The 72,089-nt window shown below is 48.4% G+C and overlaps 1 protein-coding gene and 1 non-coding gene across 2 annotated transcripts; both read left to right on the forward strand.

Annotated features, from left to right (window-relative positions):
- The first annotated feature begins 20,781 nt into the window (after positions 1-20,781).
- RPL39 (ribosomal protein L39) lies at positions 20,782-32,551 on the forward strand. The gene is made up of 3 exons (XM_063937335.1): positions 20,782-20,887; positions 21,500-21,603; positions 32,378-32,551. Exons 1-3 carry the CDS (start codon positions 20,885-20,887, stop codon positions 32,424-32,426), a joined length of 156 nt encoding a protein of 51 aa, XP_063793405.1. The 5' UTR covers positions 20,782-20,884; the 3' UTR covers positions 32,427-32,551.
- Positions 32,138-32,270, forward strand: LOC134953848 (small nucleolar RNA SNORA69). The gene has a single exon (XR_010185817.1). It is a non-coding gene; the product is annotated as a small nucleolar RNA SNORA69 (small nucleolar RNA).
- Positions 32,552-72,089: the final 39,538 nt, after the last annotated feature.

The raw sequence follows: 72,089 nt of genomic DNA on the forward strand, positions 1-72,089 counted from the left end.
AAACTAAACAATGCTATTGTGTAATTTGTATATAGAGGCCTTATCCTTATGCACGTTGCGTAACCACGCGATCGTGCGTACGTCTTTACGTTGCGTACGCAGTCCCGTACTTTATCCGAGACACGTGTACAAAGACCGTACGTCCGCAATAGTACAAATCCCACACTTCTATAAATGTAAGCGATATTACCTATAATCGTTTACTTAACACAACACAGTATTTTCCTGTATAAACCTGTTTAACTAGGCCAGACTGTATTTGTGTTTTACGTTTTACTCCCTTAATATCTAGTCTATATTTTAACTAAATAGCAACAAATTTCTCAGCACAGGTCAAAATGAATCTAATAATCAATACTTATGGCAACAATGTGAGCAGATATGCAAAGTACAAAATACAGGTGTATGCGTGTGTTGCGTGCGCATTTGGCGCCAAACAGAAATTCACAGACTTTAAAAATAAGATTTTACTCACCGGTAAATCTATTTCTCGTAGTCCGTAGTGGATGCTGGGAACTCCGTAAGGACCATGGGGAATAGACGGGCTCCGCAGGAGACTGGGCACTCTAAAAGAAAGATTAGGTACTATCTGGTGTGCACTGGCTCCTCCCTCTATGCCCCTCCTCCAGACCTCAGTTAGGATACTGTGCCCGGAAGAGCTGACACAATAAGGAAGGATTTTGAATCCCGGGTAAGACTCATACCAGCCACACCAATCACACCGTATAACTCGTGATACTATACCCAGTTAACAGTATGAAATATAACTGAGCCACTCAACAGATGGCTCAACAATAACCCTTTAGTTAGGCAATAACTATATACAAGTATTGCAGACAATCCGCACTTGGGATGGGCGCCCAGCATCCACTACGGACTACGAGAAATAGATTTACCGGTGAGTAAAATCTTATTTTCTCTGACGTCCTAGTGGATGCTGGGAACTCCGTAAGGACCATGGGGATTATACCAAAGCTCCCAAACGGGCGGGAGAGTGCGGATGACTCTGCAGCACCGAATGAGAGAACGCAAGGTCCTCCTCAGCCAGGGTATCAAATTTGTAGAATTTTGCAAACGTGTTTGCCCCTGACCAAGTTGCAGCTCGGCAAAGTTGTAAAGCCGAGACCCCTCGGGCAGCCGCCCAAGATGAGCCCACCTTCCTTGTGGAATGGGCTTTTACTGATTTAGGATGTGGCAATCCAGCCGCAGAATGCGCTAGCTGAATTGTGCTACAAATCCAGCGAGCAATAGTCTGCTTAGAAGCAGGGGCACCTATTTTGTTGGGTGCATACAGGATAAAAAACGAGTCAGTTTTCCTGACTCCAGCCGTCCTGGAAATATAAATTTTTAAGGCCCTGACTACGTCCAGAAACTTGGAATCTTCCAAGTCCCTAGTAGCCGCAGGCACTACAATAGGTTGGTTCAAGTGAAAAGCTGATACCACCTTAGGGAGAAACTGGGGACGAGTCCTCAATTCTGCCCTATCCATATGGAAAATCAGATAAGGGCTTTTACATTACAAAGCCGCCAATTCTGACACACGCCTGGCCGAAGCCAAGGCCAATAACATGACCACTTTCCACGTGAGATATTTCAGATCCACAGTTTTAAGTGGCTCAAACCAATGTGATTTCAGGAAACTCAACACCACGTTGAGATCCCACGGTGCCACAGGAGGCACAAAAGGGGGCTGAATATGTAGCACTCCCTTTACAAAAGTCTGAACTTCAGGCAGTGAAGCCAGTTCTTTCTGGAAGAAAATCGACAGAGCCGAAATCTGGACCTTAATGGAACCCAATTTTAGGCCCATAGTCACTCCCGACTGTAGGAAGTGCAGAAAACGACCCAGCTGAAATTCCTCTGTTGGGGCCTTCCTGGCCTCACACCACGCAACATATTTTCGCCAAATACGGTGATAATGGTTTGCGGTTACTTCTTTCCTGGCTTTTATCAGCGTAGGAATGACTTCCTCCGGAATGCCCTTTTGCTTTAGGATCCGGAATTCAACCGCCATGCCGTCCAACGCAGCCGCGGTAAGTCTTGGAACAGACAGGGCCCCTGCTGTAGCAGATCCTGTCTGAGCGGTAGAGGCCATGGGTCCTCTGATATTATTTCTGTAAGTTCTGGGTACCAAGCTCTTCTTGGCCCATCCGGAACCACGAGTATCGTTCTTACTCCTCGTTTTCTTATTATTCTCAGTACCTTTGGTATGAGAGGCAGAGGAGGGAATACATAAACCGATTGGTACACCCACGGTGTCACTAGAGCGTCCACAGCTATTGCCTGAGGGTCCCTTGACCTGGCGCAATATCTAGTTTTTTGTTTAGGCGGGACGCCATCATGTCCACCTGTGGCCTTTCCCAACGGTTTACCAACAGTTGGAAAACTTCTGGATGAAGTCCCCACTCTCCCGGGTGTCGGTCGTGTCTGCTGAGGAAGTCTGCTTCCCAGTTGTCCACTCCCGGAATGAACACTGCTGACAGTGCTAAGACGTGATTTTCCGCCCATCGGAGAATCCTTGTGGCTTCTGCCATCGCCATCCTGCTTCTTGTGCCGCCCTGTCGGTTTACATGGGCGACTGCCGTGATGTTGTCTGATTGGATCAGTACCGGCTGGTTTTGAAGCAGAGGCCTTGCCAGACTTAGGGCATTGTAAATGGCCCTCAGTTCCAGAATATTTATGTGTAGGGACGACTCCTGACTTGACCAAAGTCCTTGGAAATTTCTTCCCTGTGTGACTGCCCCCCAGCCTCGAAGGCTGGCATCCGTGGTTACCAGGACCCAGTCCTGTATGCCGAATCTGCGGCCCTCTTGAAGATGAGCACTCTGCAGCCACCACAGTAGAGATACCCTGGTCCTTGGAGACAGGGTTATCAGCCGATGCATCTGAAGATGCGATCCCGACCACTTGTCCAAGAGGTCCCACTAAAAGGTTCTTGTATGGAACCTGCCGAATGGAATTTTGCTTCGTAAGAAGCTACCATTTTTCCCAGGACTCGTGTGCAGTGATGCACCGATACCTGTTTTGGTTTCAGGAGGTCTCTGACTAGAGATGACAGCTCCTTGGCTTTCTCCTGCGGGAGAAACACTTTTTTCTGTTCTGTGTCCAGAACCATCCCCAGGAACAGTAGGCGTGTGGTAGGAACCAGCTGTGACTTTGAAATGTATAGAATCTATCCGTGCTGTTGTAGCACTTCCCGAGATAGTGCTACTTCGACCAACAACTGCTCCTTGGACCTCGCCTTTATAAGGAGATCGTCCAAGTATGGGATAATTAAAACTCCCTTTTTTCGAAGGAGTATCATCATTTCTGCCATTACCTTGGTAAAGACCCTCGGTGCCGTGGACAGTCCAAACGGCACTGTTTGGAATTGGTAATGGCAATCCTGTACCACAAATCTGAGGTACTCCTGGTGAGGATGGTAAATGGGGACATGTAGGTAAGCATCCTTGATGTCCAGGGATACCATGTAATCCCCCTCCTCCAGGCTTGCAATAACCGCCCTGAGCGATTCCATCTTGAACTTGAATTTTTTTATGTATGTGTTCAAGGATTTCAAATTTAAAACGGGTCTCACCGAACCGTCCGGTTTCGGTACCACAAACAGTGTGGAATAGTAACCCCGTCCTTGTTGAAGTAGGGGCACCTTGACTATCACCTGCTGGAAATACAGCTTGTGAATTGCCTCTAGCACAGCCTGAGGGAGTTGTCGGCAAGGCAGATTTGAGGAAACGGCGGGGGGGAGACGCCTCGAATTCCAGCTTGTACCCCTGAGATACTACTTGAAGGATCCAGGGATCCACCTGTGAGCGAGCCCACTGATCGCTGAAATTTTTGAGGCGGCCCCCCACCGTACCTGGCTACGCCTGTGGAGCCCCCGCATCATGCGGTGGACTCAGAGGAAGCGGGGGAAGAATTTTGATTCTGGGAACTGGCTGACTGGTGCAGCTTTTTCCCTCTTCCCTCGTCTCTGTGCAGAAAGGAAGCGCCTTTGACCCGCTTGCTTTTCTGGGGCCGAAAGGACTGTACCTGATAATACAGTGCTTTTCTTAGGCTGTGAGGAAACCTGAGGTAAAAAAATTTCTTCCCAGCTGTTGCTGTGGATACGAGGTCCCAGAGACCATCCCCAAACAATTCCTCACCCTTATAAGGCTCTATGTGCCTTTTAAAGTCAGCATCACCTGTCCAGTGTCGGGTCTCTAATACCCTCCTGACAGAATGGACATTGCATTAATTCTGGATGCCAGCCGGCAAAATATCCCTCTGTGCATCCCTCATATATAAGACGACGTCTTATGTTCGCAAAATAGTATCCCTGCAGCAGCACTATCTGCAGGTCTCAGTCTAGTACCTGAGTGTGTAAATACAGACGTCAGGCTAGCCTCCTGCTATTTATCAGCAGGTACCTTCAAAGTGGCCGTATCCTAAGACGGCAGTGCCACCTTTTTTGACAAACGTGTGAGCGCCTTATCCACCCTAGGGGATATCTCCCAGCGGAACTTATCCTCTGGCGGGAAAGGGTACGCCATCAGTAACTTTTTAGAAATTACCAGTTTCTTATCGGGGGAACCCACGCTTTTTCACACTTCATTCACTCATTTGATGGGGGAACAAAACACTGCCTGCTTTTTCTCCCCACACATAAAACCCTTTTTTAGTGGTACTTGGGTTAATGTCAGAAATGTGTAACACATTTTTTATTGCCGGGATCATGTAACGGATGTTCCTAGTGGATTGTGTATATGTCTCAACCTCGTCGACACTGGAGTCAGACTCCGTGTCGACATCTGTGTCTGCCATCTGAGGGAGCGGGCGTTTTTGAGCCCCTGATGGCCTTTGAGACGCCTGGGCAGGTGCGGGCTGAGAAGCCGGCTGTCCCATAGCTGTTACGTCATCCAGCCTTTTATGTAAGGAGTTGACACTGTCGGTTAATACCTTCCACCTATCCATCCACTCTGGTGTCGGCCCACAGGGGGCGACATCCCATTTATCGGCATCTGCTCCGCCTCCACATAAGCCTCCTCATCAAACATGTCGACACAGCCGTACCGACATATCGCACACACACAGGGAATGCTCTGACTGAGGACAGGACCCCACACAGCCCTTTGGGGAGACAGAGAGAGAGTATGCCAGCACACACCAGAGCGCTATATAATGTAGGGATAAACACTATCACTGAGTGAATTTTCCCCAATAGCTGCTTGTATATACAATATTGCGCCTAAATTTAGTGCCCCCCCTCTCTTTTTAACCCTTTGAGCCTGAAAACTACAGGGGAGAGCCTGGGGAGTTGTCTTCCAGCTACACTGTGAAGAGAAAATGGCGCCAGTGTGCCGAGGGAGATAGCTCCGCCCATTTTTCGCGGACTTTTCTCCCGCTTTTTTATGGATTCTGGCAGGGGTAATTATCACATATATAGCCTCTGGGGCTATATATTGTGATTATTTTGCCAGCCAAGGTGTTTTTATTGCTGCTCAGGGCGCCCCACCCCAGCGCCCTGCACCCTCAGTGACCGGAGTGTGAAGTGTGTATGAGGAGCAATGGCGCACAGCTGCAGTGCTGTGCGCTACCTTGGTGAAGACTGAAGTCTTCTGCCGCCGATTTTCCGGACCATCTTCATGCTTCTGGCTCTGTAAGGGGGACGGCGGCGCGGCTCCGGGAACGAACACCAAGGACGGGTCCTGCGGTCGATCCCTCTGGAGCTAATGGTGTCCAGTAGCCTAAGAAGCCCAAGCTAGCTGCAAGCAGGTAGGTTCGCTTCTTCTCCCCTTAGTCCCTCGTTGCAGTGAGCCTGTTGCCAGCAGGTCTCACTGTAAAATAAAAAACCTAACATATACTTTCTTTCTAGGAGCTCAGGAGAGCCCCTAGTGTGCATCCAGCTCAGCCGGGAACAGGATTCTAACTGAGGTCTGGAGGAGGGGCATAGAGGGAGGAGCCAGTGCACACCAGATAGTACCTAATCTTTCTTTTAGAGTGCCCAGTCTCCTGCGGAGCCCGTCTATTCCCCATGGTCCTTACGGAGTTCCCAGCATCCACTAGGACGTCAGAGAAAATAGCTTTGCGTATTTACCTTACGGATCCCACCAGCATCCCTACAAACCATGCAGAGCAGACGCTTATCTTATCAGCAATTGAGAAAGAGTTTACCAGAGTATCCACCAACCAGGAGAAGGCTTACGTGGATACCTAGTGAAAAAGAAAAATTAGATATACTACCCACTATAATACCACAGCGGCTGGGAGGGGTTTGTCAGACCCCACAATAAGATAAACAATATGCAAAAAGGTACCAGCGCTAGGAGTTGTATCACCAATTATTCAATAAATCAAATACCACTGGATCAGTTATAGTATTGTAATAATGAACATGATTATCACACACATTAAAAACGTGAGAATAGAAGATATTAAGAAATATTGACCATACAAATAAAAATAAAAATTGGCTCTGAGGTAATAATTAATTCAAATTGCTGATAAGGACCCAACCATTATTTTAGTGATCCCGGACTTATTAAGGTGCAGATTTCCTCCTCCTTAGATTATTATGCATTCAGCTGGTAATACCCTTATTAGTACCTCTCACACAGTTCCATATAAAGATGGTACCAATTGCTCGTCTGTGTAGATATTCAAGGGGTTTCCATATTCTTGTTGGTTATGCTGAAAAGGAGTGGTTTTAAAGGTCTGGTCCTTGGAAATCCAAGTAGGCAGAGAAGTCCTGATCTGGATCAAGCTGGAAAAAGGTTGGGATTCCACAGCAGTGCCTTAACGCGTTTCCCTGAGCCAGGTCGCTCAGCTTCTTCTTCTTCTTCTTCAGTGCATATTACGTGGATACCTGTCCGCCCTTTGCTGATAGATAAAGTCTGCTGTACCCTGCTAGGCTGTGGGTATGAGGAAAAACAGGACGATGCCCCCAATTGATAATGTCGATATTATCTTAAACCATAAAGCTATATCTCTAAACACACTCTTACCATTGAGCCGCTGCGGCCGCTAGACTTAATACACACGCTACGCACTTTGTACGCTATTTGCGTACAGAGTCCCGTACGTCATACGTACTTAGCGTACACACGCCGCGCTGGGTGTACAGAGTACGCACAGCGCGCGCACACTCTTGATAAACTTTAAACCTTATTCGTGATACAATGCAATGTTATTCTTACACTCTAAACCTTGTGCCGAAAAGCACTGTAATGATGATACACCTTAAACCTTTACGCAGCGCTGAAGGTATAAAGTACCTGCTATGCGCACACACCTTATCAATACACTTTAAACCTTATACAGTTAAATACGCTTTAAACCCTAGCAGGGAAATGAGGACACAACACCGATATGTAGTGAACCACAGGGTTCTAAGGCCACAGTGGATTATTTGAAAGGGGATAACAGTACAAGTTATATACTACAGAGCTAACAAGATAAATCTAAAACAGAATAATGGCTACAGTCAATGTACATACGTGAGAATGTTCGCTTGCGCAACCCGGCCGGTCCTCCGCTTATCAGGTAGAAAGCGTTCAGAGTCTTCTGACCGGCCAGGCAACAACAGGCTTTTTATACACAACTTCCATATACAATACAATGGTCACTGTAATCCCTTTGTCTATTGGACACAGAGATGCATCTCTACATTACAGGAGAGGTCATAGGTTGATTTGAAAAGGTGGGCGATGTCTTTCTCAACTGCTCTTGTGGGTGGTATCCTCTGGATTCCCGCCGCATACATAATATACAGTAAATACAGTAATATTCTATATTCTACTTCTGCACATAACTATACGCAGGAACATGCAATCTTTCTCTAACCAACACCGGAATGTTACCCTTAAAATACCCTACAGCTGGATACTAGACATCACCTTATAACCTTTGTCTGTCCCTTCCTATCATGCAAAGGTGAATCCCTTAGTCCTGGAATCATTTAAACTGTTGATACTTGCTGATGTGGTGTAGGGGAACTATGTGTACAAAATGCACTATTTGGGTTAAATATGTAATGTTCTGATAACCCTCTATGCGCTTACAAACTCCGCCGTAAATACCCATACCACGCGCATGATCGCAGGAGCGATCCTACGCAAATTGCGGATATGTGCACGCACGGCGGAATAAGTGCACGCGCAGCGGGCATGTGTATGGGGTTAGTACATGGTGTATGCATTACAATATTTTTCGACTTTGACATAATGGTGAGATTCATACCAGCTCACACCTCAACCATGCCGCACAACATGGCATTCAACATAACACACGCCAACAGGCATCAACCATTTACAGCAACATGCTGAAAACAAATGTAACATACTTGTGTAACTAACTGAACAAAACTGCAGGTAAAGTACGCACTGGGTCGGGCGCCCAGCATCCTCTACGGACTAGGAGAAAAGTATTTACCAGTAGGTATTAAAATCCTGTTTTCTCATACGTCCTAGAGGATGCTGGGGCCCATTTCATGACCATGGGGTTTATACCAAAGCTCCAGTACGGACGGGAGAGTGCGGATGACCCTGCAGCACCGATTGACCAAACTTGAGGTCCTCATCGGCCAAAGTGTCAAACTTATAAAATTTAGCAAAAGTGTTTGACCCTGACCAAGTAGCTGCTCGGCAAAGTTGCAATGCCGAGACCCCCCGGGCAGCCGCCCAGGACGAACCCACCTTCCTAGTAGAATGGGCCTTCAGCGACGTAGGTAACGGCAATCCAGCCGTAGAATGAGCATGCTGAATCGTTCCTCTGATCCAGCGCGCAATAGTCTGCTTAGGGAGCATACAGGACAAACAGAGCCTCTGTTTTCCATAACCAAGCTGTTCTTGCGACATAAATCTTCAAAGCTCTAACCACATCTAGAGAATGTGACTCAGTGAAAGTGTCAGTAGCTACTGGCACCACAATAGGTTGGTTTATGTGGAAGGATGAAACCACGTTTGGAAGAAATTGTTGACGAGTTCTCAACTCTGCCCCATCTTCATGGAAGATCAGGTAAGGGCTCTTGTGAGACAAGGCCCCCAACTCAGACACCCGCCTTGCGGATGCCAAGGCCAAAAGCATCACCACTTTCCAAGTGAGAAACTTCAATTCTATCTCCTGCAGAGGTTCAAACCAATCTGATTGAAGGATCTGCAACACCACATTAAGGTCCCATGGTGCCACTGGAGGCACAAATGGAGGCTGGATGTGCAGAACCCCTTTCACGAACGTCTGAACTTCTGGAAAGGAGGCCAATTGTTTTTGAAAGAAAACTGATAAGGCCGAAATCTGGACCTTGATTGACCCCAATCTAAGGCCCGCATCCACACCAGCCTGCAGAAAATGGAGAAAACGTCCCAACTCAAACTCTTCCGTAGGAGCCTTCTTGGATTCACACCAAGACACATATTTTCTCCAAATAAGGTGGTAATGTTTAGACGTCACTCCTTTCCTGGCCTGAATAAGAGTGGGGATGACTTCCTTGAGAATACCCTTTCGGGCTAGGATCCGGCGCTCAACAGCCATGCCGTCAAACGTAGCCGCGGCAAGTCTTGATACACACACGGCCCCTGCTGTAGTAGGTCCTCTCGAGGAGGAAGAGGCCGAGGATCTTCTATGAGCAACTCCTGAAGATCTGGATACCACGCCCTCCTTGGCCAGTCTGGGGCAATGAAGATTGCTCGAACTCTTGTTCTTCTTATTATTTTGAGAACTTTTGGAATCAGTGGAAGTGGAGGGAAAACATATACCGACCGAAACACCCACTGGGTCACCAGTGCATCCACTGCTATTGCTTGAGGGTCTCTCGACCTGGAACAATATCTCTGAAGCTTCTTGTTTAATCGAGATGCCATCATGTCTACTTGAGGAACTCACCAAAGACTTGTCACCTCTGCGAAAACTTCTTGGTGGAGGCCCCACTCTCCTGTATGGAGATCGTGTCTGCTGAGGAAGTCTGCTTCCCAGTTGTCCACTCCAGGAATGAAAATTGCTGACAGAGCTCTTACATGTCTTTCTGCCCAGAGGAGAATCCTTGTCACCTCTGCCACTGCCGCTCTGCTTTTCGTTCCGCCTTGCCTGTTTATGTACGCGACTGCTGTTACATTGTCCGACTGGATCTGCACGGGATGATCTTGAAGAAGATGTACCGCTTGTAGAAGGCCGTTGTAAATGGCTCTCAATTCCAGAACGTTTATGTGAAGGCAGGCTTCCTGACTTGACCATTTTCCTTGGAAGCTTTCCCCCTGTGTGGCAGCTCCCCAGCCTCGGAGACTTGCATCCATGGTTATTAGGACCCAGACGTGAATCCCAAACCTGCGTCCCTCTAGTAGGTGAGAACTGTGTAGCCACCACAGGAGCGAAATCCTGGCTTTGGGGGACAGGATTATTCCAGTGCATGTGTAGGTGGGATCCGGACCACTTGTCCAGCAGGTCCCACTGGAATACTCTGGCATGAAATCGGCCAAACTGTATGGCTTCGTAGGCCGCTAACATTTTCCCCAACAACCGAATGCATTGATGGATCGACACGCTTGTTGGTTTCAATATTTGTTTGACCATTTTCTGGATTTCCAGAGCTTTTCCACTGGAAGAAATACTCTCCGCACTTCTGTGTACAGAATCATCCCTAAAAAGGACAATCTTGTCGTCGGTTCCAACTGCGACTTTGGAAAATTCATGATCCAACCGTGTTGTTGGAGTATTGACAGGGAGCGTGCGATGTTCTGCACCAACTGTTCCCTGGATCTCGCTTTTATCAGGAGATTGTCCAGATAAGGATTATATTGACTCCTTTTTGACGAAGGAGGACCATCATCTCCTCCATCACCTTGGTGAATACCCTCGGTGCCGTGGAGAGTCCGAACGGCAACATCTGGAACTGGTAACGGCAATCCTGTACTGCGAATCTCAGATAAGCTTGGTGAGGAGGATAAATGGGAACATGCAAGTAAGCATCCTTTATGTCTACTGACACCATGAAGTCCCCTTCCTCCAGACTGGAAATCACTACCCTCAGGGATTCCATCCTGAACTTGAACCTTTTCAGGTAGAGATTCAGATTTTTCAGGTTTAAAATCGGTCTGACCGAGCCGTCCGGCTTCGGAACTACGAAGAGGCTTGAATAAAAACCTTCTCCTTGCTGTGACAAGGGTACCAGGACAATGACCTGATCCTGACATAATTTTTGAATTGCCGTTGTTACTGCCTCTCTTTCTGGAAGACAAGCTGGCAAGGTCGATTTGAAAAATCGGCATGGGGGGACGTCTTGAAACTCTAGTTTGTACCCATGGGACACTATTTGTAAGACCCATGGGTCCAAGCCAGATTGAATCCAGATTTGACTAAAAAGTTTCAGACGTCCTCCCACCCGAGCGGACTCCCAGCATCATGCTGCAGATTTGGCAGAAGCAGGGGTGGACTTCTGCTCCTGCGATCCGGTAGACGCTGCAAATTTCTTTCCTTTTCCCATTCCCCTACCTGCAAAAAAGGGGGAACCTTTGGGCTTTTTGTATTTGTTGGCCGAAAGGACTGTATGTGAGAGTGATGTGTTTTTTTCGCCGGTGTAGGAGCATAAGGCAAGAATGTCGACTTACCTGCGGTAGCCGCCCAGACTAACGCATCCAGCCCATCACCAAACAAGGCCTCACCTTTATACGGGAAAGCCTCCATATTTCTTTTGGAATCTGCATCAGCATTCCACTGGCAAATCCACAACGCCCTCCGAGCCGATACTGCCATGGTAACAGTTCTTGATCCCAAGAGACCAATATATTTCATGGTTTCTAGTACGTACGCAGCAGCGTCTTTGATATGACCTAACGTTAGGAGTATCTCGTCGCCATCTATTGTGTCAATGTCTAATGACAAGTTTTCTGACCACTTCTCAATAGCACTACTCACCCACGCACAGACAATGGTAGGCCTGAGTAGTGTCCCATTGGCCACATCAATAGATCACCTCACTCACTTGCGCCTGTCGGCTCCTTAAGTGAAGCCATTCCAGGCGCAGGGAGAAACACCTTTTCTATTTTATGACAGGGCCCTGTCTAAAATGCGGGGTGACTCCCACCTTTTGGAAAAAGGTAAGCTGCCTGAATTCCTTTTGGGAATCTGAAATTTCTTTTCAGGTTAAATCAGACTCCCTCCAAGAGACTGTTCCTGAGGTGGAGGGAAAATTACATTACTTCTTTACTAAAGTAAACCCTCTCCTTGTGGTAAAAGAGGGGCTTCGTAACTTCTAAAACCACCTTTATAGCTAAAACATGTTTTGAATGCTTTTTTGCTAATTTAGGACCTATTCCCCTGGAATCACTAGTGTCGACACAGGAATCAGAGTCTGTGTCGGTATGTACTTGCAAATTTGTATGTGACCCAGAGGGGTCCCTGTGGATGAAAGGCAGAACTATTAAAAATCACATCTTCAACAGATTATATTCATTTTTCTGTATGAGATTCAGTAGTGATTCACACTATCATGTAACCTTTCACCCAGTCAGGCTCTTGGTGTCATATTACACCTCTGTGTCTCTAACATGTCTTCCACAGAGGAAGAGATTCCCTGCCACAGACATGTCACACACGTGCTCAACCACACCACAGACACTCCGGGACTTATAGGGGACAGACCCACAGTAAAATCTGTCAGAGGGACACAGATAGGATTTGCCAGTTCACAACCCAGCGCCAATAACACAATGTCTGTGAACACAAAATGCCCACTGACATGTTTTATAATGCTAATCACACAATTATATAGCACCAAATTCACTGTGGCCCCCCCTGTTTTGCACCCTGGTACTTGTTCAGTAGTGGAGGAGGACCAGCGTTGTCTCTGCAGCCTGAGGAGAGAGATAAAATGGCGCTGAGCAGTGTGCTGGCTGACTGAGGAGGAAGCTCCACTCTTCAATGGTGTGTTTCTCCTCAGCTTTTATGAGGTAATTTTTTATACTGGCGGGGGAGGACTGTCCCTCAGCAACTTATGCTCCTTATTTATGCCAGTTTCCATAGGTTTCATACTGCCCAGGGCGCCCACCCCCCGCACCCTGCAGTGCCTGTGTATGTGTGGACAACATGGTAAGCTGCGCTCCCGCCAGCCGCGCGGTACCTTTAGCCGTCACTTTCTTTTTTCTTTTTTTTTTTAATAGAGTATTTTTATTCAACAACTATGGAAGAATTACAGACATTTCAGTGTATACCGGGAGATCCGGGTGACATTATATAACATATACAGTTTACATAGCCCCGCCACACCATATACACATAGGTTTAAGCATGACCGGCAGACATAAGGCTATCTCAATAACAGCCCGCAAAAACAGTTTTTCTGAAGTCTGAAGGTAAATATCAACACATTCGTAAAACATTTTCAAATTTCTCCCCAATCTAGCTCAATTAACCCCCCAACTATAAGGCCAAACATGGCCTAGCGCACCGAACAAGGGTGCCTAAAATAACAATAATTATCAAAAGAAATAAAACAGAATAAATAATAAATAATAAACAAAAAACATAAGCAGAATAAACAAATCAATACCATCAAGCCTATAGTCTTGAAGTCGTGCGAGGTGAGGTACAGAATCCGCATAATGTACATACCAATACGGGGGGAGGGGCCCAGGCCATTTACACAAGTCCCATATAACCAGACCCTCGTGAAGGTACTAAATGTCTCAAAGCTCGAGGGCAGGGGAGGAGTATATAGAATTGATCCAGAAGGACCATATTTTCCCGTATTTAGAGAGAGCATTATTTTTCATATAGACATACCGATCTTTCAGTACGGTGTCATTCACCAAGGCTTTAAATGCAGACATCGTAGGAGAATGTGGGGCCATCCATGTCCGCGCTATGCATACCTTAGCAAGGGCGCAAATGCTACGAGCATACAATCCCTCCCACCGAGGCCCAGAATAAGGCCCTCCCACCCCCAAAATGCAGAATCCCGGAGTCAGCATGACTCTCGGTACCCCCGTATGTTCCAGAATCGACCCGACCCCATCCCAAAACACCTGCAAGGACGGACACTCCCACACTAGATGCAAGAATGATCCGCCAGCAGTCCCACATTTAGGACAAGTGGCAGCGCCACCGGCCCCGAATCTGGCCAACCTGCTCGGCGTCATATACGATCTGTGTAGTACAAAGAGTTGAATTTGTTGGAACCGCAGTGATTTGGTGACCTGGCTCGAGTTCCCCAGCGCGACCCCCCACTCCTCCACATCTATAGGGCCTAAATCATGCTCCCAACGTTCCCGAAGAGTCGAGAGCGGGTCTGCATGTATTGTTGCAAGAAGGTACGAGTAGGTGAAGGAGATCACCTTGACCCGACCCAATACACATAAAAAGGTCTTGATGGGGAAGGGGAGGAGCGCCGGGGGTGAATCCCCGAACTGTGATTGTAAGGCGTGCCGGAGCTGTAAATATCTGTAAAAGTAAGAGTTCGGGAGACCAAACTCCTCTTTTAAGTGCTGAAAGGATTTCAGAGCGCCGTCGCTATACAGCTGGGATATGGAAGTCACCGAGTATGGGGCCCACACCCCCACACCCTCCAAGGACCCCATCTCACGAAGCGATGCGGAGTGCCAAAGAGGAGTATCCGGGTCCATACCATCATATCCAAACATACCTGTCAAGGCCAGCCAAATCTTCATGGCCTGAAAAATAATAGGAGGAGACAGTCGGGAAGCGCTCCCTCCCACAAGAATCAGCGCCGGAGAAAGGTCCGGGTAATAGCACCTTAGAAACGCCCGACATAAATCAGCCTCCTCTCCACCCCGTAACCAAATGCCAATGTGAGCTAGCTGGGCCGCATAGTAGTACAGCTGGAAGTGAGGCAAGGCCAAGCCCCCGTCTGCCTTTTGTCTAGTAAGGGTAGTCAACTTTATTCTAGGCCTTTTATTGGCTCATATCAGTGATGTCAATATACTGTTTAATTTCTTAAAGAAGGCCGGAAAGACGTACACAGGGGATTGTGAAAAAACATACAGTAGCTTGGGCAAAACTATCATTTTAATAAGGCTAACCCTACCCGTCATTGTCAGTGGGAGTTTACACCAGGCCCTTGACTTGCGTACAATCATGTGTACAAGAGGGTCAAGGTTCAAGGGTATAAAGTCCGAGGGGTCATTAGTAACCTGGATCCCCAGGTATTTAAACTGGCTTGTCCAGCACAACGGCAGGGGTATCTTCGGTACCTGTGTAGGAGAACCCATGATGGGCATTATAAATGATTTGGACCAGTTTATACGGAGACCTGAGAAGCCGCCAAAGGTCTCTATGACCTGCAGCACTACAGGCATATCCACGGCATAGTCATGTAAGAACAGCAACAGGTCATCCGCATAAAGGGCTATTTTATCCGTGCAGGGGCCCGTAACAACTCCCCCAATGTCCGAGTGCGACCTTACCAGACAAGCCAGGGTTCGATGGCTATGGAAAATAAGGCGGGGGAAAGGGGGCATCCCTGTCTGGTGCCCCTAGTCAAGGTGAAGGAGGAGGATATATAGCCATTGACCAAGATCCTGGCACGTGGATTCTGATAGAGTAGTTTGATCCATTGTATGAAATTAGGACCAAAGCCCATATATTTCATGACTCCCCACAAGTAGGACCATTCAACACTGTCGAAGGCCTTAGCCGCGTCCAGCGAAACTACAACCGCGTCTGAGGGGGAATCATGTGGAGCCTGTAATACAGTATAGAGCCTGCGCAAATTGATGGACGTGGATTTCCCAGGCATGAAGCCAGATTGATCCCGATGTATTACAGTTTGGATAACCAGGTTGAGCCGAACTGCAAGGATTTTTGCCAGGATCTTGGCATCGGTAGGGATAAGGGAGATTGGTCTATAAGACTCCTTCCATTCGGGGTCCTTGCCGGGCTTTGGCAGTACTATAATAACGGCCTCGGACATTGAGGGAGGAAGTTGGTTGGTGGCAAATATATCCATGTACATCTCAAGCAGTTTTGGGCCAAAGAACTGCACATACTGTTTGTACAGCTCGGTGGGAATACCATCACTTCCCGGAGACTTTCCTATCGCCGCAGTCACTTCTTCTAAAGTCAAGGGCGCGTCTAGAGAGTCCCTAGCCTCAGGGGGAAGCTTTGAAAGGGGTATATTAGACAAGTATAAATCTAAGTCCCCCTCGGAGCACTGCATCTGAGAATCATAGATCTCCCTAAAGTACGAGAGGAACAGCTGTACCATGTCAGGGGTATTGCTCACTATGGAGACGTCGGGGCCAGACATCTGCACTATCGTATTCCCAGGGCCGTCATAGTGCACCAAATGAGCTAATAGACTACCTGGCCTGTCCGCCTGCATATATATATTGGTTGCCCTGAACAAAAGGGATCGTGCATTTTTGTCTGTGAGGCAAGCCAGCCAAGCCTCCTTAGCTAACAACCACTGCACCTTTAGTGCGGAGGTGCCCTCCGCCAAATATCTGGTTTCTAAATCCCTATAGTCATACTCTAGCTGTCGCTCCGTCGCTCTGTACTCTAACTTGCGGGTAGCAATTTTACCAATCAGCGTACCACGCAGATATGCTTTGAATGTGTCCCAGATGACATTTACCGGGGCTGAGCCCACATTATCCGCAAAAAAGTCCGCCCACCTGGACTGTAAATCCGGGCATTCTCCTAACTGAATCAACCAGGATGGGTGCAACCTCCAGTAAGACTGTCCACTCTGGCACTCCACATCAAGAGACAACAACAGGGGCGAGTGGTCAGACACCCCTCGCGCCTCATAATGAACATCCGTTACTCTAGGTAGAAGCTCGGGCGAGACCAGGGCCAGGTCGATTCTGGAAAATGTACCATGCGTACCAGAGAAGCATGAGTACTGTCTAAGTGTAGGGTGCCGAACCCTCCAAACATCCACCCACTGCATGCTATCTATAACATCCGCAAACTTAGAGGGAGAAGTCGACTGACCACCTCCCGCCCCCGGATCTCGAGAGGACCTCCATCTATCCAGGGAGACATCCAGCACGTTATTAAATTCCCCCAGACATATAACAGGAATATGGGGGGATGAAGCAATAAACGATGCAGCTTTCTGCAGGACATCATATGAAAACGGGGGGGGGGGAGGGGGGGATGTAGACAGACAAAATGAATAAAGCACGGGAGTTCAGCTTACATTCCATAAACACAAACCTGCCATATGGATCAGTGTTTACCATGATCAATTCAAACTGTACGGTTCTCCGTATCATTACCGATACTCCCCTGGAAGAGGAGGAGTGAGAGGAATGATACGTCCAGCCCACCCAAGGCCTACGGAGCGACAACAGCCTATTTCCCTCCAAGTGAGCTTCGCTCAAACAGATGACGTCCGGGCCATATTTCTTAATCATTTTAAATACCAGGGACCGCTTTACTTTATTATTAATGCCCCGGACGTTCCATGCCAAAATCTTTAAAGCAGACATGTCGCACCATGCATATTCTGAGACGCAGCGCCTTGTGAAAGCCCAAGCAACAGCATTGTCTGGGCTCCTACCAGCCCCTGCAAAGTGCTACCCCGGAACCCATAACCCCTTAAATAGCACAACCTCACCTCGCATAAGAATAGGCCATCATATGAAAAACAGAAAATAATACAAAACAGAAATAAAAACATGCCAGAAAAATAAACAGCATCCCCACAACATCCCCCCTCCCCGTATACCTCCCCGAACTGTGGCATACACATATCCCTAACAAACCACCAACCCTGGTAGCCCAAGAAAGCCTACGACAGTGCTATATGCAGCAAACAGACCCAAAGGGAAAGAAACCCTTAATACTATATGTAAAGTCACTGCTCAACAATGTCCAGAACAACCATGACCAGGGGAAACTCCCCGGACGTATACTTGCGTATTGATGGCCCATGGAGAAAGGTAGCTGGGCGTCAGTCCGGAGCCAGCTGGCGGGCACCCGGAGCATATCTGTCCAGCCAGGCCGCCGCCTCCCTCGGAGTGTTGAAGAACTTAGTTTCCCCGTCCGCCACCACACGCAGCCGAGAGGGGAACAGCATCGAATAGGGGAGGTTCAGGTCGTGAAGTCGCCGCTTGACAGGCAGAAACTGGGCCTGGTCTTTTTGGACATCCGCAGCGAAATCCGGAAATGCTGAAACCCGGACACCATTTCAAATCAGGGGGCCCTTCGTGCGACCCAGGCGCAGAACAGAGTCTTGGTCTTTATAGTGTAAAAACTTGGCTATAAATGTCCGCGGCGGGGCGCCCGGGGGCAGAGGCCGGAAACGGTACCCGATGCGCCCGCTCCACTACAAACTGGGATGTAAAGGATTCAGCGCCATACGCTTCTGTCAACCAGGATTCCAGGAAGTCCTCAGGATGTGCCCCTTCCTCCTTCTCAGGCAAGCCCACGAATCTTACGTTGTTTCTGCGAAGTCGTCCCTCCATATCCAGGAGTTTAGTTTGCAGTGTAGAGACTTGCTGTGTAACCGTAGAAACAGACCGTTGGAGGGGACCGCTGAGGTCTTCCAAATTAGAGACCAGCGTCTCCGTTTCTCCCACTCTCTCTCGGACCCGCTGAACATCCTGGCGTAATAAGGATAGGTCACACTGCACCTTCTCCATTTTGTCCGACAGACGTTGTTCACTGGCCGCTATGGCCTCCAGGACCTGCTGAATGGAAGGAGGAGGTGGCTGCACGTCCGCGCCCTAGTCGGCCCCAGCTGGGGGAGTCGACTGAGCAGTCGGTTGACGGGCATACTTCTCCAATTTAGCTGCCGCCGCACTCTGGCCACCCTTCACCATGGTGGCAAGGCTCAGGTAGCACTGAAGGTCCCTGTATTCAATGTCAAAAAGCACAGCAGAGGGGAGGAGGTATAATGTCAGCAGCACTCCAGGGCATCCAACAGGAGAGTACAGAAGGGGGGGGGGGGGGGGGCAGAGGGGCCCGGGGCGATATGATAATGTATAATATGTAGTGTTCCACGAGGACAGGACAGTCCGTGCCCAGAGCAGATCCCTCAGCCCTGCAGTCCCCACAAATGCATAGAGTCACACAGGCAGGATATGTGAGGAAAGCTGCAGCCAAGATGGCCGCCGGATTATGCAGTCTCTCCCTTCCCTGTACAAGGAGCTCGATTCCAGGCTCCAGGGGGGCAGAAGCGTCCGGGAGAATCAACCGGGGGACACAGGTGAGGGGCGCCGCTCACCCCAGGCACAGGGGAAGCCAAATCCCGGCGATCGCCGCGGGTCCGTGCGCGCGCCCGCGGCTGTGTAGTGCAAATTGAGGCCGGGGATCCTCTGGCGGCCTAGGCCCAGAAGTCGGGCGGCCGCTGGCGCGGGCTGGGAGCTCCGGAACAGGGCCGCAAATGATGCCCGCCGCCTCCCCACAGACAGTGCCGGGTTTGAGCCTCAGAAGGGGCCCCAGGATGGGTTCAGGATTTATCCGTCCGGGGAGCTCCACCAACCTGCTTCCTATCCGCTCAGCGCCGTGGCCACGCCCCCAGCCGTCACTTTCTTGATTGAAGATCTGTCTTTTAACACTCACCTGTCTTCTGACTTCTGGCTCTGTGAGGGGGTGACGGCATGCTGTGGGAGTGAGCATCTAGGCACGGCTGGCGTTCAGTTCCCTTCAGGAGCTAATGGTGTCCTGTCAGCCAGAAGCAGAGCCATGAAACTCTTTAGGAACTTGGTTCCTACTTCTGCCCCCTCAGTCCCACGAAGCAGGGAGACTTTTGCCAGCAGTTCTCCCTGAAAATAAAAAACCTAACATAAGTCTTCAGAGAAACTCAGTAGATCTACTCTGGAGTGCATCCAGTCTGCCTGTGCACATTTCTAAAACTGAGGTCTGGAGTAGGGGCATAGAGGGAGGAGCCAGTTCACACCCTTGAAAAGTCTTAAAGTGCCCATGGCTCCTGCGGAACCGTCTATACCCCATGGTCATGAAGTGGACCCCAGCATCCTCTAGGACGTATGAGAAATATCTAAGTTTCAATTGTACTTAGGCTTTTGTAACTAGATTTACAGTTGGGCCCTGTGAAACACAATAGACTCTGTGATTTTGGGGTCATTCCGAGTTGATCGTAGCTGTGCTAAATTTAGAACAGCTACGATCATCTTCCCTGACATGCGGGGGGATGCCCAGCACAGGTCTAGTCCGCCCTGCATGTCAGTCCCCCCCCCCCCCCGCACAAATACGAAAGCATCGCACAGGGGTATAGCTTTTGTATTTGTGAAGTAACTCCCGGCCAGCGCAGCTCCTACGGCTGGCAGGGAGTTGCTCGTCGCTGCCACTGGCCGCAGCGGCTGCGTTGGCCGGACCGCGCCCCCTAAATTATGTCGCTGTCCAGCCCCCTCCCGCCCTGCAACCGCCTCTGCCTGTCAGGCAGAGGTGATCGCTACTGAACGACGGCCTTCAGCCGACTGGCATGCGCCGGCGCATGCGCAATTCCGATCCGATCACTGCGATAAACTGCAGCGAGTGATCGGGTCGGAATGACCCCCATTGTTCAGAGTTTCATTCATTGCTAGTGCCACCAATAGCTAATGTGTAATAAAATGGAGAAAACAGAACATAAATTAGAGGAAAATAATATAATCCTCTTGTTACATATATTTTCATATAGTAAATAAAAACTGCATTGCCTTTATTATTATTCATCAGTTAGCGCTGTTTAGAAATATTCACTCACCTGGCCAAAAGGTGAATCTTATGATGGGTGTTTGCCTATCTATCTATAACAGCACAGCACAGCAGCGGAAAAGAGACATGCAAAACGTTTTGCTGTCGCTAGGTGACGCGCGTCCTCGTACAGATCCATACAGAACGTCTCCCCTATATTAGTCTCTATTGTTCCGCATTGCTAACATCTTCCCTCCGGCTTCCGGCTTCCTCTTTCTCAGCCGCCATTGTGGTGAGAGGATTGCTTCGGCTCACCATGGTGAGTGCATCCCATGTAATCCTCGGCGGTAATGCGGTATTTTGGCTCCGCTTATAGGTGCTGTGGCGGCGGAGACTCCGGGCAGCCCCGCCAGGCTGGTATTATTGTACAGGATAGAGGAGTGTGACTGCTGGAGGCCTGGGAGCAGCTGGGCAGCACCTTCCATGGTCCTCAGCGCCCTCCTGCAGTACTGTGCCGGCATCCGGGTTATTCCCTGGGTTCCCAGCTCTCTCCCTACTAATGCCCGTTTTACTATGGCTGACCCCACGTTGTGCCATTGCTGTACTGTGTGTGTGTGTGTACACTTCATATTAAATGTATACAGTGAGTGTTGCAGGCATGGTGGTTGTCTTGCTGGAGGCTCCTATCCTTTGCAGGTTTAGCAGATGTGGTGCTACGAGTGCATGTGATGTGACCAGGTGGCTGAGGATGCAGCTGATCGGATAAGATCCCGGGGCCCCCTGTTATAGAGGATGCGTTACAGACTAGTGGGCACATTCTTTAATTTACATGTTTGGTGACTTCGCTATTACTCAGTTCCCAGCACCTTGATATATATGAGCTTAGTTTTGGTGGAAGTGGCTAATGTGTGCTCCATCTCTCTTCCATCAGTCATCCCACAAGACCTTCAGAATTAAGAGGTTTCTTGCCAAGAAACAGAAGCAGAACAGGCCAATCCCACAGTGGATCAGAATGAAGACTGGCAATAAGATCAGGTATGTGCTGGTTTTGTCCGATATTTAGATTGTGTGCTAACACTAATATCCAGTGAGCTAGGAGCACTGCTGTATATTGTGATCAAGGCACACAGTGAGGATAGCTTGTGCGCTGATGTCTAAATGAGCCCACTGCCAAACATTGCATTTCTATGCTACTGTACCATGAAATCTTTTTGCATAAGGAAAAAGATTGTCCTCAGATTTTTTTGGCTAGTGAGTGCTTGTACCAAATATGTTCCTTTTTTATTTTTCTAGCTTAATTCTGTACTTTTATGTGAATTGCAAACCAATTGTTAACTTGATATAATTGTATTCGGGTAGAGCAGGGGTGGGGAACATCAGGGCCGTATAAGGCCCTCAAAGCCACTTGATCCGGCCCGCCCAGGCTCACCTAAACGAGAGGAGATGCCGAGCGCCCGCTGAGATTTTACCACTAGCGGCCGCCCGGTTCCTCAGCAGCAGCCGGAGGCAGGAGCTTACTCCTGAGCTCCAGCTTCTGGCTCAGGCAGTGTACATGTGTGGCTATGCGGCGCTATGGGAGAGACGTCATGACATCTCTCCCATAGTTTCGAGGAGAGGGAGAGCAGCGGTCTGGAAGCAGGAGCAGGGCTGGTGAGCATTGTGGGTTTTTTTTCTTTCTTTTAATGTGTTTGTAAGCGGCACTACTAGGGGGCATAACTACACGGGGCATATCTAATGGGGCATAACTACAGGGGGCATATTTAATGGGGCATAACAACTGACGGGGCATATCTATAGGACCAAAACAACGGACAGTGGGCATATCTAATGGGGCATAACAACTGACTGGGGGCAGGCTAATTTTTAAGTTGATAATTTTTGTATGGCCCCCGAAGGACTTTATAAATATCCAAATGGCCCTTGGTAGAAAAAAGGTTCCCCACCCCTGAGGTAGGGGTTAGTATTCAATTGTTTTGGCTCACCCTAGCATCCAAAATGCATGAGATTAGCCAGACAAAGCTGCTCCTCCTGCACTAAGTGCCAGGTGTTCTGTGGCCAACGTGCACCCAGCCCCAAAGTCTTGCTTTACGCAAATTTCTGCTTGTACCGTAGGGTTGCGAGCAGAAATTGGCATTAAGTGCAGCCTCAGGGCTTCGTGTGCAGAACAGTTCAATAGCTGTCATTTTAGGTGGGTGCTGTGGGCACCCAAAACAATAGAATTCACATCACAGCAATTAAAATTAAACAGTATGCTATATTACTGTATCAAAATGTACAGCATAGTTTATAAAGTCTTGTAAGTCCTTTTTATTTAATAGATATTACACTGAGAACTTGCCATGTAGTGTTTCATATGGATTTCTGTGTGTGGCTGGAGCTACTGTCAGGAAGCGAGGTATGTAGAGCCTGATACGTGATGCTTCTTATTAGCGTGTCTTCCAGAGCTATCCTTAGTGGTTAAAATCAGATCAGGTTAATTTATTGACCGTTTCCTATATAGCGCTGCATAGTCCATTGTGATTTACAATTGGAACAGTTATACGACAAAACTGGGACATAACAGACATAGAGGTTTGAAGGCCCTGCTCGCAAGCTTACAATATATACGGAAATAGGTTAATTCTATAGATAGAATTAATGCTCTATAATCTTCCAAAATCTGTTGAGAACAGCTTTGAAGTGTATCTCTAAATTTATGTGGACATTTTTGGGGGTTTAATCAACAAATATAGCCCCTATCCCAGAGGTTCTCAAATGCAGTCTTCAAGACACTCAAACGGTCCAGGTTTTAGGTATATCCATGCTTGGCCACGGGTGACTTAATTAACACCACAATAAATTTTGAAGTAACCATCTGTGCTGAGCCATGGATATACTTAAAAGAAACTGGACCACTGGGGTGCCGTAAGGACTGCGTTTGAGAACCTCTGTTATATCCTGTGTTGCCCCTCCTGTCCTATTCAGGAGTGAGAACGAGCATTCAGATGTGATTAAAGTCCTCTGGACACTGGTAGGCTTGTGGTACAGCTGAGCCATAACGTCAAAGATGTTTGGAGTTATTAATTCCAAATCACAAGTCCAGAACCAGTCTGTGAAGTGACATATGGTGCCAAATGTAATAGACCATGATTTGTGTAGGCCAAGATTGTCATTAATAGTAAATTGGCAATTACTCTTATGGCAAACCAACCTGGCTGCCACTTCAAGCCTACTGGTTATCGTGGCAACTCATGCAAATTGCTGGTTAATACATTTGGCCCATGGTGTATACAATTGCCTGAAATGGTCATTTATTTTTACCAGTGTTATTTCAGAAATGTATTGTAGTAAAACAGGGAAAAGTCAGTGATCTTCCATTATGCACTTTAGAGACTGATTACTACCCTACTCTTTATATGAAGGATTGGTGCATGTAAGTGGTTTCCACTCTGGGACAAAACTGGAGAACAGGAATTGGAGGAAATGCAAACATTACTTACAGCTGGCTTCTACCCATAATTGTAGTGGGGATTTCTTGTACTACTTACCTGGTACGTTATCACTCCAATGGGTGTGCACAGTGTTGTATGAGGCATCCAGTACGCCTGTGGAGAACACCTGTAATATCTCTAATGGGGCTGTGGCTAGTGAGTAAGGGGCCTGTCGAGAGAGGTTCCGAAGAACTGGGCCTCCCTACAGCCATTTTCCCCTAAACGCCCCAGCATTTCTTTAAAACAAGTGGAAATTGGTTATATGTATTTTAAGCAAACACTGCCAGACCATTTAACCACTTGACTATTTTTTCCCCTGAAAACCGCTTAGAAATTCTTTTTAAACTTTAATTAAAAAAAAAAGTATAGATTTTATTTAAGTGTTTAGGGGGTGTTTTGCACCTCTTGTGTTCGTAGGCCCCCAATATAAAATAACTGGCCACTCCCTATTGGTAATAGAATAGGCCCCCAATGGTTTTAAATTCTAATAGTGCCCCATACACACACCCTTAGTAGTTTAAAATAAATATATATATATATATGTATGAAATAATTTTTTAAAGCCATTGCCTCTCCTGCCACTGACCCACCACTCCTCACTGGTACCAGCTACTATTGCTGTATAGTGAGTGACGTAAGCTGCATGTGCTGCATTCTTATTTGCTTAGATGAGTCTCACAGCCAACCAGCAGAATACTGTAGGTTGTCTGGTGCAGTGAAGTATCAGGTGGCTGGCAACCAGAGCACTTACATCTGTTATGACTTTGGCTGCATTGTGTTGGATTGAGAAGAATTCATTATTAGCAGCGCTGACTACCTAGTGCAGGGGGTGTTTCTTAGCACATATAAACATACATACGAAGATGTATGTAATATATGTGCTGGCAGTGTATTCTGGAACTGCAGAGGCGCTGTATTATGTATATCACAGCTGCAATACAGAACCTGGGACTTGGCATTAGCCTCCTGTGCACCTAGCCAATGAGTCTGGGGGTAGGTTTAGGAGAGTGAAGCCTGATGTAGATTCCTGGGTTCTGCACGGAGGCTGCCGACCCCAGATACACACCAGCACATATATTACACACACCTTCACATGTATGTCTGATCTTGTTGTTCTCCCCTTTCACTAGGTAGTCAGCCCTGCAGCTGCTGCTAATTAGCAGTGAGAACTAAGCTATTACAGTAGTAATTTCAGTGAATAGTTATAGGAGAAGGCCTGAAAGTGGCACAAACTGTATTTGTGATGTCTTATGTTGGGCAAGCATTATGCAACTATCAGTCGATAATCGCATAGTGTATGCCTGCTGATCAGCTGTGTTCGGTCTGTCGGACATTCTGAAATATTCGTGCATGAAAGACTGATCTACTCATTGGTCAGCTTCATCTGGCACTGTATGCACTGCCTTGGCTGGGTGTCCAACATTTCCCCTTTTCCTTCACATGGGAGGGATGGGAAAATGATCACAATATCAGCTGGGTTTAAGACTCATAAAATGTTTGTTGGTCTGACGGACCTTTTTTACGACAGTGTATGCCTGGCATTTCAAATAACCCTGTGTAGACTGAAAGGAGTAGGGATGATAAAAGCTTTGTCTGGTTTCAGCTCTGTTCCTCTGAATGTCTGGACATTATTTGTGTATATCCTCTAATACACAGGTTCTCCAACTCTGTCCTCAGGACCCCACACAGTGCATGTTTTGCAGGTCTCCTCACAGAATCACAAGTGAAATAATTAGTTCCACCTGTGGACCTTTTCAAATGTCAGTGAGTGATTAATACACATGTGCTCCTGCGGGGTTACCTGCAAAACATGCACTGTGTGGGGTGCTGAGGACTGCATTTGAGAACCTGTGCTCTAATATAACCGATACATCTCCAATACAAGCTAACACTGCACAGATGTAGTGGGATAAACATCTTTATAGCAGGCAGTATCCTGCTATCACCTGATTCCTAAATCTGAGTGCTTACACCAGGGGTATGCAGCAATTGCCCCTCCAGCTTCTGAGGGACAACTTGCCCTGCCACAGTTCTAGTGTGCTCTGGTAAACTGTGGCAACATGCTGGGATGTGTAGATCTAAAGCATCTGGAAACGATCACTTACATTTGGATGGCTGTCGACTGAGCTAAGCTAATCATGAGAATGTATCCAATCAATTCACAGAAAACTTGTACCCCATGAGGGTTAGACCTCATTAAGTGGTGCCTAGTGATATCTTCCCTAGTAAAGATGAGATGTATTAAGCAGCTTCATCCCCTTGTATTCACCATGTAAGAGAAGATATTCCAAAGCTGCCAAACCAAAAAAGGGCCAGTACACAAATATGTACCCCAGTGCCATAACCCCTCCCATACAGCTATAGGGGTATCTCCACTGGACCCCACTGCTACCTTCACTGACATCCTACGCCATTAGGTGATAGAGGCAAGCTGAAGCTACTATCAGTCCGTAATGAGTCTAAATTTGCCATCTGCGGTTCTTCTCTGGATGTATATTTCTCTATCGTCCTAGTGGATGCTGGGGTTCCTGAAAGGACCATGGGGAATAGCGGCTCCGCAGGAGACAGGGCACAAAAGTAAAGCTTTCCGATCAGGTGGTGTGCACTGGCTCCTCCCCCTATGACCCTCCTCCAAGCCAGTTAGATTTTTGTGCCCGGCCGAGAAGGGTGCAATCTAGGTGGCTCTCCTAAAGAGCTGCTTAGAAAAGTTTAGCTTAGGTTTTTTATTTTACAGTGAGTCCTGCTGGCAACAGGATCACTGCAACGAGGGACTTAGGGGAGAAGAAGTGAACTCACCTGCGTGCAGGATGGATTGGCTTCTTGGCTACTGGACATCAGCTCCAGAGGGACGATCACAGGTACAGCCTGGATGGTCACCGGAGCCTTGCCGCCGGCCCCCTTGCAGATGCTGAAGTAAGAAGAGGTCCAGAATCGGCGGCAGAAGACTCCTCAGTCTTCTAAAGGTAGCGCACAGCACTGCAGCTGTGCGTCATTTTCCTCTCAGCACACTTCACACGGCAGTCACTGAGGGTGCAGGGCGCTGGGAGGGGGGCGCCCTGGGAGGCAAATGAATACCTATTTTGGCTAAAAATACCTCACATATAGCCTCCGGAGGCTATATGGAGATATTTAACCCCTGCCAGAATCCGTTAAGAGCGGGAGACGAGGCCGCCGAAAAAGGGACGGGGCCTATCTCCTCAGCACACAGCGCCATTTTCCCTCACAGAAAGGCTGGAGGGAAGGCTCCCAGGCTCTCCCCTGCACTGCACTACAGAAACAGGGTTAAAACAGAGAGGGGGGGCACTAATTTGGCGTTAGAAATATATAAAAAAGATGCTATAAGGGAAAACACTTATATAAGGTTGTCCCTATATAATTATAGCGTTTTTGGTGTGTGCTGGCAAACTCTCCCTCTGTCTCTCCAAAGGGCTAGTGGGTCCTGTCCTCTATCAGAGCATTCCCTGTGTGTGTGGTGTGTGTCGACATGTAGGAGGACAATGTTGGTGAGGAGGCGGAGCAATTGCCTGTAATGGTGATGTCACTCTCTAGGGAGTCGGCACCGGAATGGATGGCTTATTTAGGGAATTACGTGATAATGTCAACACGCTGCAAGGTCGGTTGACGACATGAGACGGCCGACAAACAATTAGTACCGGTCCAGACGTCTCAAAAACACCGTCAGGGGTTTTAAAACGCCCGTTTACTTTAGTCGGTCGACACAGACACAGACAGGGACACTGAATCCAGTGTCGACGGTGAATAAACAAACGTATTCCTTATTAGGGCCACACGTTAAAGGCAATGAAGGAGGTGTTACATATTTCTGATACTACAAGTACCACAAAAGAGGGTATTATGTGGGATGTGAAAAAACTACCATAGTTTTTCCTGAATCAGATAAATTAAATAAAGTGTGTGATGATGCGTGGGTTCCCCCCGATAGAAAATTATGGGCGGTATACCCTTTCCCGCCAGAAGTTAGGGCGCGTTGGGAAACACCCCTTAGGGTGGATAAGGCGCTCACACGCTTATCAAAACAAGTGGCGGTACCGTCTATAGATAGGGCCGTCCTCAAGGTCCAGCTGACAGGAGGTTGGAAAATATCATAAAAAGTATATACACACATACTGGTGTTATACTGCGACCAGCGATCGCCTCAGCCTGGATGTGCAGAGCTGGGGTGGCTTGGTCGGATTCCCTGACTAAAAATATTGATACCCTTGACAGGGACAGTATTTTATTGACTATAGAGCATTTAAAGGATGCATTTCTATATATGCGAGATGCACAGAGGGATATTTGCACTCTGGCATCAAGAGTAAATGCGATGTCCATAACTGCCAGAAGATGTCATGGACACGACAGTGGTCAGGTGATGCAGATTCCAAACGGCACAAAGGTGTATTGCCGTATAAAGGAAGAGGAGTTATTTGGGGTCGGTCCATCGGACCTGGTGGCCACGGCAACTGCTAGAAAATCCACCGTTTTTACCCTAAGTCACATCTCTGCAGAAAAAGACACCGTCTTTTCAGCCTCAGTCCTTTCGTCCCTATAAGATCATATCTGCCCAGGGATAGAGGAAAGGGAAGAAGACTGCAGCAGGCAGCCCATTCCCAGGAACAGAAGCGTTCCACCGCTTCTGACAAGTTCTCAGCATGGCGCTGAGACCGTACAGGACCCCTGGATCCTACAAGTAGTATCCCAGGGGTACAGATTGGAATGTCGAGAAGTTTCCCCTTCGCAGGCTCCTGAAGTCTGCTTTACCAAGGTCTCCCTCCGACAAGGAGGCAGTATGGGAAAAAATTCACAAGCTGTATTCCCAGCAGGTGATAATTAAATTACCCCTCCTACTACAAGAAAAGGGGTATTATTCCACACTATATTGTGGTACTGAAGCCAGAAGGCTAGGTGAGACTTATTCTAAAAAAAAATTTTTTGAACACTTACAAAGGTTCAAATCAAGATGGAGTCGCTCAGAGCAGTGATAACGAACCAGGAAGAAGGGGACTATATAGTGTCCCGGGACATCAGGGATCCTTACCTCTATGTCCCAAATTTGCCCTTCTCACTAAGGGTACCTCAGGTTCGTGGTGCAGAACTGTCACTATCAGTTTCAGACGCTGCCGTTTGGATTGTCCACGGCACCCCGGGTCTTTACCAAGGTAATGGCCGAAATGATGATTCTTCTTCGAAGAAAAGGCGTCTTAATTATCCCTTACTTGGACGATCTCCTGATAAGGGCATAGTCCAGGGAACAGTTGGAGGTCGGAGTAGCACTATCTAGGATACTGCTACAACAGCACGGGTGGATTCTAAATATTCCAAAATCGCAGCTGATCCCGACGACACGTCTGCTGTGCCTAGGGATGATTCTGGACACAGTCCAGAAAAAGGTGTTTCTCCCGGAAGAGAAAGCCAGGGAGTTATCCGAGCTAGTCAGGAACCTCCTAAAAACAGTGCATCATTGCACAAGGGTCCTGGTAAAAATGGTGGCTTCCTACGAAGCAATTCCATTCGGCAGATTTCACGCAAGAACTTTTCAGTGGGATCTGCTGGACAAATGGTCCGGATCGCATCTTCAGATGCATCAGCGGATAACCCTATATCCAAGGACAAAGGTGTCTCTCCTGTGGTGGTTATAGAGTGCTCATCTTCTAGAGGGCCGCAGATTCGGCATTCAGGATTGGATGCTGGTGACCACGGAGCCCAGCCCGAGAGGCTGGGGAGCAGTCACACAAGGAAAAAATTTCCAGGGAGTGTGATCAAGTCTGGAGACTTTTCTCCACATAAATATACTGGAGCTAAGGGTAAATTTATAATGCTCTAAGCTTAGCAAGACCTCTGCTTCAAGGTCAGCCGGTATTGATCCAGTGGGAAAAACATCACGGCAGTCGCCCACGTAAACAGACAGGGCGACACAAGAAGCAGGAGGGCAATGGCAAAAACTGCAAGGACTTTTCGCTGGGCGGAAATTCATGTGATAGCACTGTCAGCAGTGTTTCATCCCGGGAATGGAAACTGGGAAGCAGACTTCCTCAGCAGGCACGACCTCCACCCGGGAGAGTGGAAACTTCATCGGGAAGTTTTTTCCACATGATTGTAAACCGTTGGGAAATACCAAAGGTGGACATGATGGCGTCCCGTCTGAACAAAAAACGGGACAGGTATTGCGCCAGGTCAAGAGACCCTCAGGCAATAGCTGTGGACGTTCTGGTAACACCGTGGGTGTACCAGTCGGTGTATGTGTTCCCTCCTCTGCTTCTCATACCTAAGGTGCTGAGAATTATAAGACGTAGAGGAGTAAGAACTATACTCATGGCTCCGGATTGGCCAAGAAGGACTTGGTACCCGGAACTTCAAGAGATGCTTACAGAGGTCTTATGGCCTCTGCCGCTAAGAAGGGACTTGCTTCAGCAAGTACCATGTCGGTTCCAAGACTTACCGCAGCTGCGTTTGTCGGCATGGCGGTGGAAAGCCGGATCCTAAGGGAAAAAGGCATTCCGGAAGAGGTCATTCCTACCCTGGTCAAAGCCAGAAAGGAGGTGACCGCACAACATTATCACCACATGTGGCGAAAATATGTTGCGTGGTGTGAGGCCAGGAAGGCCCCACAAAGAAATTTCAACTCGGTCGGTTCCTGCATTTCCTGCAAACAGGAGTGTCTATGGGCCTCAAATTGGGGTCCATTAAGGTTCAAATTTCGGCCCTGTCGATTTTCTTCCAGAAAGAATTGGCTTCAGTTCCTGAAGTCCAGAAGTTTGTCAAGGGAGTATTGCATATACAACCCCCTTTTGTGCCTCCAGTGGCACTGTGGGATCTCAACGTAGTTCTGGGATTCCTCAAATCACATTGGTTTAAAACCAGTCAAATCTGTGGATTTGAAGCATCTCCCATGAAAAGTGACCATGCTCTTGGTCCTGGCCTGGACCAGGCGAGTGTCAAATTGGTGGTTTTTTCTCAAAAAAGCCCATATCTGTTTGTCCATTCGGACAGGGCAGAGCTGCGGACTCGTCCCCAGTTCTCTCCCTAAGGTGGTGTCAGTGTTTCACCTGAACCAGCTTATTGTGGTGCCTTGCACCTACTAGGGACTTGGAGGACTCCAAGTTGCTAGATGTTGTCGGGGCCCTGAAAATATGTTCCAGGACGGCTGGAGTCAGGAAAACTGACTTGCTGTTATCCTGTATGCACCCAACAAACTGGGTGCTCTTGCTTCTAAGCAGACTATTGCTAGTTGGATGTGTAATACAATTCAGCTTGCATATTCTGTGGCAGGCCTGCCACAGCCAAAATATGTAAATGCCCATTCCACAAGGAAGGTGGGCTCATCTTGGGCGGCTGCCCGAGGGGTCTCGGCTTTACAACTTTGCCGAGCAGCTACTTGGTCAGGGGCAAACACGTTTGCTAAATTCTACAAATTTGATACCCTGGCTAAGGAGGACCTGGAGTTCTCTCATTCGGTGCTGCAGAGTCATCCGCACTCTCCCGCCCGTTTGGGAGCTTTGGTATAATCCCCATGGTCCTTTCAGGGACCCCAGCATCCACTAGGACGATAGAGAAAATAAGAATTTACTTACCGATAATTCTATTTCTCGGAGTCCGTAGTGGATGCTGGGCGCCCATCCCAAGTGCGGATTATCTGCAATACTTGTACATAGTTACAAAAATCGGGTTATTATTGTTGTGAGCCATCTTTTCAGAGGCTCCGCTGTTATCATACTGTTAACTGGGTTTAGATCACAAGTTGTACGGTGTGATTGGTGTGGCTGGTATGAGTCTTACCCGGGATTCAAAATTCCTCCCTTATTGTGTACGCTCGTCCGGGCACAGTACCTAACTGGCTTGGAGGAGGGTCATAGGGGGAGGAGCCAGTGCACACCACCTGATCGGAAAGCTTTACTTTTGTGCCCTGTCTCCTGTGGAGCCGCTATTCCCCATGGTCCTTTCAGGAACCCCAGCATCCACTACGGACTCCGAGAAATAGAATTATCGGTAAGTAAATTCTTATTTTTCATCTTTAGGCTCTGTCTCCCTATTCACAATCTGCCATAATTATGCACATTTACCTTTTCTTTTGTGAAAACTATATAATTGTATTTCCTAAAGCAGGCTGCAATTACAGTACTTCATGTTTGTGGGAGTGCTGTCATTATCCTGCTGAGATTAAAGATGTCAGGTTGTCTGGTGGCTTCACCTGTATGTGGGTGGAATCTTTCAGCGTTAACATCTACAGTATACTGATAAAGAAGTTTTCCCCATTGTAATGTGGAGATAAAAGGATTATATGTTTAATGATGTAATAGTCATTGTACAAAAACTCATGAATGTAATTGTACACACAGGTATAATTCAAAGAGGAGACACTGGAGAAGGACCAAGCTTGGCCTGTAAGCTGTGCAGATGGCAGACGGGCACCCCGTGTGTTCCTTGTGAAGACCTGATCAACATCTTGTTATACAGTTATTATATTTGTAGCAGAACTGGTTTCCTTGGAAATAAATTAAAACAGAACTCAATTTGTCTGTAATTTTGAAATTTGTGAGAAACCAAAATGGGTACAAATTGTATGTGTAATGCAGGAACTCAAAAATGATCCTCAAGGCACCCTAAGGCCGGATACACTTGCACAAAGGCCTATTGTAATGGCTGGGAAGTATTTCCTCCATCCTGGCCCAGGCAAGATTGGCCATGCACACTTAGCAATTTTATAAACGACTGAACAATATCTTGCTCTGTCCTTAGTTTAACTGCACCACATCGTGCACAATATCCTCTGGCCGCTCATCACAGCCAACCAGAATATAGCATATACAAACCATGGGAGTGTGCAATTGACCATACATACTATACGATTTGCATAATGTCTTTATTTGCCCAGAAACTACATATTGTGCTGATATTTTAGAAGTGTGTACCCAGCCCAATAATCCATAATTTAAGGAGATCCATGCTTGAGCACAGATGGTTAAATCAAATTGACTGAGGTACTATTCAAGCCACCTGTGCTCAAGCATGGATAGCCTTAAAGCATGGACTGTTGGAGTCCTTTGAAGAACGAGTTTGGAAACTACTGGTGTAGTAAATATAAACAAGTTTTATGTTTTAATAGTGAGTAATTCAACTTGTCAGTTTTAACATAAGAATTCGGAAACGACAATTGCAAGTATTGTGGACAGGTACTAAATGCCCACCAGTAGTGTAAAAAATGACACGGGGAACATCTTTTGTGAATGGAATTTATTTTGTTTCAAAAGGTTCAAACGGATTTAAAGACTTGAAATGGCTAAAGGAAAAAACACAAATAGTACCAGTACATATGATAAGACAAACACCCAAACCTGCAAAAATAAAACTATGCACCTCCTACTATTCGCTGAATACACAAGTGTCAAAAACTTCCGGGAAGAATCTTAACTGCTTGATTATCACACATAATTACACTTCCCGACAACCTAGCAAGTGATTGTGTATTTGTTAGGTGAGCCTCACATTCAGATGTTTGACTGCATTTGATGTACAGATGCTTAAATGCAACCAGACTAATTGAAAGAGGTTTTCTCTGACGTCCTAGTGGATGCTGGGAACTCCGAAAGGACCATGGGGAATAGCGGGCTCCGAAGGAGGCTGGGCACTCTAGAAAGATTTAGGACTACCTGGTGTGCACTGGCTCCTCCCACTATGACCCTCCTCCAAGCCTTAGTTAGATTTTGTGCCCGGCCGAGGTTGGATGCACACTAGGGGCTCTCCTGAGCTCTTAGAAGAAAGATAGTCTTAGGTTTATTTTCAGTGAGACCTGCTGGCAACAGGCTCACTGCAGCGAAAGACTAAGGGGAGAAGAAGCGAACTCGCCTGCTTGCAGCCGGATTGGGCTTCTTAGGCTACTGGACACCATTAGCTCCAGAGGGATCGACCGCAGGCCCAGCCTTGATGTTCGGTCCCGGAGCCGCGCCGCCGTCCCCCTTACAGAGCCAGAAGCAAGCAGATGGTCCGGAAAATCGGCGGCATGAAGACATCAGTCTTCACCAAGGTAGCGCACAGCACTGCAGCTGTGCGCCATTGCTCCTCTCACACTTCACACTCCGGTCACTGAGGGTGCAGGGCGCTGGGGGGGGGCGCCCTGAGACGCAATAACACCTTGGATGGCAAAAATACCTCAATATATAGCCCCAGGGGCTATATATGAGGTAAATACCCCATATATAGCCCCAGGGGCTATATATGAGGTAAATACCCCTGCCAGATTCCATAAAAAAGCGGGAGAATAGGCTGCGGAAAAGGGGCGGAGCTATCTCCCTCAGCACACTGGGCGCCATTTTCCCTCACAGTTCCGCTGGAAGGAAGCTCCCTGGCTCTCCCCTGCAGACTACTCTACAGAAAAGGGTAAAAAAGAGAAAGGGGGGGCATTTAATTTGGCGCAGTATATAGTTTATATTAAAAAGCAGCTATAAGGGACATAACTCAGTTAGTCCCTGCATTATATAGCGCTCTGGTGTGTGCTGGCATACTCTCACTCTGTCCCCCCAAAGGGCTTTTGTGGGTCCTGTCCTCTATATAGAGCATTCCCTGTGTGTGTGGAGTGTCGGTACGGCTGTGTCGACATGTTTGAGGATAATGAGGTGGAGGCGGAGCAGATGCCTTTAGAAGGGATGTCACCCCCTGGGGGGCAGACACCTGAGTGGATGTGCTTATGGAAAGAAATGAGTGCACGTATAGACTCATTACATAAGAAATTTGACGACATGACGACTGCGGGACAGCCGAGTTCTCAGCTCGTGCCTGTCCAGGTGTCTCAAAAGTCATCAGGGGCTCTGAAACGCCTGCTATCTCAGATGGCACAAGTAGATGTCGACACGGATACTGACACCAGTGTCGACGACGAGGAGTCAAATTTAATGCCCATTAAGGCCATTCACTGCATGATTGAGGCAATGAAAGAGGTGTTAAATATCTCTGATTTACATCCAGGTACCACAAAAAAGGATATTATGTTTGGGGAGAAAAAACTACCTGTAGTTTCTCTAACGTCCTAAGTGGATGCTGGGGACTCCGTAAGGACCATGGGGAATAGCGGCTCTGCAGGAGACTGGGCACAAAAGTAAAGCTTTAGAACTACCTGGTGTGCACTGGCTCCTCCCCCTATGACCCTCCTCCAAGCCTCAGTTAAGATTTTGTGCCCGAACGAGAAGGGTGCACACTAGGTGGCTCTCCTGAGCTGCTTAGTGAAAAGTTTAGTTTTAGGTTTTTTATTTTCAGTGAGACCTGCTGGCAACAGGCTCACTGCATCGAGGGACTAAGGGGAGAAGAAGCGAACTCACCTGCGTGCAGAGTGGATTGGGCTTCTTAGGCTACTGGACATTAGCTCCAGAGGGACGATCACAGGCCCAGCCATGGATGGCTCCCAGAGCCGCGCCGCCGGCCCCCTTACAGAGCCAGAAGACAGAAGAGGTCCGGAAAATTGGCGGCAGAAGACGTCCTGTCTTCAACAAGGTAGCGCACAGCACTGCAGCTGTGCGCCATTGCTCTCAGCACACTTCACACTCCGGTCACTGAGGGCGCTGGGGGGGGGGGGCGCCCTGAGACGCAATAAAAACACCTTGGATGGCAAAAAATGCATCACATATAGCTCCTGGGCTATATGGATGCATTTAACCCCTGCCAGAATACATAGAAAAACGGGAGATAAGGCTGCCGATAAGGGGGGCGGAGCCCATCTCCTCAGCACACTGGCGCCATTTTCCCTCACAGCTCCGTTGGAGGGAAGCTCCCTGGCTCTCCCCTGCAGTCACTACACTACAGAAAGGGTTAAAAAAGAGAGGGGGGGCACTAATTACGCGCAGTATTAAAGATACAGCAGCTATAAGGGGAAAAACACATATAAGGTTATCCCTGTGTGTATATATATATATATATATATATATATATATATATATATATATATAGCGCTCTGGTGTGTGCTGGCAAACTCTCCCTCTGTCTCCCCAAAGGGCTAGTGGGGTCCTGTCCTCTATCAGAGCATTCCCTGTGTGTGTGCTGTATGTCGGTACGTTTGTGTCGACATGTATGAGGAGAAAAATGATGTGGAGACGGAGCAGATTGCCTGTAATAGTGATGTCACCCCCTAGGGGGTCGACACCTGAGTGGATGAACTGTTGGAAGGAATTACGTGACCGTGTCAGCTCTGTATAAAAGACAGTGGTTGACATGAGACAGCCGGCTACTCAGCTTGTGCCTGTCCAGACGTCTCATAGGCCGTCAGGGGCTCTAAAGCGCCCGTTACCTCAGATGGCAGATATAGACGCCGACACGGATACTGACTCCAGTGTCGACGGTGAAGAGACAAATGTGACTTCCAGTAGGGCCACACGTTACATGATGGAGGCAATGAAAAATGTTTTACACATTTCTGATAATACGAGTACCACCAAAAAAAGGGGTATTATGTTCGGTGAGGAAAAACTACCTGTAGTTTTCCTGAATCTGAGAAATTAAATGAGGTGTGTGATGATGCGTGGGTTTCCCCCGATAACAACTGATAATTTCTAAAATGTTATTGGCATTATGTCCTTTCCCGCCAGAGGTTAGGGTGCGTTGGGAAACACCCCCTAGGGTGGATAAAGCGCTCACACGCTTGTAAGGGCTCTACCCTCTCCTGAGATGGCTGCCCTTAAGGATCCTGCTGATAGAAAGCAGGAGGGTATCCTAAAATGTATTTACACACATACTGGTGTTATACTGCGACCAGCAATCGCCTCAGCCTGGATGTGCAGTGCTGGGTTGGCGTGGTCGGATTCCCTGACTGAAAATATTGATACCCTAGATAGGGACAGTATATTTTTGCCTATAGAGCATTTAAAAGATGCATTTCTATATATGCGTGATGCACAGCGGAATATTTGCCGACTGGCATCAAGTCTAAGTGCGTTGTCCATTTCTACCAGTAGAGGGTTATGGACACGACAGTGGTCAGGTGATGCGGTTTTCAAACGGCATTTGGAATATGAGAAGACGCCGTATTATCAGGCGCAGTCTTTTCGTGGACAAGCGGGCAAAAGGTTCCGCATTTCTGCCCCGTGACAGAGGGAGAGGAAAAAGGCTGCAGAAATCAGCCAGTTCCCAGGAACAGAAACCCTCTCCCGCCTCTGCCAAGCCCTCAGTATGACGCTGGGGCTTTACAAGCAGAATCAGGCACGGTGGGGGGCCCGTCTCAATGAATTTCAGCGCGCAGTGGGCTCACTCGCAAGTAGACCCCTGGATCCTTCAGGTGATATCTCAGGGGTACAAATTGGAATTCGAGACGTCTCCCCCTCGCCGTTTCCTAAAGTCGGCTTTACCGATGTCTCCTTCTGACAGGGAGACAGTTTTGGAAGCCATTCCCAAGCTGTATTCCCAGCAGGTGATAATCAAGGTACCGTGGTACCGAAGCCGGACGGCTCGGTGAGACCGATTCTAAATCTAAAATCTTTGAACACTTACATACAGAGGTTCAAATTCAAGATTGAGTCACTCAGAGCAGTGATTGCGAACCTGGAAGAAGGGGACTACATGATGTCTCGGGACATCGAGGATGCTTACCTTCATGTCCAAATTTACCCTTCTCACCAAGGGTACCTCAGGTTTATGGTACAGAACTGTCACTATCAGTTCAGCCGCTGCCGTATGGATGGTTCACGGCACCCCGGGTCTTTACCAAGGTAATGGCCGAAATGATGATATTCCTTCGAAGGAAGGGAATTTTAGTTATCCCTTACTTGGACGATTCCCTGATAAGGGTAAGATCCAGGGAACAGTTGGAGGTCGGTGTAGCAAGGTAGTGTTGCGGCAGCACGATTGGATTCTCAATATTCCAAAATCGCAGCTGGTTCCGACGACTCGTCTTCTGTTCCTAGGGATGATCCTGGACACAGTCCAGAAAAAGGTGTTTCTCCCGGAGGAGAAAGCCAGGGAGTTATCCGAGCTAGTCAGGAACCTCCTAAAACCGAGCCAAGTCTCAGTGCATCAATGCACAAGGGTTCGGGGTAAAATGGTGGCTTCCTATGAAGCAATCCCATTCGGCAGATTCCACGCAAGAACTTTCCAGTGGGACCTGCTGGACAAATGGTCCGGGTCGCATCTTCAGATGCATCAGCGGATAACCCTGTCACCAAGAACAAGGGTGTCCCTCCTGTGTTGGTTGCAGAGTGCTCATCTTCTAGAGGGCCGCAGATTCGGCATTCAGGACTGGGTCCTGGTGACCACTGATGCCAGCCTGCGAGGCTGGGGAGCAGTCACACAGGGAAGGAATTTCCAGGGCTTATGGTCAAGCCTGGAGACATCACTTCACATAAATATCCTGAAGCTAAGGGCCATTTACAATGCTCTAAGCTTAGCAAGACCTCTGCTTCAAGGTCAGCCGGTGTTGATCCAGTCGGACAACATCACGGCAGTCACCCACGTAAACAGACAGGGTGGCACAAGAAGCAGGAGGGCAATGGCAGAAGCTGCAAGGATTCTTCGCTGGGCGGAAAATCATGTGATAGTACTGTCAGCAATTCCGGGAGTGGACAACTGGGAAGCAGACTTCCTCAGCAGACACGACCTCCACCCGGGAGAGTGGGGACTTCACCCAGAAGTCTTCCACATGATTATAAACCGTTGGGAAAAACTCGACAGGTATTGCGCCAGGTCAAGGGACCCTCAGGCAATAGCTGTAGACGCTCTGGTAACACCGTGGGTGTACCAGTCAGTGTATGTGTTCCCTCATCTGCCTCTCATACCCAAGGTACTGAGATTGATAAGATGGAGAGGAGTAAGCACTATATTCGTGGCTCCGGATTGGCCAAGAAGGACTTGGTAACCGGAACTTCAAGAGATGCTCACGGAGGATCCGTGGCCTCTACCTCTAAGAAGGGACCTGCTTCAGCAAGGACCCTGTCTGTTCCAAGACTTACCGCGGCTGCGTTTGACGGCATGGCGGTTGAACGCCGGATCCTGAAGGAAAAAAGGCATTCCGGATGAAGTCATCCCTATCCTGATCAAAGCCAGGAAGGATGTAACCGCAAAACATTATCACCGCATTTGGCGAAAATATGTTGCGTGGTGCGAGGCCAGTAAGGCCCGACGGAGGAAATTCAACTGGGTCGATTCCTACATTTCCTGCAAACAGGAGTGTCTATGGGCCTGAAATTGGGGTCCATTAAGGTTCAAATTTCGGCCCTGTCAATTTTCTTCCAAAAAGAACTAGCTTCAGTCCCTGAAGTTCAGACGTTGTAAAAGGGGTACTGCATATACAGCCTCCTTTTGTGCCTCCAGTGGCACCTTGAGATCTCAATGTAGTTTTTGGGTTCCAAAAGTCACATTGGTTTGAACCACTTAAATCTGTGGAGTTAAAATATCTCACATGGAAAGTGGTCATGCTGTTGGCCCTGGCCTGGGCCAGGCGCGTGTCAGAATTGGCGGCTTTATCCTGTAAAAGCCCTTATCTGATTTTCCATTCGGACAGGGCGGAATTGAGGACTCGTCCTCAGTTTCTCCCTAAGGTGGTTTCAGCGTTTCACCTGAACCAACCTATTGTGGTGCCTGCGGCTACTAGGGACTTGGAGGACTCCAAGTTGCTAGACGTTATCAGGGCCCTGAAAATATATGTTTCCAGGACGGCTGGAGTCAGAAAATCTGACTCGCTGTTTATCCTGTATACACCCAACAAGCTGGGTGCTCCTGCTTCTAAGCAGACTATTGCTCGTTGGATTTGTAGTACAATTCAGCTTGCACATTCTGTGGCAGGCCTGCCACAGCCAAAAATCTGTAAATGCCCACTCCACAAGGAAGATGGGCTCATCTTGGGCGGCTGCCCGAGGGGTCTCGGCTTTACAACTTTGCCGAGCAGCTACTTGGTCAGGAGCAAATACGTTTGTAAAATTCTACAAAATTGATACCCTGGCTGAGGAGGACCTGGAGTTCTCTCATTTGGTGCTGCAGAGTCATCCGCACTCTCCCGCCCGTTTGGGAGCTTTGGTATAATCCCCATGGTCCTTACGGAGTCCCCAGCATCCACTTAGGACGTTAGAGAAAATAAGAATTTACTTACCGATAATTCTATTTCTCGTAGTCCGTAGTGGATGCTGGGCGCCCATCCCAAGTGCGGATTGTCTGCAATACTGGTACATAGTTATTGTTACCAAAAAAAAAAAAAAAAATCGGGTTATTGCTGTAGTGAGCCATCTTTTCTAGAGGCTCCTCTGTTATCATGCTGTTAACTGGGTTTAGATCACGAGTTATACGGTGTGATTGGTGTGGCTGGTATGAGTCTTACCCGGGATTCAAAATCCTTCCTTATTGTGTACGCTCGTCCGGGCACAGTATCCTAACTGAGGCTTGGAGGAGGGTCATAGGGGGAGGAGCCAGTGCACACCAGGTAGTTCTAAAGCTTTACTTTTGTGCCCAGTCTCCTGCGGAGCCGCTATTCCCCATGGTCCTTACGGAGTCCCCAGCATCCACTACGGACTACGAGAAATAGAATTATCGCTAAGTAAATTCTTATTTTTTTCCCCCGTCAGATGAATTAAATGAAGTGTGTGAAGAAGCGTGGGCTTCCCCTGATAAGAAATTGGTAATTCCTAAGAAGGTACTAATGGCGTTCCCTTTCCCGCCAGAGGATAGGTTACGTTGGGAAACACCTCCTAGGGTGGATAAAGCGCTCACACGTTTGTCTAAAAAGGTGGCACTACCGTCTCAGGATACGGCCGCCCTTAAGGAACCTGCTGATAGAAAGCAGGAGGCGATACTGAAGTCTGTATATACACACTCAGGCATTATACTTAGACCAGCTATTGCGTCAGCATGGATGTGCAGTGCTGCCGCTGCGTGGTCGGATAAACTGTCAGAAAATATTGACAAGTCCGCCGCATGACGGTGGGGCTCCACAGGCGGAGCCAGGTACGGTGGGGGCCCGCCTCATGAATTTCAGCGATCAGTGGGCTCGCTCACAGGTGGATCCCTGGATCCTTCAAATAGTATCTCAGGGGTACAAGCTGGAATTCGAGGCGGCTCCACCCCACCGGTTCCTAAAATCTGCCTTGCCGATTGCTCCCTCAGACAGGGAGGCGGTGCTAGCAGCGATTCACAAGCTGTATTCCCAGCAGGTGATAATCAAGGTACCCCTACTTCAACAAGGCCGGGGTTACTATTCCACACTATTTGTGGTGCCGAAACCGGACGGTTCGGTGAGACCCATTTTAAATTTGAAATCCTTGAACACATAAAAAAATTCAAGTTCAAGATGGAATCGCTCAGGGCGGTTATTGCAAGCCTGGAGGAGGGGGATTACATGGTATCCCTGGACATCAAGGATGCTTACCTGCATGTCCCCATTTACCATCCTCACCAGGAGTACCTCAGATTTGTGGTACAGGATTGCCATTACCAATTCCAGACGCGGCCGTTTGGACTCTCCACGGCACCGAGGGTATTTACCAAGGTTATGGCGGAAATGATGATACTCCTTCGAAAAAAGGGAGTTTTAATTATCCCATACTTGGACGATCTCCTAATAAAGGCACGATCCAAGGAACAGTTGTTAGTGGGAGTAGCACTATCTCAGGAAGTGCTGCGCCAGCACGGCTGGATTCTGAATATCCCAAAGTCACAGCTGGTCCCGACGACACGTCTAATGTTCCTGGGAATGATTCTGGACACAGTCCAGAAAAAAGTGTTTCTCCCGGAGGAGAAAGCCAGGGAGTTGTCTTCTCTAGTCAGAGACCTCCTAAAACCAAAACAGGTATCGGTGCATCACTGCACGCGGGTCCTGGGAAAGATGGTAGCTTCTTACGAAGCAATTCCATTCGGCAGGTTCCATGCCAGGATTTTTCAGTGGGACCTGTTGGACAAGTGGTCCGGATCGCATCTTCAGATGCATCGCTTGATAACCCTGTCCCCAAGAACCAGGGTGTCTCTTCTGTGGTGGCTGCAGAGTGCTCATCTTTTGGAGGGCCACAGATTCGGCATACAGGACTGGGTCCTGGTGACCACGGATGCCAGCCTACGAGGCTGGGGGGCAGTCACAAAGGGAAGAAACTTCCAAGGACTATGGTCAAGTCAGGAGACTTCCCTTCACATAAATATTCTGGAACTAAGGGCGATTTACAATGCCCTAAGTCAAGCAAAATCCCTGCTCCTACACCAGCCGGTGCTGATCCAGTCAGACAACATCACGGCAGTCGCCCATGTGAATCGACAGGGCAGCACAAGAAGCAGGATAGCAATGGCAGAAGCCACAAGGATTCTCCGATGGGCGGAAAATCAGGTACTAGCACTGTCAGCAGTGTTCATCCCTGGAGTGGACAACTGGGAAGCAGACTTTCTCAGCAGGCACGACCTCCACCCGGGAGAGTGGGGACTTCATCCAGAAGTCTTCCAAATGATTGTAAATCAGTGGGGTCGTCCACAGGTGGACATGATGGCGTCCCGCCTAAACAAAAAACTAGAGAGGTATTGCGCCAGGTCAAGAGACCCTCAGGCGATAGCTGTGGACGCTCTAGTGACACCGTGGGTGTACCAGTCAGTTTATGTGTTCCCTCCTCTACCTCTCATACCAAAGGTATTGAGAATAATAAGAAAGCGAGGTGTAAACACAATTCTCGTGGTTCCGGATTGGCCAAGAAGAGCGTGGTACCCGGAACTTCAAGAGATGATCTCAGAGGACCCGTGGTCTCTGCCGCTCAGACAAGACCTGCTACAGCAGGGGCCCTGTCTGTTCCAAGACTTACCGTGGCTGCGTTTGACGGCATGGCGGTTGAACGCCGGATCCTGAAGGAAAAGGGCATGCCGGAGGAAGTCATTCCTACGCTTATTAAAGCTAGGAAAGAGGTTACAGCAAATCATTATCACCGCATATGGCGGAAGTATGCTGCATGGTGTGAGGCCGAAAAGGCCCCAACAGAGGAATTTCAACTAGGTCGATTTCTGCATTTCCTGCAAGCAGGAGTTAATATGGGCCTAAAACTAGGCTCCATTAAAGTACAGATCTCGGCTCTGTCGATTTTCTTTCAAAACTTGGGATCTCAACGTGATGTTGAGTTTCTTAAAATCACATTGGTTTGAGCCACTACAAACCGTGGATCTGAAATATCTCACGTGGAAAGTGGTCATGTTATTGGCTTTGGCTTCAGCCAGGCGTGTGTCAGAATTGGCGGCTTTATCATGTAAAAGCCCTTATCTGATTTTCCATATGGATAGGGCAGAATTGAGGACTCGTCCCCAATTTCTCCCAAAGGTGGTATCAGCGTTTCACCTGAACCAGCCTATTGTGGTGCCTGCGGCTACTAGGGACTTGGAGGACTCCAAGTTGCTAGACGTTGTCAGGGCCCTGAAAATATATGTTCCAGGACGGCTGGAGTCAGAAAATCTGACTCGCTGTTTATCCTGTATGCACCCAACAAGCTGGGTGCTCCTGCTTCTAAGCAGACTATTGCTCGCTGGATTTGTAGTACAATTCAGCTTGCTCATTCTGTGGCAGGCCTGCCACAGCCAAAATCTGTAAATGCCCATTCCACTAGGAAGGTGGGCTCATCTTGGGTGGCTGCCCGAGGGGTCTCGGCTTTACAACATTGCCGAGCAGCTACTTGGTCAGGGGCAAACACGTTTGCAAAATTCTACAAATTTGATACCCTGGCTAAGGAGGACCTGGAGTTCTCTCATTCGGTGCTGCAGAGTCATCCGCACTCTCCCGTCCGTTTGGGAGCTTTGGTATAATCCCCATGGTCCTTTCGGAGTTCCCAGCATCCACTAGGACGTCAGAGAAAATAAGAATTTACTCACCGGTAATTCTATTTCTCGTAGTCCGTAGTGGATGCTGGGCGCCCATCCCAAGTGCGGTTTATCTGCAATACTTGTACATAGTTATTGTTAACTAAATCGGGTTATTGTTGAGCCATCTGTTGAGAGGCTCAGTTGTTTCATACTATTAACTGGGTATAATATCACGAGTTATACGGTGTGATTGGTGTGGCTGGTATGAGTCTTACCCGGGATTCAAAATCCTTCCTTATTGTGTACGCTCGTCCGGGCACAGTGTCCTAACTGAGGCTTGGAGGAGGGTCATAGTGGGAGGAGCCAGTGCACACCTGGTAGTCCTAAATCTTTCTAGAGTGCCCAGCCTCCTTCGGAGCCCGCTATTCCCCATGGTCCTTTCGGAGTTCCCAGCATCCACTACGGACTACGAGAAATAGAATTACCGGTGAGTAAATTCTTATTTTTCCTTTTTGCCCTAAGATGTCGGCACGGACTCACAGAACTTTAAGGTGGTGTCAGACGAGCATTATGGATACTACTGATGTGTCCACATACATAGTGCCTCAATAAGCCATGCAGCAGTAGATACCTGGCATGAGTCAGCCGGCAGCTTTGCTAATGTTGATAGCTTTTTTTTTTCTCTAACGTCCTAGTGAATGCTCGGGACTCCGTAAGGACCATGGGGAATAGACGGGCTCCGCAGGAGACTGGGCACTCTAAAGAAAGATTAGGTACTATATCTGGTGTGCACTGGCTCCTCCCTCTATGCCCCTCCTCCAGACCTCAGAATCTGTGCCCGGCCAGAGCTGGATGCACCTAGTGGGCTCTCCTGAGCCTGCCAGAAAATAAAGTATTTGTTAGGTTTTTTATTTTTAGTGAGCTCTGCTGGCAACAGACTCACTGCTACGAGGGACTGAGGGGAGAGAAGCAAACCTGCCTGCTTGCAGCTAGGTTGCGCTTCTAGGCTACTGGACACCATTAGCTCCAGAGGGATCGAACACAGGCACCAGTCATCGATCGTCCGGAGCCGCGCCGCCGTCCCCCTCACAGAGCCAGAAGCACTGAAGTCCGGAGAAGACAAGAAGACTTCAGAAAGCGGCGGCATGATGACTCCTGTCTTCATTAAGGTAGCGCAGAGCACCGCAGCTGTGCGCCATTGCTCCCACAGCACACTTACAAACTCCGGTCACTGTAGGGTGCAGGGGGGGTAGAAAGGGGGGGGGGCGCACCCTGGGCAGCAATAGAGTACCTTATGGCAAAGAACTCCCATATATATACAGTCCTAGACTGTATATGGGGATACCCCTGCCATTTTTTACACAGAATCAAGCGGGACAGAAGCCCGCCGCTGAGGGGGCGGGGCCTTCTTCCTCAGCACACCAGCGCCATTGTTCCTTCACAGCTCCGCTGGAAGCAGCTTCCCAAGCTCTCCCCTGCAGTATCCAGGTACTCCAAAGGCAAAAGAGAGGGGGGGCACATAAATTTAGGCGCAAAAGAGTGTTTATAACAGCAGCTACTGGGTACACACTTATTAAGGGTAATCCCTGGATCATATAGCGCTGTGGTATGTGCTGGCATACTCCTGTCTCCCCAAAAGCCTTAGTGGGGTCCTGTCCTCAGTCAGAGCATTCCCTGTGTGTGTGGTGTGTTGGTACGTCAGTGTTGACATGTTTGATGAGGAAGGGTATGCGGAGGCGGAGCAAGTGAATATGGATGTGGGGTCTACGCCGTTGGTGCCGACACCAGATTGGATAGATATGTGGAAGGTGTTAAATGATAATGTAAACTCCTTACATAAAAGGTTGGACAAAGCTGAAGCCTTGGGACAGTCAGGGTCTCGCCCAGTGCCTGATCCCACTGTGCAGAGGCCGTCGGGGTCTCATAAGCGTCCACTATCCCAGTTAGTCGACACAGATGTCTGACTCCAGTGTCGACAATGATGAGGCTAAATTGCAGCCTAAAATGATTAAAGCCATCCGATACATGATTATAGCAATGAAAGAGGTATTACACATTGCTGAGGAAATCCCTGACAAGAGGATTCATATGTTTGGGGAGAAAAAACAAGAAGTGACTTTCCCCCCTTCACATGAATTAAATGAATTATGTGAAAAAGCCTGGGAATCCCCTGAAAGGAAGGTAATAATTCCCAAGAGGTTGCTCATGGCGTATCCTTTCCCGCCAACGGACAGGTTACGCTGGGAATCCCCTCCCAGGGTAGACAAGGCGTTAACGCGCTTATCAAAGAAGGTGGCCCTGCCGTCTCAGGATACGCCGCCCTAAAGGATCCTGCAGATAGAAAGCAGGAAGCAATCCTTAAGGCTGTGTATACACATTCTGGTACTCTCCTGAGGCCAGCCATCGCTTCGGCATGGATGTGCAGTGCAGTAGCGGCAGGGACAGATACTCTGTCGGAGGAGTTAGATACCCTGAACAGGGATACTATTTTACTGACCCTGGGACATATTAAAGACCCTGTCCTATATATGCGGGATGCCCAGAGGGACATTTGCTCACTGAGCTTTAGGGTAAGCGCAATGTCCATTTCTGCCAGAAGGGTCTTATGGACTCGGAAATGGACAGGGGATGCTGATTCTAAAAGACATATGGAAGTTTTACCATATAAGGGTGAGGACTTGTTTGGGGATGGTCTCTCGGACCTGGTTTCCACAGCTACAGATGGGAAGTCAAAATTCTTGCCATATGTTTCCTCACAACCTAAGAGAGCACCGTATTATCAAATGCAGTCCTTTCGTCCCCAAAAGAACAAAAGGGGGCATCTTTCCTTGCCAGAGGTAAGGGAAAAGGAAGAAGTCCTCCCGGGCCTCCTCTAAGTCTACCGCATGACGCTGGGGCTCTACAGGCGGAGCCAGGAGCGGTGGGGACGCGTCTCAAGAATTTCAGCCACCAGTGGGTATGTTCACGGGTGGATCCTTGGGCGATACAAATTGTGTCTCAGGGATACAAGCTGGGATTCGAACAGACGCCCCCTCAACGTTTCCTGAAATCTGCCTTGCCGGCCTCCCCCATGGAGAGGGAAGTAGTGCTGGCGGCAATTCACAAACTATATCTCCAGCAGGTGGTGGTAAAGGTTCCCCTACTTCAGCAGGGAAGGAGCTACTATTCCACCATGTTGTGGTACCGAAACCGGACGGTTCGGTCAGGCCAATTTTGAATTTAAAGTCCCTGAACATTTACATAAAAAAATTCAAGTTCAAAATGGAATCAATCAGAGCGGTCATTGCCAGCCTGGAAGAGGGGGATTTCATGGTGTTGCTGGACATCAAGGATGCTTACTTGCATGTCCCCATTTATCCACCTCATCAGGAGTACCTCAGGTTTGTGGTACAGGACTGTCATTACCAATTCCAGACGTTGCCGTTTGGCCTGTCCACGGCACCGAGAATATTTACCAAGGTGATGGCGGAGATGATGGTACTCCTTCGGATGCAAGGAGTTAGTTATCCCATACTTGGACGATCTCCTCATAAAGGCGAGGTCCAGGGAGCAGTTGCTGATCAATGTAGCACATTCTCAGGAAGTGTTGAGACAGCACGGCTGGATCCTGAATATTCCAAAGTCGCAGCTGATTCCTACGACACGTCTGCCCTTCCTGGGCATGAGTGTGGACACAGACCAGAAAAAGGTGTTTCTCCCGGAGGAGAAGGCCCAGGAGCTCGTGACTCTGGTCAGAGGTCTCCTAAAACCAAAACGGGTATCTGTGCATCACTGCACGCGAGTCTTGGGAAAGATGGTGGCGTCATACGAAGCCATTCCCTTCGGCAGGTTCCATGCCAGGATTTTTCAGTGGGATCTGCTGGACAAGTGGTCCGGATCGCATCTTCAGATGCATCGGCTGATCACCCTGTCCCCCAGGGCCAGGGTGTCTCTTCTGTGGTGGCTGCAGAGTGCTCACCTACTCGAGGGTCGCAGGTTCGGCATACAGGACTGGGTCCTGGTGACCACAGATGCAAGCCTCCGAGGGAGGGGGGCAGTCACTCAGGGAAGAAACTTCCAAGGACTGTGGTCAAGTCAGGAGATTTGTCTGCACATCAATATCCTGGAACTAAGGGCAATTTACAACGCCCTGAGTTAAGCGGAGCCTCTGCTCCGAGACAAACCAGTGCTGATCCAGTCAGACAACATCACTGCGGTCGCCCATGTAAACCGCCAGGGCGGCACAAGAAGCAAGGTGGCAATGGCAGAAGCCACCAGGATTCTTCGTTGGGCGGAGAATCACATACAAGCACTGTCAGCAGTGTTCATTCCAGGAGTGGACAACTGGGAAGCAGACTTCCTCAGCAGACACGACCTACACCCGGGAGAATGGGGACTTCATCAAGAAGTCTTCTCGCAGATTGTAAGTCTTTGGGAAATGCCACAAGTGGACATGATGGTGTCCCGTCTAAACAAAAAGCTAAAAAGGTATTGCGCCAGGTCAAAGGACCCTCAGGCAATAGCTGTGGACGCTCTGGTAACGCCGTGGGTGTTCCAGTCAGTCTGTGTTTCCTCCTCCACCTCTCATACCGAAGGTGTTGAGGATCGTAAGGAGAAAAGAAGTAAGAACTATACTCATGGTTCCGGATTGGCCAAGAAGAACTTGGTACCCGGAACTGCAAGAAATGCTCACAGAGGACCCATGGCCTCTGCCTCTCAGACAGGACCTGTTGCAACAGGGGCCCTGTCTGGTCTAAGACTTACCGCGGCTGCATTTGATGGCATGGCGGTTGAACGCCGAATCCTAGTAGAAAAAGGGCATTCCGGAGGAAGTTATTCCTATGCTAATAAAGGCTAGGAAGGACGTGACAGCAAAGCATTATCATCGGATATGGCGAAAATATGTTGCTTGGTGTGAGGACAGGAAGGCCCCTACAGAGGAATTCCAGATTGGGCGATTCCTACACTTCCTGCAGTCAGGTGTGACTATGGGCCTAAAACTAGGGTCCATAAAGGTCCAGATTTCGACCCTATCCATTTTCTTTCAAAAGGAACTTGCTTCACTGCCTGAGGTTCAGACATTTGTTAAAGGTGTGCTGCATATTCAGCCCCTTTTTGTGCCACCAGTGGCACCGTGGGATCTCAACGTAGTTTTGGATTTCCTGAAATCCCACTGGTTTGAGCCACTTAAGACAGTGGAGCTCAAGTATCTCACTTGGAAAGTGGTCATGCTGTTGGCCTTGGCTTCTGCTAGGCGTGTGTCAGAATTGGCGGCTTTATCATGTAAAAGCCCCTACCTGATTTTCCATGTAGATAGGGCAGAATTGTGGACCCGTCCGCAGTTTCTGCCAAAGGTGGTGTCATCTTTTCACCTGAACCAACCTATTGTGGTGCCTGCAGCTACTCGTGACTTGGAGGACTCCAAGTTACTCGATGTAGTCCGGGCTTTGAAGATTTATGTTTCTAGAACAGCTGGAGTTAGAAAGACTTACTCGCTGTTCATACTGTATGCACCCAACAAGCTGGGTGCACCTGCTTCAAAGCAAACTATTGCTCGCTGGATCTGTAACACGATTCAGCAGGCTCATTCTGCGGCAGGATTGCCGTATCCAAAACCAGTAAAAGCCCATTCCACAAGGAAGGTGGGTTCTTCTTGGGCAGCTGCCCGAGGGGTCTCGGCATTACAACTTTGCCGAGCAGCTACTTGGTCGGGTTTAAACACGTTTGCTAAGTTCTACAAGTTTGATACCCTGGCTAAGGAGGACCTAGAGTTTGCTCATTCGGTGCTGCAGAGTCATCCGCACTCTCCCGCCCGTTTGGGAGCTTTGGTATAATCCCCATGGTCCTTACGGAGTCCCCAGCATCCACTAGGACGTTAGAGAAAATAAGATTTTACTCACCGGTAAATCTATTTCTCGTAGTCTGTAGTGGATGCTGGGCGCCCGTCCCAAGTGCGGACTATCTGCAATACGTGTATATAGTTATTGCGTAATAAGGTTTTTTTTGTTATGAGCCATCCGTTCAGTGAGGCTCAGTTTATGTTCATACTGTTAACTGGGTAAGTTTATCACAAGTTGTACGGTGTGATTAGTGTGACTGGTATGAGTCTTACCCTGGGTTCCAAATCCTTTCCTTGTAATGTCAGCTCTTCCGGGCACAGTTTCCTTAACTGAGGTCTGGAGGAGGGGCATAGAGGGTGGAGCCAGTGCACACCAGATATAGTACCTAATCTTTCTTTAGAGTGCCCAGTCTCCTACGGAGCCCGTCTATTCCCCATGATCCTTACGGAGTCCCCAGCGTCCACTACGGACTACGAGAAATAGATTTACCGGTGAGTAAAATCTTATTTATTTTTCCAGATTCCTGTATCATGTCTGCAACCGCTGCTGTATCTGCATGCAAAATGCTACGTTGGTGTTTTCATGGAAAACGCGTACCATTTCATATGCAGTTACAGCAGCAGTCAGCAATGCGACTTAGACGCATTTAAACTGAAAAGTAGCTACTGAGACACAGCATGGTTTGACTAAAAGGGCTGTTTAACATGACTGCAGCAAGGATCTAGGAGGACACATCTGTAGTACATTTTTTTTTTTTTTTTTTTTTAACATATTGCCATGCTGACTGAGGTGCTGGAGGAACATAAGAATGAGTAGGATTCTACATGATGTCACTGTGATATAGCAGTGTGTATGCACACTGACGGCCTGGGAGAAGAAACGCTAGGTGATTTCGCACTTGGAGTGAATTGCTTAGTGTGTACGGACCTGGGCCCTCATTCCGAGTTGTTCGCTCGCAAGCTGCTTTTAGCAGCTTTACACACGCTAAGCCACCGCCTACTGGGAGTGAATCTTAGCTTCTTAAAATTGCGAACGAAAGATTCGCAATATTGCGAAAAGACATCTCTGTGCAGTTTCTTAGTAGCTCGAGACTTACTCTGCCAGTGTGATCAGTTCAGTGCTTGTCGTTCCTGGTTTGACGTCACAAACACACCCAGCGTTCGCTCAGACACTCCTCCGTTTCTCCAGCCACTCCCGTGTTTTTCCCAGAAACGGTAGCGTTTTTTCACACACTCCCATAAAACGGCCTGTTTCCGCCCAGAAACACCCACTTCCTGTCAATCACATTACGATCACCAGAACGAAGAAAAAACCGTGAGTAAAATACCTAACTGCATAGCAAATTTACTTGGCGCAGTCGCACTGCGGACATTGCGCATGCGCACTAAGCGGAAAATCGCTGCGATGCGAAAAAATTTACCGAGCGAACAACTCTGAATGACCACCCTTAATCAGTGATATGTGCAACTGCACTTAAGCTGGGCACGCAGACTATATATCGTCCGATATTAGTCTGCCGTGGATTGGAATATATCTGCCATATCGTCTAGTGTGTACCCCTAATAGCTCGCTCCTGTGAGTCAATTGCCACTTGATCCTGTTTTGTGCGCAGTGGTATGATACTGCCAACAACTGCATGCATTCTAAATTCGCCCTGAACGATACAACGATTGGCCACACACCAGTGAACGATTCGGTCGTTTTGATGTGTACCCGGCCTAAGTGGTGGTCACCACTAGAGGGCAGAACAGCAGTTAAACGGCTACAAGTCTGCAAACCAAAGTATGTCCCTGAAAGCTTGTTTTAGGGGTACTTGCCCTATTATGCCCAAGAGAAGATTTGGTCTCAAACTTAATATCCTCAAGCCATTCCAGATAGAGGGAATGTTACAAAGTGTTCTGTGACTTGAAGTGATTAGTAAAACAAGTGCTCTAAGTGAAGCGAGCAGACCCATCAGAAGCAATAGATCAGGAAAGATTTACAACCTACTAATTGGAAAGTGTTTCTGGTCTAATGGTAGACATCTTAGATGATTAAGTGACTAAAAATTCTTGTGTGTCTCATCAGTTCAGGGTATTAATTAGGGATGAGCGGGTTCGGTTCCTCGGAATCCAAACCCGCCCGAACTTCAGTTTTTTTTACACGGGGCCGAGCGACTCGGATCTTCCCGCCTTGCTCGGTTAACCCGAGCGCGCCCGAACGTCATCATCCCGCTGTCGGATTCTCGCGAGGCTCGGATTCTATCGCGAGACTCGGATTCTATATAAGGAGCCGTGCGTCGCCGCCATTTTCACACGTGCATTGAGATTCATAGGGAGAGGACGTGGCTGGCGTCCTCTCCGTTTATAGAGAAGAGAGTGAGACAGTAGAGAGAGACACAGTAGTAATTTTGGGGAGCATTAGGAGGAGTACTAGTAGTTACTTGCTGAAGTGATAGATAGTGTGACTGTATTATCTGACTTGTGGGGGAGACACTGACAGTGGGGAGCAGTTAGAGTCTGAGAGCAGGACTCAGGAGTACATATAACGTACAGTGCACACTTTTGCTGCCAGAGTGCCACACTGCCATTGTGACCACACTGACCACCAGTATAATATATATTGTGATTGTCTGCTTAGGAGTACTACTTGCAAGTTGCTGATAGTGTGACCAGTGACCTGACCACCAGTTTAATAATCACCACCAGTGAGTTTAATATATATATATATATATATATATATATATATATAATTGTATATAATATATATATAATATTGTATACCACCTACCCGTGGGTTTTTTTTCTTTCTTCTTTATACATACTACTATAGTAGCTTACTGTAGCAGTCTGCGGTGCTGCTGAGCTGACAGTGTCCAGCAGGTCCGTCATCAGTCATTACATAATAAATATATATACCTGTCCGGCTGCAGTACTAGTGATATTATATATATATATATATTGATTTCATCTCATTATCATCCAGTCTATATTAGCAGCAGACACAGTACGGTAGTCCACGGCTGTAGCTACCTCTGTGTCGGCAGTCGCTCGTCCATCCATAATTGTATACCACTTACCCGTGTTTTTTTTCTTTTTCTTTCTTCTTTATACATACTACTATAGTAGCTTACTGTAGCAGTCTGCGGTGCTGCTGAGCTGACAGTGTCCAGCAGGTCCGTCATCAGTCATTACATAATAAATATATATACCTGTCCGGCTGCAGTACTAGTGATATATATATATATATATATTGATTTCATCTCATTATCATCCAGTCTATATTAGCAGCAGACACAGTATGGTAGTCCACGACTGTAGCTACCTCTGTGTCGGCAGTCGCTCGTCCATCCATAATTGTATACCACCTACCCGTGTTTTTTTTTTTTTTTCTTTCCTCTTTATACATACTACTATAGTAGCTTACTGTAGCAGTCTGCGGTGCTGCTGAGCTGACAGTGTCCAGCAGGTCCGTCATTAGTCATTACATAATAAATATATATACCTGTCCGGCTGCAGTACTAGTGATATTATATATATATATATATATATATATATTGATTTCATCTCATTATCATCCAGTCTATATTAGCAGCAGACACAGTACGGTAGTCCACGGCTGTAGCTACCTCTGTGTCGGCAGTCGCTCGTCCATCCATAATTGTATACCACCTACCCGTGTTTTTTTTTTCTTTCTTCTTTATACATACTACTATAGTAGCTTACTGTAGCAGTCTGCGGTGCTGCTGAGCTGACAGTGTCCAGCAGGTCCGTCATCAGTCATTACATAATAAATATATCTACCTGTCCGGCTGCAGTACTAGTGATATTATATATATATATATTGATTTCATCTCATTATCATCCAGTCTATATTAGCAGCAGACACAGTACGGTAATCCACGGCTGTAGCTACCTCTGTGTCGGCAGTCGCTCGTCCATCCATAATTGTATACCACCTACCCGTGGTTTTTTTTTTCTTTCTTCTTTATACATACTACTATAGTAGCTTACTGTAGCAGTCTGCGGTGCTGCTGAGCTGACAGTGTCCAGCAGGTCCGTCATCAGTCATTACATAATAAATATATCTACCTGTCCGGCTGCAGTACTAGTGTGATATAATATATATTGATTTCATCTCATTATCATCCAGTCTATATTAGCAGCAGACACAGTACGGTAGTCCACGGCTGTAGCTACCTCTGTGTCTTTTAGTTGTGCCTATTAAAATATGGAGAACAAAAATGTTGAGGTTCCAAAATTAGGGAAAGATCAAGATCCACTTCCACCTCGTGCTGAAGCTGCTGCCACTAGTCATGGCCGAGACGATGAAATGCCAGCAACGTCGTCTGCCAAGGCCGATGCCCAATGTCATAGTACAGAGCATGTAAAATCCAAAACACCAAATATCAGTAAAAAAAGGACTCCAAAATCTAAAATAAAATTGTCGGAGGAGAAGCGTAAACTTGCCAATATGCCATTTACCACACGGAGTGGCAAGGAACGGCTGAGGCCCTGGCCTATGTTCATGGCTAGTGGTTCAGCTTCACATGAGGATGGAAGCACTCAGCCTCTCGCTAGAAAACTGAAAAGACTCAAGCTGGCAAAAGCACCGCAAAGAACTGTGCGTTCTTCGAAATCCCAAATCCACAAGGAGAGTCCAATTGTGTCGGTTGCGATGCCTGACCTTCCCAACACTGGACGTGAAGAGCATGCGCCTTCCACCATTTGCACGCCCCCTGCAAGTGCTGGAAGGAGCACCCGCAGTCCAGTTCCTGATAGTCAGATTGAAGATGTCAGTGTTGAAGTACACCAGGATGAGGAGGATATGGGTGTTGCTGGCGCTGGGGAGGAAATTGACAAGGAGGATTCTGATGGTGAGGTGGTTTGTTTAAGTCAGGCACCCGGGGAGACACCTGTTGTCCGTGGGAGGAATAGGGCCGTTGACATGCCTGGTGAAAATACAAAAAAAATCAGCTCTTCGGTGTGGAAGTATTTCACCAGAAATGCGGACAACATTTGTCAAGCCGTGTGTTGCCTTTGTCAAGCTGTAATAAGTAGGGGTAAGGACGTTAACCACCTCGGAACATCCTCCCTTATACGTCACCTGCAGCGCATTCATAATAAGTCAGTGACAAGTTAAAAAACTTTGGGCGACAGCGGAAGCAGTCCACTGACCAGTAAATCCCTTCCTCTTGTAACCAAGCTCACGCAAACCACCCCACCAACTCCCTCAGTGTCAATTTCCTCCTTCCCCAGGAATGCCAATAGTCCTGCAGGCCATGTCACTGGCAATTCTGACGAGTCCTCTCCTGCCTGGGATTCCTCCGATGCATCCTTGCGTGTAACGCCTACTGCTGCTGGCGCTGCTGTTGTTGCTGCTGGGAGTCGATGGTCATCCCAGAGGGGAAGTCGTAAGCCCACTTTTACTACTTCCACCAAGCAATTGACTGTCCAACAGTCCTTTGCGAGGAAGATGAAATATCACAGCAGTCATCCTGTTGCAAAGCGGATAACTGAGGCCTTGACAACTATGTTGGTGTTAGACGTGCGTCCGGTATCCGCCGTTAGTTCACAGGGAACTAGACAATTTCTTGAGGTAGTGTGCCCCCGTTACCAAATACCATCTAGGTTCCACTTCTCTAGGCAGGCGATACCGAGAATGTACACGGACGTCAGAAAAAGACTCACCAGTGTCCTAAAAAATGCAGTTGTACCCAATGTCCACTTAACCACGGACATGTGGACAAGTGGAGCAGGGCAGGGTCAGGACTATATGACTGTGACAGCCCACTGGGTAGATGTATGGACTCCCGCCGCAAGAACAGCAGCGGCGGCACCAGTAGCAGCATCTCGCAAACGCCAACTCTTTCCTAGGCAGGCTACGCTTTGTATCACCGGTTTCCAGAATACGCACACAGCTGAAAACCTCTTACGGCAACTGAGGAAGATCATCGCGGAATGGCTTACCCCAATTGGACTCTCCTGTGGATTTGTGGCATCGGACAACGCCAGCAATATTGTGTGTGCATTAAATATGGGCAAATTCCAGCACGTCCCATGTTTTGCACATACCTTGAATTTGGTGGTGCAGAATTTTTTAAAAAACGACAGGGGCGTGCAAGAGATGCTGTCGGTGGCCAGAAGAATTGCGGGACACTTTTGGCGTACAGGCACCACGTACAGAAGACTGGAGCACCACCAAAAACGCCTGAACCTGCCCTGCCATCATCTGAAGCAAGAAGTGGTAACGAGGTGGAATTCAACCCTCTATATGCTTCAGAGGTTGGAGGAGCAGCAAAAGGCCATTCAAGCCTATACAATTGAGCACGATATAGGAGGTGGAATGTACCTGTCTCAAGCGCAGTGGAGAATGATTTCAACGTTGTGCAAGGTTCTGCAACCTTTTGAACTTGCCACACGTGAAGTCAGTTCAGACACTGCCAGCCTGAGTCAGGTCATTCCCCTCATCAGGCTTTTGCAGAAGAAGCTGGAGGCATTGAAGGAGGAGCTAAAAGGGAGCGATTCCGCTAGGCATGTGGGACTTGTGGATGGAGCCCTTAATTCGCTTAACAAGGATTCACGGGTGGTCAATCTGTTGAAATCAGAGCACTACATTTTGGCCACCGTGCTCGATCCTAGATTTAAAACCTACCTTGGATCTCTCTTTCCGGCAGACACAAGTCTGCTGGGGTTCAAAGACCTGCTGGTGACAAAATTGTCAAGTCAAGCGGAACGCGACCTGTCAACATCTCCTCCTTCACATTCTCCCGCAACTGGGGGTGCGAGGAAAATGCTCAGAATTCCGAGCCCACCCGCTGGCGGTGATGCAGGGCAGTCTGGAGCGACTGCTGATGCTGACATCTGGTCCGGACTGAAGGACCTGACAACGATTACGGACATGTCGTCTACTGTCACTGCATATGATTCTCTCACCATTGAAAGAATGGTGGAGGATTATATGAGTGACCGCATCCAAGTAGGCACGTCAGACAGTCCGTACTTATACTGGCAGGAAAAAGAGGCAATTTGGAGGCCCTTGCACAAACTGGCTTTATTCTACCTAAGTTGCCCTCCCACAAGTGTGTACTCCGAAAGAGTGTTTAGTGCCGCCGCTCACCTTGTCAGCAATCTGCGTACGAGGTTACTTCCAGAAAATGTGGAGAAGATGATGTTCATTAAAATGAATTATAATCAATTCCTCCGTGGAGACATTGACCAGCAGCAATTGCCTCCACAAAGTACACAGGGAGCTGAGATGGTGGATTCCAGTGGGGACGAATTGATAATCTGTGAGGAGCGGGATGTACACGGTGATATATCGGAGGATGATGATGAGGTGGACATCTTGCCTCTGTAGAGCCAGTTTGTGCAAGGAGAGATTAATTGCTTCTTTTTCGGTGGGGGTCCAAACCAACCCGTCATTTCAGTCACAGTCGTGTGGCAGACCCTGTCACTGAAATGATGGGTTGGTTAAAGTGTGCATGTCCTGTTTATACAACATAAGGGTGGGTGGGAAGGCCCAAGGACAATTCCATCTTGCACCTCTTTTTCTCTATCGTCCTAAGTGGATGCTGGGGTTCCTGAAAGGACCATGGGGAATAGCGGCTCCGCAGGAGACAGGGCACAAAAGTAAAGCTTTTACAGGTCAGGTGGTGTGTACTGGCTCCTCCCCCTATGACCCTCCTCCAGACTCCAGTTAGATTTTTGTGCCCGGCCGAGAAGGGTGCAATTCTAGGTGGCTCTCATAAAGAGCTGCTTAGAGAGTTTAGCTTAGGTTTTTTATTTTACAGTGATTCCTGCTGGCAACAGGATCACTGCAACGAGGGACAGAGGGGAGAAGAAGTGAACTCACCTGCGTGCAGGATGGATTGGCTTCTTGGCTACTGGACATGAAGCTCCAGAGGGACGATCACAGGTACAGCCTGGATGGTCACCGGAGCCACACCGCCGGCCCCCTCACAGATGCTGAAGCAAGAAGAGGTCCAGAATCGGCGGCTGAAGACTCCTGCAGTCTTCTTAAGGTAGCGCACAGCACTGCAGCTGTGCGCCATTTTCCTCTCAGCACACTTCACACGGCAGTCACTGAGGGTGCAGGGCGCTGGGGGGGGGGCGCCCTGGGAGGCAAATGAAAACCTTTAAAAAGGCTAAAAATACCTCACATATAGCCCCAGAGGCTATATGGAGATATTTACCCCTGCCTAAATGTACTAAATAGCGGGAGACGAGCCCGCCGGAAAAGGGGCAGGGCCTATCTCCTCAGCACACGGCGCCATTTTCTGTCACAGCTCCGCTGGTCAGGAAGGCTCCCAGGTCTCTCCCCTGCACTGCACTACAGAAACAGGGTATAACAGAGAGGGGGGGCAAAATAAATGGCAATATATTAATATAAAAGCAGCTATAAGGGAGCACTTAATCATAAGGCTATCCCTGTCATATATAGCGCTTTTTGGTGTGTGCTGGCAGACTCTCCCTCTGTCTCCCCAAAGGGCTAGTGGGTCCTGTCTTCGTATAGAGCATTCCCTGTGTGTCTGCTGTGTGTCGGTACGTGTGTGTCGACATGTATGAGGACGTTATTGGTGTGGAGGCGGAGCAATTGCCAAATATGAGGATGTCACCTTCTAGGGGGTCGACACCAGAATGGATGCCTTTATTTGTGGAATTACGGGATAGCGTCAACTCGCTTAAGCAGTCGTTTGCCGACATGAGGCGGCCGGACACTCAATTAGTGCCTGTCCAGGCGCCTCAAACACCGTCAGGGGCTGTAAAACGCCCCTTGCCTCAGTCGGTCGACACAGACCCAGACACAGGCACTGATTCCGGTGGTGAAGGTGACGAATCAACCGTATTTTCCAGTAGGGCCACACGTTATATGATTTTGGCAATAAAGGAGATGTTACATTTAGCTGATACTACAGGTACCACTAAACAGGGTATTATGTGGGGTGTGAAAAAACTACCAGTAGTTTTTACCGAATCAGAAGAATTAAATGACGTGTGTGATGAAGCGTGGGGTGCCCCGATAAAAAACTGCTAATTTCAAAGAAGTTATTGGCTTTATACCCTTTCCCGCCAGAGGTTAGGGAGCGCTGGGAAACACCTCCTAGGGTGGACAAAGCGCTAACACGCTCATCAAAACAAGTGGCGTTACCCTCTCCTGAGACGGCCGCACTTAAAGATCCATCAGATAGGAGGATGGAAAATATCCAAAAAGGTATATACACACATGCAGGTGTTATACTACGACCAGCTATTGCGACTGCCTGGATGTGCAGTGCTGGGGTAGTTTGGTCAGAGTCCCTGATCGAAAATATTGATACCCTGGACAGGGACAATATTTTACTGTCGTTAGAACAAATAAAGGATGCATTTCTTTATATGCGTGATGCACAGAGAGATATCTGCACACTGGCATCACGGGTAAGTGCTATGTCCATTTCGGCCAGAAGAGCTTTATGGACACGACAGTGGACAGGCGATGCGTAGAGGAGTTATTTGGGGTCGGTCTATCGGATTTGGTGGCCACGGCTACGGCCGGGAAATCCACCTTTCTACCTCAAGTCACTCCCCAACTGAAAAAGGCACCGACCTTTCAACCGCAGCCCTTTCGTTCCTTTAAAAATAAGAGAGCAAAGGGCTATTCATATCTACCACGAGGCAGAGGACGAGGGAAGAGACAGCAACAGGCAGCTCCTTCCCAGGAACAGAAGCCCTCCCCGGCTTCTACAAAAGCCTCAGCATGACGCTGGGGCTTCGCAAGCGGACTCGGGGGCGGTAGGCGGTCGTCTCAAGAATTACAGCGCGCAGTGGGCTCACTCGCAGGTAAATCCCTGGATCCTGCAGATAATATCTCAGGGGTACAGGTTGAAATTAGAGACAGAGCCACCTCGCCGTTTCCTGAAGTCTGCTTTACCAACGTCCCCCTCAGAAAGGGAGACGGTTTTGGAAGCCATTCACAAGCTGTATTCTCAGCAGGTGATAGTCAAGGTACCTCTTCTACAACAAGGGAAGGGGTATTATTCCACTCTTTTTGTGGTACCGAAGCCGGATGGCTCGGTAAGGCCTATTCTAAATCTGAAGTCCTTGAACCTGTACATAAAGAAGTTCAAGTTCAAGATGGAGTCACTCAGAGCAGTGATAGCGAACCTGGAAGAAGGGGACTTTATGGTATCCTTGGACATCAAGGATGCGTATCTCCACGTTCCAATTACCCCTCACACCAGGGGTACCTCAGGTTCGTTGTACAAAACTGTCACTATCAGTTTCAGACGCTGCCGTTTGGTTTGTCCACGGCACCTCGGGTCTTTACAAAGGTAATGGCCGAGATAATATTTCTTCTTCGAAGAAAAGGCGTATTAATTATCCCATACTTGGACGATCTCCTAATAAGGGCAAGGTCCAGAGAACAGCTAGAGATGGGTTTAGCACTATCTCAAGAGGTGCTAAAGCAGCACGGATGGATTCTGAATATTCCAAAATCCCAATTAATGCCGACAACTCGTCTGCTGTTCCTGGGGATGATTCTGGACACAGTTCAGAAAAAGGTTTTTCTTCCCGAAGAAAAAGCCAAGGAGTTATCTGACCTGGTCAGGAACCTCCTAAAACCAGGAAAGGTGTCTGTACATCAATGCACAAGAGTCCTGGGAAAAAATGGTAGCTTCTTACGAAGCAATCCCTTTCGGCAGATTCCATGCAAAGGGATCTGTTGGACAAATGGTCAGGGTCGCATCTTCAGATGCACCTGCGGATAACCCTGTCGCCGAGGACAAGGGTATCCCTTCTGTGGTGGTTGCAGGAGGCTCATCTATTGGAGGGCCGCAGATTCGGCATGCAGGATTGGATCCTGGTGACCACGGAGGCCAGCCTGAGAGGCTGGGGAGCAGTCACACAGGGAAGAAATTTCCAGGGAGTGTGGTCGAGCCTGAAAAAGTCTCTTCACATAAGCATTCTGGAACTAAGAGCAATCTACAATGCTCTAAGCCAGGCGGAACCTCTGCTTCAAGGAAGACCGGTGTTGATCCAGTCGGACAACATCACGGCAGTCGCCCATGTAAACAGACAGGGCGGCACAAGAAGCAGGAGGGCAATGGCAGAAGCTGCCAGGATCCTTCGCTGGGCGGAGAATCACGTGATAGCACTGTCAGCAGTATTCATCCCGGGCGTGGACAACTGGGAAGCAGACTTCCTCAGCAGACACGACCTTCACCCGGGAGAGTGGGGACTTCATCCAGAAGTTTTCCACATGCTATTAAACCGTTGGGTAAAACCAATGGTGGACATGATGGCGTCTCGCCTCAACAAAACACTGGACAGGTATTGCGCCAGGTCAAGAGATCCGCAGGCAATAGCTGTGGACGCGCTGGTAACACCTTGGGTGTACCAGTCGGTATATGTGTTTCCTCCTCTGCCTCTCATACCAAAGGTATTGAGGATTATACGGCAAAGAGGAGTAAGACTAGTGGCTCCGGATTGGCCAAGAAGGACTTGGTACCCGGAACTTCAAGAGATGGTCACGGACGATCCGTGGCCTCTACTTCTGAGAAGGGACCTGCTTCAGCAGGGTACTTGTCTTTTTCAAGACTTACCGCGGCTGCGTTTGACGGCATGGCGTTTGAATGCCAGATCCTAAAAGGAAAAGGCATTCCAGAAGAAGTCATTCCTACCTTGATAAAGGCAAGGAAGGAAGTCACCGCGAAGCATTATCGCCGTATTTGGCGAAAATATGTTGCGTGGTGCGAGCAGCGGAGTGCTCCGATGGAGGAATTTCAACTGGGTCGTTTTCCTACATTTCCTGCAATCAGGATTGTCTATGGGTCTCAAATTGGGATCTATTAAGGTTCAAATTTCGGCCCTATCAATATTCTTCCAAAAAGAATTGGCCTCAGTCCCTGAGGTCCAGATTTTTATCAAAGGAGTACTGCATATACAGCCTCCTGTGGTGCCTAAGGTGGCACCGTGGGATCTAAATGTAGTTTTAGATTTCCTCAAATCCAATTGGTTTGAACCACTAAAGAATGTGGATTTGAAATATCTCACATGGAAAGTGACTATGTTACTGGCCCTGGCTTCGGCCGGGAGAGTATCTGAACTGGCGGCTTTGTTTTATAAAAGCCCTTATTTAATTTTCCATTCGACATAGGGCAGAGCTGCGGACGCGTCCGCATTTTCTCCCTAAGGTGGTATCAGCGTTTCACCTGAACCAGCCTATTGTAGTGCCTGCGGCTACAGACGACTTGAAGGACTCCAAGTTGTTGGACGTTGTCAGAGCCTTAAAAATATACATTTAAAGGACGGCTGGAGTCAGAAAATCTGACTCGCTGTTTATACTGTATGCACCCAACAAGTTGGGTGCACCTGCTTCTAAGCAGTCGATTGCTCGTTGGATTTGTAACAAAATTCAACTTGTACATTCTGTGGCAGGCCTGCCACAGCCTAAATCTGTTAAGGCCCATTCCGCAAGGAAGGTGGGCTCATCTTGGGCGGCTGCCCGAGGGGTCTCGGCATTACAACTCTGCCGAGCAGCTACGTGGTCAGGGGAGAACACGTTTGTAAATTTTTACAAATTTGATACCCTGGCAAAGGAGGACCTGGAGTTCTCTTATTCGGTGCTGCAGAGTCATCCGCACTCTCCCGCCCGTTTGGGAGCTTTGGTATAATCCCCATGGTCCTTTCAGGAACCCCAGCATCCACTTAGGACGATAGAGAAAATAAGAATTTACTTACCGATAATTCTATTTCTCGGAGTCCGTAGTGGATGCTGGGCGCCCATCCCAAGTGCGGATTATCTGCAATACTTGTACATAGTTATTGTTAACTAATTCGGGTTATTGTTTAGGAAGCCATCTTTCAGAGGCTCCTCTGTTATCATACTGTTAACTGGGTTTAGATCACAAGTTGTACGGTGTGATTGGTGTGGCTGGTATGAGTCTTACCCGGGATTCAAAATCCTCCCTTATTGTGTACGCTCGTCCGGGCACAGTACCTAACTGGAGTCTGGAGGAGGGTCATAGGGGGAGGAGCCAGTACACACCACCTGACCTGTAAAAGCTTTACTTTTGTGCCCTGTCTCCTGCGGAGCCGCTATTCCCCATGGTCCTTTCAGGAACCCCAGCATCCACTACGGACTCCGAGAAATAGAATTATCGGTAAGTAAATTCTTATTTTTCTTTCATTTTTCTTTGCGTCATGTGCTGTTTGGGGAGTGTTTTTTGGAAGGGCCATCCTGCGTGACACTGCAGTGCCACTCCTAGATGGGCCAGGTGTTTGTGTCGGCCACTAGGGTCGCTTATCTTACTCACACAGCTACCTCATTGCGCCTCTTTTTTTCTTCTTTGCGTCATGTGCTGTTTGGGGAGTGTTTTTTGGAAGGGCCATCCTGCGTGACACTGCAGTGCCACTCCTAGATGGGCCAGGTGTTTGTGTCGGCCACTAGGGTCGCTTAGCTTACTCACACAGCTACCTCATTGCGCCTCTTTTTTTCTTCTTTGCGTCATGTGCTGTTTGGGGAGTGTTTTTTGGAAGGGCCATCCTGCGTGACACTGCAGTGCCACTCCTAGATGGGCCAGGTGTTTGTGTCGGCCACTAGGGTCGCTTAGCTTACTCACACAGCTACCTCATTGCGCCTCTTTTTTTCTTCTTTGCGTCATGTGCTGTTTGGGGAGTGTTTTTTGGAAGGGCCATCCTGCGTGACACTGCAGTGCCACTCCTAGATGGGCCAGGTGTTTGTGTCGGCCACTAGGGTCGCTTATCTTACTCACACAGCTACCTCATTGCGCCTCTTTTTTTCTTCTTTGCGTCATGTGCTGTTTGGGGAGTGTTTTTTGGAAGGGCCATCCTGCGTGACACTGCAGTGCCACTCCTAGATGGGCCAGGTGTTTGTGTCGGCCACTAGGGTCGCTTAGCTTACTCACACAGCTACCTCATTGCGCCTCTTTTTTTCTTCTTTGCGTCATGTGCTGTTTGGGGAGTGTTTTTTGGAAGGGCCATCCTGCGTGACACTGCAGTGCCACTCCTAGATGGGCCAGGTGTTTGTGTCGGCCACTAGGGTCGCTTAGCTTACTCACACAGCTACCTCATTGCGCCTCTTTTTTTCTTTGCGTCATGTGCTGTTTGGGGAGTGTTTTTTGGAAGGGCCATCCTGCGTGACACTGCAGTGCCACTCCTAGATGGGCCAGGTGTTTGTGTCGGCCACTAGGGTCGCTTAGCTTAGTCATCCAGCGACCTCGGTGCAAATTTTAGGACTAAAAATAATATTGTGAGGTATTCAGAATAGACTGAAAATGAGTGGAAATTATGGTTTTTGAGGTTAATAATACTTTGGGATCAAAATGACCCCCAAATTCTATGATTTAAGCTGTTTTTTAGGGTTTTTTGAAAAAAACACCCGAATCCAAAACACACCCGAATCCGACAAAAAAAATTCGGTGAGGTTTTGCCAAAACGCGGTCGAACCCAAAACACGGCCGCGGAACCGAACCCAAAACCAAAACACAAAACCCGAAAAATTTCAAGTGCACATCCCTAGTATTAATATGAAATTCATAAACCAATGGGGTATGCATCCACAATGAAATGGTAAATGAAGGTCAATGATTTATTAACAATCGCAACACAAAATCAATAATATATGTTTACATCCGGAATAATATTCAATGGGTATGTGCAAAATAACCAATAAAGTGACATGCTCAGAAAGGGAAGGAGGTCTCTCACCATATCCCGAAAATGCGGTGGGCTAACTTGTAAGTTAGCAGATGCGGTTCAAGGCTGAACACCATTGTACTCTATGGCATGCATGTGCAAACTGAAGCCCCCCAGCTGTTGAGAAACTACATATCCCAGCATGCCCTGACACAGATTTAGCATTCCCTGACAGCAAAACTGTCAGGGCATGCTGGGATATGTAGTTTCACAACAGCTGGAGGGCTGCAGTTTGGACATGCCTGCTATATGGTAACTGAGAGTTCCGGCCGTTTTGAGTAAGGAATCCAATATTTGCCTAATTAATTATTCTGTTTATTAAGGCATTATGGAGGGGTATATGAGGACTTTATGGAGACCATTCTCCATCCACTCTTTACAATAGGTCTACATATGACTGAAATGCGTTGTTTGGATAGAGGAGTTGCATATGGAATGACGCTGGTGACTTTATGCTGACAAAATCTACTGCGGTGGTGCCAGGCTGTTCAGCCTTGGACCGCATCTGCTAATTTATAAGCTAGCCCACCGCATATTCGGGATATAGTGAGAGACCTCCTTCCCTTTCTGAGCATCAGTCACTTTATTGGTTATTTCTCTGACGTCCTAGTGGATGCTGGGAACTCCGAAAGGACCATGGGGAATAGCGGGCTCCGAAGGAGGCTGGGCACTCTAGAAAGATTTATGACTACCTGGTGTGCACTGGCTCCTCCCACTATGACCCTCCTCCAAGCCTCAGTTAGATCTTGTGCCCGGCCGAGGTTGGATGCACACTAGGGGCTCTCCTGGGCCCTTAGAAAGAAAGTATATGTTAGGTTTTCTATTTTCAGTGAGACCTGCTGGCAACAGGCTCACTGCAGCGAGGGACTAAGGGGAGAAGAAGCGAACCTGCCTGCTTGCAGCCAGCTTGGGCTTCTTAGGCTACTGGACACCATTAGCTCCAGAGGGATCGACCGCAGGCCCAGCCTTGGTGTTCGGTCCCGGAGCCGCGCCGCCGTCCCCCTTACAGAGCCAGAAGCAAGAAGAGGTCCGGAAAAGCGGCGGCAGAAGACATCAGTCTTCACCAAGGTAGCGCACAGCACTGCAGCTGTGCGCCATTGCTCCTCATACACACTTCACACTCCGGTCACTGAGGGTGCAGGGCGCTTGGGGGGGGCGCCCTGAGCAGCAATAAAAACACCTTGGCTGGAAAAAATACCACAATATATAGCCCCAGAGGCTATATATGTGGTAAATACCCCTGCCAGAATCCAGAAAAAAGCGGGAGAATAGGGCGCTGAAAAGGGGCGGAGCTATCTCCCTCAGACACACTGGCGCCATTTTCTCTTCACAGTGCAGCTGGAAGAAAGCTCCCCAGGCTCTCCCCTGTAGTTTTCAGGCTCAAAGGGTTAAAAAGAGAGGGGGGGCACTAAATTTAGGCGCAATATTGTATATACAAGCAGCTATGGGGGAAAATTCACTCAGTTATAGTGTTAATCCCCACATTATATAGCGCTCTGGTGTGTGCTGGCATACTCTCTCTCTGTCTCCCCAAAGGGCTTTGTGGGGTCCTGTCCTCAGTCAGAGCATTCCCTGTGTGTGTGCGGTGTGTCGGTACGGCTGTGTCGACATGTTTGAGGAGGAGGCTTATATAGTGACGGAGCAGATGCCGATAAATGTGATGTCGCCCCCTGTGGGGCCGACACCAGAGTGGATGGTTAGGTGAAAGGTATTAACCGACAGTGTCAACTCCTTACATAAAAGGGTGGATGACGTAACAGCTGTGGGACAGCCGGCTTCTCAGCCCGCGCCTGCCCAGGCGTCTCAAAGGCCATCAGGGGCTCAAAAACGCCCGCTCATTCAGATGGCAGACACAGATGTCGACACGGAGTCTGACTCCAGTGTCGACAAGGTTGAGACATATACACAATCCACTAGGAACATCCGTGACTTGATCCCGGCAATGAAAAATGTGTTACACATTTCTGACATTAACCTCTAAAAATGGGTTTTTATGTTTGGGGAGAAAAAGCAGGCAGTGTTTTGTTCCCCCATCAGATGAATGAATGAAGTGTGTGAAAAGCGTGGGTTCCCCCTGATAAGAAACTGGTAATTTCTAAAAAGTTTCTGATGGCGTACCTTTTCCCGCCAGAGGATAAGTTACGCTGGGAGATATCCCCTAGGGTGGATAAGGCGCTCACACGGTTGTCAAAATAGGTGGCACTGCCGTTTTAGGAACGGACACTTTGAAGGTACCTGTTGATAAAAAGCAGGAGGCTATCCTGAAGTCTGTATTTACACACTCAGGTACTAGACTGAAACCTGCAGAGCGTGCTGCTGCAGCGTGGTCGGTGACCCTGTCAAACATACTAGTTTGCTAACATGAGAACATATTAAAGACGTCGTCTTATATATGAGGGATGCACAGAGGGATATTTTGCTGGCTGGCATCCAAAATGAATGTAATGTCCATTCTGTCAGGAGGGTATTAGAGACCTGTCACTGGACAGGTGATGCTGACTTTAAAAAGGCGCATAGAGATTCTGCCTTATAAGGGTGAGGAATTATTTGGGGATGGTCTCTGTGACCTCGTATCCGTAGCAACAGCTGGGAAGAAATATTTTTACCTCAGTTTTCCTCACAGACTAAGAAAGCACTGTATTATCAGGTACAGTCCTTTCGGCTTCAGAAAAGCAAGCGGGTCAAAGGCGCTTCCTTTCTGTACAGAGACAAGGGAAGAGGGAAAAAGCTGCACCAGTCAGCCTGTTCCCAGAATCATAATTCTTCTCTCGCTTCCTCTGAGTCCACAGCATGACGCGGGGGCTCCACAGGTGTAGCCAGGTACGGTGGGGGGCCGTCTCAAAAATTTCAGCGATCAGTGGGCTCGCTCACAGGTGGATCCCTGTTTCATTCAAGTAGTATTTCAGGGGTACAAGCTGGAATTCGAGATGTCTTCCCCCCGCCGTTTCCTCAAATATGCCTTGCCGACAACTCCCTCAGGCAGGGAGGCTGTGCTAGAGGCAATTAATAAGCTGTATTCCCAGCAGGTAATACTTAAGGTGCCCCTACTTCAACAAGGACGGGGTTACTATTCCACACGGTTTGGGGTACCGAAACCGCATGGTTCGGTGTGACCCTTTTTTATATTTAAAATCCTTGAACACATACATAAAAAAATTCAAGTTCAAGATGGAATCGCTCAGGGCGGTTATTGCAAGCCTGGACGAGGGGGATTACATGGTATCCCGGGACATCAAGGATGCTTACCTGCATGTCCCCATTTACTATCCTCGCCAGGAGTACCTCAGATTTGTGGTACAGGATTACCATTACCAAGTCCAGACTCTGCCGTTTGGACTGTACATGGCACCGAGGGTGTTACCAAGGTAATGGCCGGAATGATGATACTCCTTCGAAAAAGGGGAGTTTTTAATTATCCTGTACTTGGACAATCTCCTTATAAGGGCGAGGTCCAAGGAGCAGTTGCTAGTCGGGGTAGCACTATTTTGGAAAGTGCTACAACAGCACGGTTGGATTCTAAACAGTCCAAAGTCACAGCTGGTTCCTACGACAGGTCTACTGTTCCTGGGGATGGTTCTGGACACAGACCAGAAATAAGTGTTTCTCCCGGAGGAGAAAGCCAAGGAGCTGTCATCTCTAGTCAGAGACCTCCTGAAGCCAAAACAGTTATCGGTGCATCATTGCACGCGAGTCCTGGGAAAAATGATAGCTTCCTACGAAGCAATCCCATTCGGCAGGTTCCATGCAAGAACTTTTCAGTGGGACCTGTTAGACAAGTGGTCCGGATCACATCTTCAGATGCATCGGCTGATAACCCTGTCTCCAAGGACCAGGGTATCTCTACTGTAGTTGCTGTAGAGTGCCCATCTTCAAGAGGGCCGCAGGTTCAACATACAGGACTAGGTCCTAGTGACCATGGATGCCAGCCTTTGAGGCTGGGGGGCAGTCACACAGGGAAGAAACTTCCAGGGACTTTGGTCAAGTCAGGTGACTTCCCTACATAAATATTCTGGAACTGAGGGCCATTTACAATGCCCTGAGTCAGGCAAGGCCTCTGCTTCAAAACTAGCCGGTCCTGATCCAATCAGACAACATAACGGCAGTCGCCCATGTAAACCAACAGGGCGGCACAAGAAGCAGGATGGCGATGGCAGAAGCCACAAGGATTCTCCGATGGGCGGAAAATCATGTGTTAGCACTGTCAGCAGTGTTCATTCCCGGAGTGGACAACTGGGAAGCAGATCTTCTCAGCAGACACGACTTCCACCCGAGAGAGTGGGGACTTCATCCAGAAGTCTTCCAAAGGATTGTACACCATTGGGAAAGGCCACAGGTGGACATGAAGGCGTCCCGCCTCAACAAAAAGCTATAAAAGATATTGCGCCAGGTCAAGGGACCTTCAGGCGATAGCTGTGGACGCTCTGGTAACACCGTGGGTGTACCAGTCGGTTTATGTGTTCCCCCCTCTGCCTCTCATACCAAAGGTACTGAGAATAATAAGAAGGCGAGGAGTAAGAACGATACTCGTGGTTCCGGATTGGCCAAGAAGAGCCTGGTACCCAGAACTTCAAGAAATTATATCAGAGGACCCATGGCCTCTGCCGCTCAGACAGGACCTGCTGCAACAGGGGCCCTGTCTGTTCCAAGACTTACCGCGGCTACGTTTTGATGGCATGGCGGTTGAACGCCGGATCCTAAAGGAAATGGGCATTCCGGAGGAAGTCATTCCTACGCTGATTCAAGCCAGGAAAGATGTAACTGCAAAACATTATCACCGCATATGGCGGAAATATGTTGCTTGGTGTGAGGCCAAAAAAGGCCCCAACAGAGGAATTTCAACTAGGTCAATTTCTGCATTTCCTACAAGCAGGAGTGTCTATGGGCCTAAAATTAGGCTCCATTAAGATACAGATCTCGGCTCTGTCGATTTTCTTCCAGAAAGAATTAGCTTCAGTACCTGAAGTTCAGACATTGTAAAAGGAGTGCTGCATATTCAGCCCCCGGTTGTGCCTCCAGTGGCACCTTGGGATCTCAACGTGGTGTTGAGTTTCTTAAAATCACATTGGTTTGAACCACTAAAAACCGTGGATCTAAAATATCTCACGCGGAAAGTGGTCATGTTATTGGCCTTGGCTTCGGCCAGGCGTGTATCAGAATTGGCGGCTTTGTCATATAAAAGTCCTTATCTGATTTTCCATATGGATAGGGCAGAATTGAGGACTCGTCCCCAGTTTCTCCCTAAGGTGGTATCAGCTTTTCACTTGAACCAACCTATTGTGGTGCCTGCGGCTACTAGGGACTTGGAGGATTCCAAGTTACTGGACGTAGTCAGGGCCTTGAAAAATTATGTTTCCAGGACGGCTAGAGTCAGGAAAATTGACTCGCTATTTATCCTGTATGCACCCAACAGGCTGGGTGCTCCTGCTTCTAAGCAGACTATCGCTCGCTGGATCTGTGACACGATTCAGCAGGCGCATTCTGCGGCTGGACTGCCGCATCCTAAATCAGTGAAAGCCCATTCCACAGGGAAGGTGGGCTCATCTTGGGCAGCTGCCCGAGGGGTCTCGGCTTTACAATTTTGCCGAGCTGTTACTTGGTCAGGGGCAAACACGTTTGCAAAATTCTACAAATTTGATACCCTGGCTGAGGAGGACCTTGAGTTCTCTCATTCGGTGCTGCAGAGTCATCCGCACTCTCCCGCCCGTTTGGGAGCTTTGGTATAATCCCCATGGTCCTTTCGGAGTTCCCAGCATCCACTAGGACGTCAGAGAAAATAAGATTTTACTCACCGGTAAATCTATTTCTCGTAGTCCGTAGTGGATGCTGGGCGCCCATCCCAAGTGCGGATTGTCTGCAATACTTGTAAATAGTTATTGCTAACTAAAGGGTTATTGTTGAGCCATCTGTTGAGAGGCTTCATACTGTCAAACTGGATATAGTATCACGAGTTGTACGGTGTGATTGGTGTGGCTGGTATGAGTCTTACCCGGGATTCAAAATCCTTCCTTATTATGTCAGCTCGTCCGGGCACAGTGTCCTAACTGAGGATTGGAGGAGGGTCATAGTGGGAGAAGCCAGTGCACACCAGGTAGTCATAAATCTTTCTAGAGTGCCCAGCCTCCTTCGGAGCCCGCTATTCCCCATGGTCCTTTCGGAGTTCCCAGCATCCACTACGGACTACGAGAAATAGATTTACCGGTGAGTAAAATCTTATTTTCTCTTACGTCCTAGGGGATGCTGGGGTCCACATTAGTACCATGGGGGTATAGATGGGTCCACAAGGAGCCATTGGCACTTTAAGAGTTTGTGAGTGTGTGCTGGCTCCTCCCTCTGCCCCTCCTACCAGACTCCGTTTAAAAAATGTGCCCGGTGGAGCCGGTCACAGCTAGGGGAGCTCTACAGAGTTTCTCTAGTAAAGTTTATCTTAGAGTTTATTATTTTATAGGGAGGCTGCTGGCAACGGCCTCCCTGCTTCGTGGGAGTAGTGTCCGCCCTGCGGGGTCTGAGCCACTATCTCCGCCGACTGGACCCTGAGCTCCAGAGGGGATAGTTCGTTCCTGCCACAGGAGATCGCTCACCCCGGCAGCATGCCGCCACCCCCTTACAGAGCTGAAGATTTGTTGCGAGTGAGTCACTGACAACCCCCTAGCAAACTGGGGGGGGGTGGACGGTGAAGATGGCGGCATAAGGGTAGGAGCGCAGTATTAACTGCTCTGGAGGCTCAGCGGTACATAGTGGGGCGCCCTGAGCCAGCGCCTACACTGGACACACAGCCTGTCAGGGTCCCCGGATCTCAGTCAGCATAAAGCTCCAGGCCAGTATAATCCTATGAAGAGCGGGAAGACAGTGCCATTTTGGGGGCGGAGCTTCTCAGAGCAGATCCAGCAGCGTTCAGCGCCATTTTCCTGCCTGCAGAACGCTGGCAGTGAAGAGCAAGTCTCTCCGCAGCAACTCCAGCTATCTATCACGGTAGAAGGGGGGGGGGGAGGGGGAGGCTGCAAAATGACTGTGTAACCTATTAAGGTGCACAGTCAGTGTTGATAGGGGGTCTCCCTTTATATTATGTCTCTCTTGCCATTCTTGGGGGTGAAACTCTGCCCTCCCCTGTGTGTGTGTGGAGTGTCTGTGGTCTCCATTAAGCAATGTCCACGGACTCTGTGTCATGTGCTGCAGAGGATATGTCCTCTCAGGATGATCCCATTCCATGTAATCAGGATTGCACTGGTTTAGCACAGATTCCAGCAAGGGAGCCTGAGTGGTTATCCTCTATAAAATCTATGATATCTCAGATTTCAGATAGGGTTGCACAAAATGAATCTGCAACTCAGGCTTTACAGAACTCTATGGCAGTCTGGCCCAGTTCTGGTACATCAGGGCTCCTTGCTGTATATTCATATAAACGTGCTCTTGGTCAGATCATGCAGGATGATACCAATTCTGATACTGCAGACGTGACTGGGATGTGTTGCGGGGGGCTGCATATCTTGCAAAAGGGGTACCAGACGGGTCTGTGAGACCCATTCTGAATCTGAAGTCCTTGAATCCTTACCTGACGGTTTTCAAATTGAAGATGGAATCTTTGAGAGCGGTGGTTGCAGGCCTAGAACAACAGGAATTCCTTGTGTCCCTGGATATCAAGGACGCTTACTTACATATCCCATATTTGGCCTCCTCATCAGGCCTATCTGAGGTTTGCCCTGCTGAACGATCACTACCAGTTTCAGGCGTTACCCTTTGGCCTGTCTACAGCTCCGAGGGTGTTCACGAAGGTGATGGCGGAAATGGTGTTTCAACTCAGGATCCAGGGGGTCAATGTTATTCCATACCTGGACGAT

This window comes from Pseudophryne corroboree, chromosome 8 (assembly GCF_028390025.1).
Source record: "Pseudophryne corroboree isolate aPseCor3 chromosome 8, aPseCor3.hap2, whole genome shotgun sequence".
Classification (NCBI taxonomy): domain Eukaryota; kingdom Metazoa; phylum Chordata; class Amphibia; order Anura; family Myobatrachidae; genus Pseudophryne; species Pseudophryne corroboree.

Bases quoted from the DNA above. Each gene is read 5' to 3' on its own strand.
- RPL39 (XM_063937335.1), top strand. The intron at 21,604-32,377 runs GTATGTGCTGGT...TTGTACACACAG, and splicing joins AAGACTGGCAATAAGATCAG to GTATAATTCAAAGAGGAGAC.